General features: G+C 35.6%; 2 protein-coding genes across 6 annotated transcripts; both read left to right on the top strand.

The window, feature by feature from the left end:
* The first annotated feature begins 8,892 nt into the window (after positions 1 to 8,892).
* LOC148956893 (rhythmically expressed gene 2 protein-like) lies at positions 8,893 to 19,311 on the top strand. Of its 5 annotated transcripts, none has more exons than XM_089096655.1 (3): positions 9,323 to 9,466; positions 9,799 to 9,972; positions 18,264 to 19,311. In XM_089096655.1, exon 3 carries the CDS (start codon positions 18,278 to 18,280, stop codon positions 19,004 to 19,006), a length of 729 nt encoding a protein of 242 aa, XP_088952781.1. In that variant the 5' UTR covers positions 9,323 to 9,466; positions 9,799 to 9,972; positions 18,264 to 18,277; the 3' UTR covers positions 19,007 to 19,311. The 5 variants fall into 5 exon arrangements, with proteins under 5 accessions (XP_088952800.1, XP_088952791.1, XP_088952781.1 ...); XM_089096644.1 differs by having other exon boundaries at positions 9,787 to 9,972; XM_089096674.1 differs by lacking the exons at positions 9,323 to 9,466; positions 9,799 to 9,972 and adding an exon at positions 8,893 to 8,996.
* A 3,940-nt stretch (positions 19,312 to 23,251) lies between these two features.
* Positions 23,252 to 54,974, top strand: LOC148956892 (uncharacterized). The gene is made up of 6 exons (XM_089096622.1): positions 23,252 to 23,376; positions 41,153 to 41,608; positions 45,705 to 45,793; positions 46,880 to 47,104; positions 49,550 to 49,619; positions 54,631 to 54,974. Exons 1-6 carry the CDS (start codon positions 23,323 to 23,325, stop codon positions 54,796 to 54,798), a joined length of 1,062 nt encoding a protein of 353 aa, XP_088952748.1. The 5' UTR covers positions 23,252 to 23,322; the 3' UTR covers positions 54,799 to 54,974.
* The last annotated feature ends 3,855 nt before the right edge of the window (positions 54,975 to 58,829 follow it).

Genomic DNA, 58,829 nt, shown 5'->3' with positions numbered 1-58,829 from the left:
TTGTAAATCGGGCGTATCAGCAATGTCTTCGGAAGGTGAATGTTGAAACGTGATTGGAGAGCAATCAGACTCCATACTATTGCCATTTTTATATTCCTCTACTCTGTCGAAATTTTTGGTAGTTGTTTTTCCAGAATAGTTCAAAGGTCCCATAACTATGCCTCCAGGGATGACATAAACCTCCACAGCCCTAAGGGCAAGGGTTGTAAATTCTGCAACTTTCCCAGTTTTTTGCATAGGCCTACAGGATTTATTTTTGGAAAAAGAGAATGTTTGATTTTGGGTGGATCCAAAAAACTACGAGCATCGACATAAAATTTAAGGAAATATTGAGGGTTGAACTAAATTTAAAAAATAGAAAAAAAAAACACTATGCGTCCAGGTTATCGAAAGGGTGTATTCCAATATCTTAGGGACGGCTGTGGGCCAATCCCTTTCGACTATTCAAAAGGACACTAGCCATTTCAATTTCCAATCGAATGAGCCCTTGTTGAAGTTTCTACGACAACGCGTTCTATAAAAACCTTATAAGCCTCAGGGCATAACTTACAGCACTTGCCCTGAGGGCTGTGGGGGGGGGGGTTGTCATCCTATGACACCTAATTTCCAGAACTTAAAACTACGTTGAATAAAATCCTATCTCAAAATTTTTATTGGATGTGTTTGGGTAAAAGGTAGGCGTGAGAGGGGGGTTAGTTGCCCTCCAATCACTTTCGACTATTAAAAAGGGCACTAGCCCTTTGAATTTCCAATCAAATGAGCCTTTTTTAAAGTTTCTACGACAACGCTTTCTATAAAAAACTATATGCCCTCAGGGCATAACTTACAACCCTTGCCCTGAAGGAAGTGGGGGAGTGTCCTCCTCAAAAACAATTTCTATCTGGAAATCAAGTACGCTGGACAAAATGGCTATCTCAAAATTTTGATTGAATGTGTTTCGGGAAATGCTGGGCGTGGAAGGGGTGTTAGTTGCCTTCCAATCACTTTCGACTATCAAAAACGGCACAAGCCACTCCAATTTCCAATTGAATGAGCCCTTTTCGAAGTGTCTACGACAATTTTTTCGAGACGAAGTACCCTGCTCTAAAGGAAAAAAATTATAAATAATATATTGTGCCAACATAGTTCTTATATGCCCTCGGGGCATAAATTAAAACCCTTGCCCCGAGGGTTGTGGGAGAGTGTCCTCCTCAAAAACATATATTCTATTTGGAAATCAACTACGCTGAACAAAATGGCTATCTCAAAATTTTGTTTGGATGTGTTTGGGGGAATGATGGGGGGGGGCTAGTTGCCCTCCAATCACTTTCGACTATTAAAAAGGGCACTAGCCCCTCCAATTTGCAATTGAATCAGCCGTTTTCGAAGTTTCTACGACGACTCCTTCGATACGAAGTGCCCGGGTATGGAAACGAAAAAATGAATAATACATTGTGCCAACATCGTTCTTTACTTAGGCAGCGCTATTGCGCTGCTTATGATTTCTGTTCGTTTTGGGTTTCATTTTTTCATTGATGCTGATTTGTGGTACTTTCATGCTTGGTAGATTATTTTATTTTTGCTCATTTTTGATGAGCTAATATCAACTAATTCGATACGAAGTGCCCTTGTCTAAGACCATGAAGAAAAAAAAATAATACGTTGTGCCCGCATCGTTCTTTACTTAGGCAGCAATATTGCGTTGCCTATGATTGTATTCTCCGGACCTGTGATGGACATGGGATCCAGTTGGATAATAAGTGACTCGGAGATGTTGATTTCGCTGACGATATCAGCCTCCTAGAGTCCTGCAAACAAAAGCTCCAGCATTACCTTTAACCAAGCCAGGGATGCTGCCGAGCATTTTGGGCTTCAGATATTTACAAAAAAAAACGAGAAATATGGCAAAGACTAGATCTCTACTCGACCTACGATGCTATAACCAGACAATAGAGTAAGTCGTGGAGTTCAAGTACTTAGGAAGTACCATCCACAATTCAGGATCGTGCCAACGAGAAGTCAAATTAAGAATCGGCCAGGCTAATGCATCTTTCAGGAAACTGTCTCGAATTTGGCGCAGCCAGAAGAACTCATCGACTGAAGCTGAGGCTGTTCAACCGCAACGTCCTCTCAACGCTTTGCTATGGTTCTGAAACTTGGCACATAGATCAAATACTTGAAAAGAAACTCCCCGCGTTCGAAAACATGTGCTTAAGACGCATTCTAAATATCAACTTGTCCCAAATAGTAACAAACGCTACTGTACGACAGAAGACATCTCAGCCACTGGTAACCAAAGTGATCAAATATAGGAAGTGGAGATACCTTGGTCATGGGATCCGCATGCCCGAAACTCGACTACCGAAGGTCGTTCATTAGTGGCAGCAACGTGGTACCAGAAGAAGAGGACGCTTCAAAAATAACCTACGACGCAGCTACCGGGCTGACCTCGCAAACCTCAATCCAGCCTGAATGGGAAGATGTCTGGGCGAACGCAGCGATGAGAGATGACTGTCGAATCTTCTTGGATGCCCTAAGTGCCTCTGGAGGCACAGGAGGGTCTATGGTAAGGGCCCCATACAAGCCACTTTCTTAGGATTGTATTTAAGGGGGCATTGCTTTTAGAAAGACCAGAGGGAAGTTCGTCACATAACCTCCGAGACAGGTAAATTGTGTGGAAAATATAGAAGACGTACAAATCCTGATATTTTGGACACAGGGCCAAATGCACAACCCCTTGTAAGTGCCTGGCCACAGTCGTTGGAAAATTGACAAGGGACAAATTGGATTAATTATTTCAGCTAATCCAGTGTTTAGTTTAGCTGATCCAGAGTATATATATATATATATATATATATATATAATGTATATATAGAAGTGGAAGCCCGGCGGCTTTACCGCCGAGCCCCGGAACTCAGCACGCGGCAGGCTTTTATATATAGATTCTCACTGTCGCTCGTGTTCTAAACACAGACAATTTGAGCCTTTTCTTGATGTTATGACGTCCAAATAGACCTTAAATTAGAAGTGGTGCCTTTGTAAAATTATATTAAAATTTTTTATTTATATATATATATATATACAAACCTAAGGTTGATATAAACACATATATATATATATATATATATATATATATATATATATATATATATATATATATATATATATATATATATATATATATATACATTGAGCGACATGTACAGATTTAGCAGTTCCTCACTTACACATTTCCAAATGCTGATCTTTCGTTATAATCTTTTCTAATATACATACCCCGAGAAGTCAAGCGTATATTTCCTTCCCAGGAGAGATAACTAGTTTTAGGTGAGAATTCTCAAGATTATCTAGATCATAACAAGTCAATCACTAAATGAAGACTCAAAAAGTGGGGTCCTGGTGTCTCATACACCCATGGTGTCTTATACTCTCCTTCTTATTTTTTATAGCTTGAATATAGGCATATTAAACCTTGTTTGAAATAGAAACATGCCAGGATTTCCAATTTATATGGATATAAGGAGAAATGAGTCTTTGCCCTTCTAACAAGGAGCATTTACTGACTTTATTCACTGACGATATTTATATCGTTCTTATATGCACCCAGGGCATAACTTAAAACCCTTGCCCTGGGGGTTGTGGGGGAGTGACGTCCTCAAAAATATATTTTCTATCTGGAAATCATTTACGCTGAACAAAATGCCTATCTCAAAATTCTGATTGGATGTGTTTGGGGGAATGATGGACGTGGGGGGGGGCTAGTTGCCCTTCAATCACTTTCAACTATTAAAAATGGCACTAGCCACTCCAATTTCCAATCGAATGAGCCCTTTTCGAAGTTTCAACGACAACTGCTTCGATACGAAGTGCCCTGGTCTAAAACCAAGAAAAAAAACTAAATAAAATACTACATTGTGCCAACATCGTTCTTTACTTAGGCAGCGCTATTGCGCTGCCTATGATTTTTACAACAACTTTCTATATAAACCTTATATGCCCCCAGGACATAACTCACGACCCTTGCACTGAGGGCTCTGAGGGGGTCATCATCCTAAAAGACGACGGCTGTGGGTATTATTTTGAAACCTTCAGGGTATGTTGAGGATGATGTTGAAAAGTGGCAGTAATTAGTGCTGTTGTTTTACCGAGTCAACAGATTTCTAGTGCATTTGGGTTGTCAATAGGGCTTATTTACAATATCTCAGGAATGATTAAGTTTTTTAAGTCAAAAAATATAGGGATTATTATGGGGATGGTCAACTAAATTGAAAGAAATGCATCTAGGTGCTCAAAAAGTCTTTTCTGTAATATATCAGGAACTGCTAAGCATAATGAGCTGAAAATCTCTGAGAGTTTTGTGGGGTTTTTGCTCGAAGTGAAAAGACACCAAGTTTATCCAAATTGTTAAGTTTATCAAAATTATGCATCTTGGGTTGTTCTCAAATGGTGTCTGTAGTAAATAGGCATAAGGTTTCAATATATATATATATATTTTTTTTGTCACCAGGGTAACTTCATATGTACTGGGCGGCTAGACAAACTTCGGAGGGGGGCTCATTCGATTGGAAATTGGAATTTCTAGTGCCTTTACGTCAACAGTGATCAGAGGGTATTCTGTCTCCTCTAATGGCCTTTTTAACTGCCCTTCCCTCAAAAAGATTCAATCGAAATTTTGACATTGTTCTTTTATTAAAAAAACGAAATTTCAAATAGCCTAACTATGCCTTCAGGGATGAGAAAACCCGCACGACCCCTGGGGCAAGGGCTGTAAGTTATTCAAGTTGCCCTTAGTTTACAAAGTTTTTTTTTTTAGGAAACCGTGGTATCTTTGATTCTGGATTCCCAAAAAGGCTTAGGATATTAAGGTAAAACATTCAGGAAATATTGAGGGGTATGTTGAACAGAATCAAGCAACACCAAGTGCCTGCTTTTTGCAAAACGGGCGTATCAGCAATTTCTTAGAAACGCCGAGGGAAGTGAGTGGAAACTTTTAAGTTCCGTTGAGGGAGAAGTTGAAAAGTGATTGGAGATCAGCCAGTCAAAAGGTCCTGTAAGTATGCCTCAAGGGATGATATAACCTCCACAGCCCTCGGGGCTAGGGTTGTAAATTTTACAATTTTCCCAGTGTTTTAATGGCCTATAAGATTTATTTTTAAGAGAGTGGGAATATTTGATCCTGGGTGCATCCGAACAAGCTTAAGGTACTAATATAAAACTTCTGGGAATGTTGAGGATTAAACTGGATAAAAGAAACACTATGCGTCCAGGTTATCGAAAGGACGCATCTGCAATATCTCAGGAACGGCTGATGGCATCATATTGAAACTTTCAGGGCATGCTGAAAAGTGACCAAAGGGCAACCAGATCTCACCCTATTAAGGTGCATTTCCCCTTCAACACTGATCCAAATCTTGAGATAGTAATTTTGTCTAAAATTGTCTAAAGATACAGTAACTGCGGCCTGAGGTGACTTGACGACCGCCAAGGCATGGTTTATAACTTGTGCAATATTTCCATTGTTTACATGTAGGATTTATTATTGGCGAATGGGGGAAGGTTTCATCCTGGGTGAGTCTAAAAAGGCTAAAAGTATTATGAGAAAAATTCAGGAACATTAAACTAAACCAAAAGACATCATGTGCATCCAGGCTATCAAAACAGTGTATCTCCTACATCTTAGAAATTGGCTACTCATGGCTATAGATGCAGCAAATTGCAACTGCGAATTTGACTACTTAGGGGGACTGCAATGGGGAGTACTTTCTACCGTGGTAGTTTGTGACTGCAGCTACTTACGACCACGACTATAATACTACCGCTTCGATTTTGACTAGGACTGACTGCTGCTATAATTATTACTGCTACTACTTTTGAATCAAGTCAAAAGACTCCATGTGCATCCGGGTTGTGAAAAGGGCTTATATGTAATATCTCAGGAATGATAAAAGTTATCAAGTTGAAAAATTGAGAAAACATTAAGAAGGATGTTCAACTAAATCTGAAGACTGTAAGCATCTAGGTGCTCAAAATCTCTTATCTGTAATATCTCAGGAACTTCTGTAGTATCAGGAAATTTCAGAGAATGTTGAGGAGGTTTTGCCCTAAATTAAAAGACACTGAGTGTATCCTGGTGTTCAAGGGTGTATCTTGCGTTGTGCTCTAGTTTTGCCTATAGTAAATGGACATAAGGCTTCAATATACTTCTATTATTTTTTTCACCAGAGCCACCTCATGGAAAGGGTAGTTACAGATATTACCAAAGGTGGCTCATTCGATCGGAAGTTCTAGTACCTTTTTAAAATTCAAAAGTGGTAGAAGGGCAAATAGCCCCCTTCCCTCTCCCGTGACTGTCCTAACACCAAAACATCTGATAAAAATAGCCTAAGCGTCAAACAAATCTGCCTCTAGGGATGAAGTGACCCCCCCCCCCACCCTGCAAAAAAAGAAGGAAAAACCTGTGTTGCAAGGACTTAGTAGTTATGAGTGTAGCCAAATGTTTAATGATAGTTTTTTTTATTAGGAAAAAGATGCATGTTTGATCTTGGGTCTCCAAACAGTATTACGGTAATAAGCTGAAACTTTCAAGAAATTTGATAGGTTTCTTGAACAAAACAATAACACTAAGTGCATATTGGTTGTCAAAAAGGTGTATCAGTATATCTCAGGAACGGCTGGCTGAATTAACTGGAAACTTTCAAGGTACATTTTGGGTGGGGGGGGGGGGTTAAAAACTGATCGGAAGACAAATAGCCTCCCTTGCTATTCTCAGACCCTCCTCCCCCTTCAACACTGATCATAATTTTGAGATCGTAATTTTTGTCACAATAGTTAAAAAGTCACATAACTATAAATCTGGGGATGATATTATCCTCTACTTTTCCCGGGGCAAAGGCTGTAGCCCATTGTTTACATATAAAATTTGTTTCCGGGAAAAGTGGGAACGTTTGATCCTTGATGAATCCGAGAAGGCTTGGGGTATTAGAGTAAAATTTGGGGGAATATTGAGGGGAAGTATTGAACTAAATCAAAAGACCTTTTGTTTCTCCAGGTTATTGAAAGGGCATATCTCCAATATCTCAAGAATGGTTGAGGGTTTTATTTTAAAACTCTCAGTACATGTTGTGGAGGATGTTGAAAAGGGACTGGGGCAATCAGAGCCTTTATTCTTCAACCTCTCAAAGAGTCCCCCCTAAAAAGTGTTTAAAGTCATGAGATATTCATTTTCTTTTGAATAGTGAAAAGGTCCAATAACTGTGCGTCGGGGATTATATGACCCGGCCTCCGACCCCAAGGCATGGTTATAATCTATGCCATTTGCCCATATATAAAATGTATATACATGCTTATATATCAAATGTATTATTTGAAAATGGGGGAATATTGATCTTGTGTAGGTCCGAAATGGCTAAGGTGAAACTTTGGGGAATGTTGAACTAATTCAAAACACTACGTGCATCCGAGTTATCAAAGGAGTGCATGTGCAAAACCTTAGGCAAGGCTAAGGATAATAGCTTGAAACTTTCAGGATTACTTGTAATGTCAGTGTAACTGAGATTATGATTACTTGTGACTACGATGGTGATTATTTGCTTATTATACTTCAAATATGAAGTACACGAGCTACAATTGACCTTTATCAAGATAAAACTTATTGATATCTTTATCTAAATTAAAAATATTTTCTGTTGGAACCTTTGTTAAAAGGGGCTTTGGAGGTTGAAGGTTTTTACTTGAATATTTTTTTTTCATTTTCAGCTTTAGATTTTGGTATAGCAGGAATAGCATAAGCATTTAAGCAGGTTATGTTAGACCAAGAGACATGATTTTTTCCGTAGTTCTGGATATTTAGAATAGTTAATATCAGCATTGCTCCTTTTTGTTGTGGTCTTAGGCCTCAGCCTAGACTGCCTGTTTTAGGAGATGCAATGATTAAAGCAGCAATAAAAATGGATAAATGAATTATTTATAGTTTTATTACGCAATTTTATGCATATTCATATAATTTAGCAAGGGAGAAAGCGAATATATCAATTGATTCTTTTTTTTTCTCCAAATTCTATAGTTGCTTCTGGGTAAAATTCTATTTGAGCCGTTAAAGACACTGAAAAGGTTCAAAACAGCCCATAATAACCAACAGTTTAAAAATGTGTTTCTAAAAAAGACTGTCTAAGGGTAGTTTTCTCGACTTGGAAAACAAATCCGGAACCCCTTTCCATGTGTTTCCGTGGATGAAGCCGGACAGGAATAACTTTCCATTCGGGTTTTCGCGACTTGGAGAGGCTTTCCATCTTTTTCGGAAAATGAATCAAGACAGGCCGTGGAAAGTGAAGCTGGAAAGCATATTTCTTGTCCACTTTTGAAACAGACCGAAGAGCATAGAAAAACATGGCTACATTTGTGAAAAAATATTTCATGCCGTAAATGAAGAGAGCCGGTTCCAGTTCCGAAATCCAGAGCCGCGTTTTCAGACTCAGCGGGTTCGAACACGGGTTGTTCTAGTCTAGTTTCAAGTTTCTAGTTTTTCGTCTAGTTTCAGCAGGTTCGAAGCTTCAACCCCGTGTTTGATGCACTAGATGCACTGCTACACAACGCTTGATGCACTAGACGCGAATAACCCGTGTTTAAAGACGGGTTGTTCACGGATCAGCAGGTTCGAACACGGGTTGTTCTAGTCTAGTGCATTAAGCGTTGTGCATCAGTGCATCTAGTGTATCAAATACAGGGTTGAAGCTTCGAACCCGCTGAAACTAGACAAAACTAGACGAAAAACTAGAAAATTGAAACTAGACCAGAACAACCCGTGTTCGAACCCACTGAGCCTGAAAACGCGGCTCAGGTAAGCTAAATTAATGTACTCCACTAGTTTACGTGCTCCAAACGTCGTCTTCGCGCTCTACTTTCCCGTTTTCGCTTCCCAGCGGTTTTCAAGACGTGCGACCGAGGAGAGTGTTCCAGGAATCTCACGGAAACCGCCCTCTAGTGACAAAAAAGTGCCAAAAATGGGTGATTCAAAAAAGGTAACTATTATTTCATTAGTCTTAATTGTAAAACATCAGTTAGCCAAACAAATTTACAGGAATATTCAAACAGCGTCTGTAATCCCTCAAAAATGACCTCATTTTTACTTTGACGCAATTTCCGAGAGGTTTCAAACGCTTTTCACAATTATAGACAATTTTGTTTTCAAAATAACATTTTACTATCATGAAAATGATAATTACCTAATGAATATTATACTAATAAATAATAATAACTAATGAAAATAATAATTATCATTCCTGGTTCAGCTGCATTTGGTGTTTGTCCTTTTTTTATCTCAGGCGGGAAGTTTAAAAATAAAAAACGTGTCTGAAATACCAGAAGTAAATAGGCGAAAAGGAGATTTCATCATGGAGTTCTAAAAGTGTACTTTCATGATAGCTTTAGCATAAAACAATATATTAAATATAAGCATTAATATAAATTTCATTCAAGATTGAAGACCTCGGTAAAATTCTACTTTAGTTACTTTTGGCTATCTTGGAAAGGGGTTGGGTTATATATATATATATATATATATATATATATATATATATATATATATATATATATATATATATATATATATATATATATATATATATATATATATATATATATATATATATATATATATATATATATATATATATATATATATATTTATATATATATATATATATATATATATATATATATATATATATATATATATATATATATATATATATATATATATATATATATATATATATATATATATATATATATATATATATATTTATAAAGGAGTTGATCTAGGATGCTGATACTGCTTGTCTTTCCCAACCTAGTTGCATACTCTAATAGAAATTGATGTTGTGCAGCAGTGTCTACACTAAGCCACAGAAGACTGGTCCCCTTGATCATACCTATTTATGGTCACATTTACCATGGACTGGAATTTCATCTATCCTAGACGCTCCTAGTTGGAAGGTGTGTCTTTGGGCTGGAAATACAATCACAGCCCTCTTTTTCATATTTTCTGTAAAATGTTTAAATAGTTACCACCTCAACAACAGAGATGAAGTGATCCAACATTGGACCTTATTTTACTTCACAGTGCAAACTAAGATAATTAATATTTTTAAATTAATTTAATGGCAAATAAGCAAGATTACCTGTATAACACAACAGGAAAGAAAATGGATTACTGTAAATAGCTGTGTATTTTTCCGCCAAGTGAGGGAAATAGGTTGAAGCTATGTGATAAGTATTTCTGGTTGTTTTAAGGTTGTATTTAGTATTTTTAGTAACCATTTTCTATTGACAAATAACAAGGAATGAGATACCACTTTATGGCTTCCTTTAAAGGCTCCAAAAACTTACAAAGGAAGTAATTAGTATGTAATTAGTACCTAGATAAAAAAGGACAATCCAAAATATACTATGAATGATTTTAAAACATGGATTACAATATAAGAAAACACAAAAATCTGAAAAGTAGAAACTTTATAATGCAAGAATTTTAATATTATTGCATTTTCTTGTATGTTTGCATATGGATTTGTTGTTTTAGGGAATAGATGGGAACTGACACTGTTTAGTTTTTGGTAAATCTTGTTTTCATTTTTTCCTACCATGCTTAAAAAATCTCTTGTCTCACTTTGTCTTGTTTCCTTGCAAAATGTAAAGCTCTTTTACATCAACCACTATTTCCTAGAATTTGAAATTTGGCTTAGCTAGTACCGTAGGCTGGCCAAAATTTCACTTCTATTTGATCAATCTCTTCTTATTTCCTGGGGTGGGGGGCATTATCCCTGTACCAGGGTCCTTGGGAAACATCTGTATAAAACTTGGTTTGAAAAATTCATCTTTAAAACCATATAAATGATGACGTTATAAATAATTGTTGCTTTTACAGCCCCCAGCCTCCTAATATATATATATATATATATATATATATATATATATATATATATATATATATATATATATATATATATATATATATATATATATATATATATATATATATATATATATATATATATATATATATATATATTAAATTTGTAAATTCTGTGCATATTCAATAGCTCTTTTGATGACCTGGATGGACATAGTGTTTTTAGGTTTAGTTCAATACCCCCCTCAACATTCACTGAAGTTTCATCTTAAGAACCTTAGCCTTTTCAGACCCACCCAGGGATGAACGTTCCCCACTTTCCAATAATAAACCCTTTGTGTAAATAATGGGCAAATTAGGTAATTTAAAACACTTGCTCCTGGAGGCTGTTGGGGTCTTGTCATTCCTGGAGACATAGCCATTGGACTCTGACATTTCCAAAAAAATGTCTATCTTGAAGTTTATACTAGATTTCTTTGAAGGGAGAGCAGGTAAGTAAAATAGGGCTTGAGAAGGGGACTGGTTGCCTTAAGATATACTTTTAATCTGAAATAGGGCCCTAGTATTTTCAATTCCCAATCAAATGAGTCCCCTTAGAAGCTAACTTGACCATCCTTTTGCATTTGAAGCAGCTCTTGAAAAACAAACAAACAATAGATTGGACCCTTATTGCTCTTTAGTTTAGGCAATGCCAGGGTATTATGACTGACAGGATATGTCAGGAACAAATGTTGCAAAAAGTTCAGTGCTAGATTTTAATAATAATAACTTCATATAAAAATTTATTATTTACTTCAATATGGGGAATTGAAGTCAGATTTGAAATATTAAAAAATGTACATAAATTTCTGGAACCAAATGTAAAGACCTATTAAGGCAACATGTGATTCATGAGTGCCAGTTGTAACTTTCCTCCTTTTCGAAAGTGAAATGATAGTAAAAAAAAAGATAAAATGATCAAAAATCACTATTCAACTCTTTGATGTTTGTTTTTCTGTTTTGAGAGCTGCTATGCAAAGTATTTAAAGGACTGTTTCCATTAAATAACCATTGTAAAATAAAAAATCCAATCATTCAGTCGAAAAATTTTCAGCCTATCTTATGATGTTGCTTATGAGAACATAAAATGTAGCAATTTAGAAAGCAAACATGAAATCAGCTTTGAAGTTTATCTCTCATTCCAGAGGAAATATTCGAAATAATATTTATGGAAATAATTTATTCAGTAGAATTTACTTTTATATTTTAGCCCATTTCTATATTTAAGTAAGAAATTTGAATAAAAATATAAAAAAATGTGCCTTATAGATGCTTAAAACAGGAAAACCACAGAACAAGTTTTTCAAAGAAAAGTAAAGAGCTCCACTAAGCCAAAATGAGCAGAAATAAAGCAAAATAATCGTCCTTTTTTGCTCGTTTTGAGTTTGACTCTGCTAATACGAACTAGTTATGGCTGACACTGTGTTTATTTACGTCTGCTACTTCTTGCGACTGCTACTGGATTACTTTTAACTGCTACTGCTTGTCACTCAGTGCAACTACGACTGTGACTACTCGGAAGTGGTGTTGCAACTAAATCCCACTGCAATACCAAATTGCATCTGCAGCTACTTTCAAATGCCACTGCAAGTACTTGCGACTTTAACTGCTACTGCTTTGACTGAGACTACTTGTAAATGTGACTGTGACTACTCGAATCTGCAACTAAAACTGCTACTATTAAGAGTGAGACTGTTGATAGTTCTTCTGATAAAATTATTACAACCACTACTTCTTTCGAACCAAACAAAGAGTTTGAGTACATCCAGGCTGCCAAGAATGACAAAAATGTAATATCTCAGAGACGAAATAGGGCATAAAGTTCAAACTTTTAGGGGAAGTTGAGAAGTAATTTAAAACTAAATCAACATCGACACTACCGTATGTGTACCAGATTGTCAAAAGAGCGTCTATGCAATATCCCAGGAAAATCCAAGAATGTTAAAACGTGGGCAAATCCTATGGCATTATCTCTTTTGCTACTCGAAAATGTCACTTGATCTTTTAATGCCTGTTCGAATGAACTCTTCTTTGATAATTTAAGTTTTGGGACTATCCATGACCATAATTCTCTTGAAAAGTTGGAAATTCCATATTCTGTTAATAGATGCTGTAGGATTTTATACTTATTTAGTTTCCATCGTTTTCATCAAAATCTCGTATAATTTTTTTTTTTTGGGGGGGGGGGGGAGTCCTGTTTTTAAAGTTATGCAAATTATTATGCACTAATTAATTTTGATACGCAGCTTTAAAATGAATAAATTCTACGTGTTTAGAATCATCATAGATAATAGATTTTTTTTGCATGCATTATAATTAAAACTTTGCTTTTCGAGTTTCTGCTGATATTGGCTCTAGTCCCTGTTTAATGACAGTTTATTACTCAAAACCATTTGATCCAATGCTCATTCAGTTCCGTCTTTACCTTATTAAACTATAATATTTGGCTAAGAATGCTCAAAGAATGGTAACAATCCCTGAAAAAGTACACTTTTCTCCAAATATTTTTTTTTTGTAGGGGGATGGTCTGAAATATCGAAAATGATTTTCCAAGGTCTTCATTTTCAAGGTTTTCTAGAAATTTCTTCTTAAAAATATATTTTTTATCTTTTTAATAGCATTATAAAAATCCTTAGATGTCGACTTTTAACCCTTGCAGGGGGGTAATTAGGAAGACACAGAAAATAAATATAATTATGATATAAATATAACATGAGAAATATTCCCTTTTAGCTTTTGATAAAACAAAGAGCGCAGTAGCAGCCCATTCTTATGGGAAATTTTCTCGTCTGACTCTTGATGCCCCTTCCAATGTTTCTCTTCTAATTGTACTATCAAACAGTTTGCGGAAACGAACTGTAAGTAAGGAAAGACCCGGCTCAATAGTAATTGAAACTCATAAAAACGGAATTTTGATACCAATAATTACATCAAAAGAATCAGATTTTAATGCTGATTTTAAATATATAAGTTCCATCAAGTTTAATCCTACCAATCAAAAGTTATGTGCCTGAGAAAATTTTCCTGATCTTTGAAAAAGAGGAAACACCCCTTAATAGTTATAGAACCTTAATGAAAATCACACCATCAGATTCAGCGTATCAGAGAACCCTACTGTAGAGGTTTCAATCTCCTATTTACAAAAATGTGGAATTTTGCATTTTTTGCCAAAAGAAAGATCATTGATGCGTTTTTATTTATTTTTTTGTTTTCTTTTTTTTTTTTCAGGGGTAATCGTATTGACCCAGTGGTCCTAGAATATCTTGGGATGGCTTATTCGAATGGAAATTAAAAGTCCTAGTGCCCTTTTTAAGTGACCAAAAGAAATGAAGGGCAACTAGGCCCCCTCCCTCACTCATTTTTTTTCCCAAAGTCACCTAATCAAAATTTTGAGATAGCCATTTTGTTCAACATGGTCGAAAATATAATAACTATGTCTTTTAGGATAACTTAATCCCCCAAAGTCCCCGGGGGGAGGGCTGAAATTTATGAACTTTACCCAATGTTTACATATAGTATTGGTTATTGGGAAGTATACAGACGTTTTCAGCCGGGATTTTTTCTGGTAGTGGGGAAGGGGGATGGGTCGGAGGTTTTGTGGGAGGATCTTTCCATGGGGGAAGGGACATTGATATAAAGGGGGCACCGAATTTCCCAGCATTATTTAAAAAAACGACCAGAAATTCAATAAAAAAACGTTTTTCAACTGAAAGTAAGAAGCTACATCAAAACTTAAAACGAACAGAAATTATTATGTATATGATTGGGTTCGCCCCCTAGTCAATACCTCGTTCTTTAAGCCAAAGATTTTTTTTTAGTACTTTCATAAGAGCTATTTATTCTAATTAACGGCCTTTGTTATTAAGAGGTTATTTTTAAAAAATTGGAACAAAATTCGAACTTTAGCGTAAAGCGTGAGGTATTGACTAGGGGGCGAACCCCCTAATATATGTATTAAAAATAAATGAGTATAGAAATTCGGTACGTATGATAATTCGTAAGTTAGATTCCTAATAAAAAAACGTTCGTAAATAAAATTGAACAACTTTCGAGAAAGCCATTTAACCAAATAAAATTAAAATTAATATGTCTATTGTGTTCTAATTACTTATCAACGGGGAGCCAAAATCAAAACCTGTATTTAATCAAAAATGTTCAAAAATTAAATAAAAAAACAATTTTTTTTAACTGAGAGTAAGGAGAAACACTAAAACTTAAGACAATCAGAAATTATTCCGTATATGAAAGGGGCTGTCCCCTCCTCAACATCTCGCTCTTTACGCTAAAGATTTACACTTTTTCATAACTCAATATTTTTAAACAATAAAAAACTTTAGCGTAAAGAGCGAATCGACCAAAATTTAGCAAAATTTTTCCCCTGAGTGGGTATAATTCAAAAGAAAGTACCTTCTCATATCTTATTTTAGGTAAGACATTAAGTTCGATCTTTATAGCAGCCTTTATGGCAAACTAACCATTTTTTCTCTTCTAAAGTTGCAAGAACAAAATAGTATTCTTGCACGATATTCATTCCTGAAATTTCCGGCTTCAATTTAACCAACAAGTTAAGCGAACAACGATTTCAGTTGTGAGTAGTTTTCACTAACAATGTTGATCAACAAAACGTTTCTTGGTATTTGCCATAACGGATTATTAATCAACAGTGTTGCCAAAAACGTTACCAGAAAAGGCGTAGTTTAGACATAAAAAAAGTAGAACTGCTTACCAATCAAACCTCAGATTGTCATCAACAAAACAGCTTGATGTTTATTGGAACTACTTGAACGGATTAAGCGTGTTGATAAGAGACTGATCAAGCATGTTGATCAGATGATCAGATTCATTCAGGTAATCATTCTGATCAGATTGTCAGGTCCAACCAGAATAATCATCTGAATCTGAATGAATGTGAATCTGATCATCTGATCAGATCAGACACATCTGATCATCTGATCTGATGTTTATTGATATTTATGATATTTGTTGATCAGCTTGATGTTTATTGAAACTACTTGCATGGATCAAGCATGTTGACAAGGACATGAGACAATCCTGGATTTCTGTAACAGAATCCACAGTACAATTTTTTTTTTTCGTTTTTGTCTTTCACTCGAGGCTTCAAGAACTTTATCTTCTGTAAAAATAGAAATAACCACTCATTCCTGTACAAAGCTTTGCACAGAAGTGCAAAGCTGTTTTAGTTTCTTGGGTGTATTTATATCCAGGCCTACCATTCCTTAGTTCCATACAATAGGCAAGTTTGAGAAACAGTCCTTAGATTTTTCTAGTGCCCACTGCACCCTAGTGCGCCTGATTCTAAAAGTTCATAGTTCACGAAGAAAGTTGTCGTAGAAAAGCGTGTTCCTGCTTCTGTAAAAGAAGTAAATATTAGTAAAATCAGTGTTTTCCAGCTATAGTGTTGTAGTTCTAGCTCTGGCTATTCATGGAACTTTCTTAATTCAACACGAAGAATAAACAGAAAAATCCATGTTGTGGAACAAAACGTATATTTTTTTAAATTAGCTGAGACTGTTTTTATTTTGAGAGAGGTTTTGGTTATTAATAAAAGTATTAACAGTTTCGGAAGATGCTAAAGCATAGTTATGGCTGTGTTACAGGACAGTATGGTAAGGTCTTCAATAAACCCGAAACCTGTATTTTATGGCAGTCAGAGTGAGAAAAACATTAGAACAAAAAACAAAGTATTTTTCTCGAGGTATGCCAAATGTATTTCGGTGGATTGTAAAAAAAATGGTTAGAATCTTACTTTAAAAGTAATATTGTCAGCCATTCAAGAAGAGCAGCTCATCATGAATTACGGGTTGCCGTCACCCAAGAATTTGACATTATTTTGCAAAAAGAAAAATGTCAAATCCAGAGCATGTATTTTAAGAATTAGGATTTTTATTCAACAAATTTTCTAACAAAAGAAGCTAAAAAAAGGATTATAAAACAAAAATTACCTATTGATACCCCATGAAAATGTAGTTTAGATATAGAAACATTTATCCTCACACTACGATTACATACAAATTTAGTGCATTTCTGTATCTGAATATTTGCTCTTGATTTTCGGTATATCTATTATTCTATTTTCTATTATTTCTATTATCTATATTTTTTCTATTCTATTCTATTTTTCTATTCTATTTCTATTATATATTTTTTCTATTCTATTATTATTCTATTCTATTTTCGGTATATCGGTATATCTATTCGGTATATCTATTAAAATTCCAAAATTGAATTCTAATCTCAATACAAAGTGAGCATCCTACTTTCAACTCATTCATAGTCGTTGCAATTTAATGCATGCATTTGACAAATTTCAATCTATTGCCGATATTACAAACTCACTTAGTAACAGCCTCTAGTTGCTTTAAAATTTATTTTTTGAACATATCCCCTTTAAAAACTGGGTTAAAGGATTCTGTTCCAAAACAGATATTGCAATTTTTTTTTAATTTATTTGCTGATCGAAGAACAACTATTGTTTCAATTCATGTCTTTTTTTCTTTTTTTTTTTGTAAAACCAAATACTGAACCTGTTTGCGACATATTAGGGAAATTAATAGTAAAATAAAACCGTAAAATTTAGCCCTTTCAATGTATATGCTACCGCTCCTATATTTAGAGTGAAATGCAACAAAAATGCCACAAATCACCAGCCTTTAAGTTTTCTGAAGTTGGAATTTTCCAGAAAAATCTGAGGTACTTTTGCGCAATATATCCAAAAAATGCAAAACATTAAAGAAAGTTATTATGATAACTCATTCTAAATTTACCATCCAATCTGTCCATAAATAGTTCTTCAGCTGATATTAAAAAAATATATAACAACGATCTGGCTGTCTCTGAGCTAGAGGTATTAAAACCTTTCGTCTGATTTTAAATCAGCTCATATAATATGAAATGATACATTTGGGCTGTTCAATAGATTGGTTAGCAATTTACGCAACAGTAAACTTTCGTCAATTATATTGTTTCTTCTGAATCCCTTTGATCAAAGTATGATAAATTTTTAAATTATGGTTCTTTTTGGAGGTGCTAGGAAATTGCAACTGAATAAGGAACGCTCCACAGTTTGTTTTCTGCTTAAATTAGCCCTGTGTAAATTACTAACCAATCTATTGAATGGCCTAAATGTGTCATTTCATACAGAGAAAGCTAGATGGTCGTTTTTTCTTAGTTCTTTTTGAATAAATTATTTTTTTGGTTTACGTCGTGTAATGTTGAATCTACAATCCTGCATAAGGAGTGCACGTCTCATAACATTTGATGTAACAGGAACGTTATTAAATTTTTTAATTTAATAACGTTATAATAAATTATTTTTTAGGTTTACGTCGTGTAATGTCGAAGCTAAAATCCTGCATAAGGAGTGCACGTCTCATAACATTTGATGTAACAGGAACGTTATTAAATTTTTCGAGAAACCCTGTAATGTTCTATATAGAAGAAGCCGAAAAACATGGTTTTAAAGCAGATCTTAAGCTTTTGTCAAATAACTTTAAGCGCTCGTGGATCGAAGAAAATGAACATTTCCCATGTTTTGGTGCGAAACATCAAATACACTGGAGTGAGTGGTGGACAAAGTTAGTTATTAAAACTTTCGAAGGTACAGACCTAGATGAAATATCATTGCTATGTATAGCAGAAGTGCTGATTGAAAAATTCAAGAGCCCATTATGCTGGAACCTGGAAAACGGTTCTGTTGAGCTTCTGGACTTCCTCCGTGATAAAGAGAAAACAATTGGGGTGATAACAAACTTTGATCCTAGGATTTATACTATTCTCAACAATTTGTCCATACTAAGCCGATTTGATTTTGTCATTAATTCGTATGATGTAAAGTTCTGTAAGCCTGAGCAACAAATTTTTGATCTTGCCTTACTGCAATGCAGTGGATTGATGCCGTGGGAAGCTGTTCATATTGGCGATAGTTTTCATTTTGACTACGAGCCTGCAAAATTAGCAGGATGGGAGGCAATCCTTGTAAATCAGGAAGAAAGTATGAATAATGTTCCAAAGTTCAAAAGCATTCAAGATCTCAAGCTTTTCATTGAAGAATGTTTTAAATAATAATAGAAATCTTCCTGTTTCTCATCGGTATAACAGTAAGCTGTGGAAAGTTGCTACAGGAGCAATATATGGGAAGTTGTATTAGTGAGCCCCTGGCAATTGTATACCTTGCTGATAGTTGTATTTTGACTAAGGAGACATAAACTTAGCAGGGTTGAAAACGGCCCTTGTAAATGAAGAGAGCAGAGTTTGAAATCTTTCAAAATTACGAGCTTCTCTTTGGATAATTTTTTCGAGAAATAATAGCAGATCAGGTTGTTATTATTATTTTATTTTTTTTTATTGTTTTTGGATTCAATAATATATACTTAGTTTTTGTTTTTCAGCTTCAACTTGACTTTAGGAACTGTCTGGATATCTATTTTTGAGTCAAATAATAAAATAGGGAGAATCCGGCTGGGTGTTAGGCTGCCTGTTTAATTTTATAAATGTTTGATTTGCTGGTTGCGCCGAGGCAGTCTTGTTTTCATTGATTATATCTGAGATTCGTCTAGTCAGAAACATCAGCCCTACCCATTTTACTGCGTTTGTATTATTTTCGGGCTTTACTTCGATGAATTCAATGTTACGGAATTCTTCCCTGAGTTCAGAGTGAAGAACGTCAAAAGTCATAACCTAGAGTTTATGTGCAACTCTTTGGATTGTTTCTTCAAAATAAATTGAAAAATTTTTTTTCCACAAAATAAGTTTTTCATAAAAAATTAAAGAACTCCATTAAACCAAAAATGAACAAAAAATGAGCAAATAATCTTCCAAGCATGCAACTACCACTAATCACTATCAATAAATAAATGAAACCCAAAACTAACAGAAATTAAAATAAATAACAGTCAACTCAAAACGAGCAGAAATTAATATGAGTAGGGTTCAAAACCCCTATGCTTTCTAAAAGCCGGAATGTAATTTGTACTTTACTGAAAAAAATTCAAATGAATTTACTGAAAAAAATGTGCATTGTCAGTTTAATATACATATGCTGAAATTTATTCCTTAAAAGGAATAAATAACAGGATACAAACAGTGTATTTTGATTTTAAAACAACATTTATTTTTTAAGCATAATGGGCAAATTACATAACTGTGGGGGGGGGGGTTGTCTTACCCAATAACCCTAGAGATAGTTACTAGACCATTTAGCTATGCTGAACAAAACAACTGTGTTTAAATTTTGATTGGAAGCGTCTGGAAATTATGAGCCAAAGAGGAGGGCTGATTGCCCTCCAATCATTTTTTACTCTTAAGAGGCCACTAGAAGTCTTAATTGCCAATCAAATTAGCTCCTTTTAAATATCAATGATATTACTAGGTATGATAGATCATCGCTGCCTATGTCTTTATATGCCCTATAGTGCTTATATGCCCCTTTAATACCTTCGTGCATATAGATTTTTCGTTTAATTGTCAACTTCATGCCATTAGTGTCGTTAGTCACAGTAACCGTAGAAGCAGGATTAAATGAATACACACAGTGCCTTCTGGCTAGCTCAAAATCCACAGCCTATGAAGGTGAAATTTTTAGAGAATATATCTGTTGTACGGATGGCAACCTGCTATCCGTATGCAGGTTGTCAAAAGGGTATATCAGCAATATCTTACGAACAGTTTCGTGTGTGAAATTAAAACTCACAACGCTTGTTGTGAGGGATGTTGAAATAACCAAAAGACAATATTGGCTGTCTAAGGAATGTTGGTCTGACATTTATGATCTGAATAATCTTGATGACAAAATAATTACTTTCCACAAAAAACTGAATGACAATTATATGGCTCATTTTCCCGAAAAAAAGTTAAGAAAATGCTCTAATGATAAACCCTATATGAATGATCATATTATAATGCTAATCCATAAAAAATTGAACTTATTCAAAAGATGTTAACTAGAGGAAGCAAATAATTTAAGAAAATACTTTAAAAAACCAATTAGAAAATCTGCCAGAACTTATTATAAAAATAAAGTTAAAGACCTATGCTAGAATAAACCCAATAATTGGTATTCCCAAATCGAAATACTTGCTGGCAAGAGACCAGAACCGCTAAACTTTAATTTAGAGGAACCTCTAAAGACAACAGCACATCATCTGAACGAGTTCCTTACTTCATTTGTCCAAAGGCTCTCTCCCATATCTTATGTAACTCCTAGTGTTGCAACCCCCTTTAATTTCCCTAGCATTTCTTCATTTGACTTGGAAAAAAAAATCAAGCACTTGCCCACTGGATATTCCTGCCCCACTTATTAAAGCCCTCAGTGATTACCTCTCAAACCCCCCTTTCTATTCTTTTCTATCAATGCACTCAATCTGTACTGTTCCCTTCTCTTTGGAAACAAGGTTTCATAACCCCAATAAAAAGGAAAAACGGTAAGCCTGGCTTTAATGGCATTCGTCCTATCTCTCTGACTTCTATTTTTTCAAAATTGTATGAAAGCTTTCTTGTTGACCCCCTCATTGATTCTAGGCAGTTTTGAAACCTTAAATCTACATTAACCTCACAGTACCTTATCCACCTCGTTGACCCCATGGGGAGACTACTTGAGAGACCAAAAACCTTGTCTTTATTTCTTTCAAACAGATCACAGACAGTCAAATATCTAGATTGCTATTCCAGCCAACTTTGTATTCACAATGGCATTCCCCAAGGTACTGATCTTGGCCCCCTCCTGTTTTCTGTCATGATCAACAGATTACCCTGACAGGTGGAAATTTGTCGACGACCTGTGGAGACGTGTTGTAAAAATATTTATTGCAATCCAACGGGTATCCTCCATGACTTTGCAGGTGAGGCTTCTTCTCTTGACATGACGGTTAATCCTTGTAAATCAACCATTGTATCTGTCAGTTTACTCAAGTCCCCTCCTCTTTTCCTTTATCCTATTCCTTCTTCAACTACTTTCTTTAAACTTCTAGGTGTTAGCATATCTTCTGATTTGAAGTGGGACACCCATGTAAATAACATCCTCCGTCGGGCAAACTTGTGTCTTTGAGGAAGACACTCCCACCCCTACAGGTGTCAGGACAAGGGTTGTAAGTTATGCCGCGGGGGGGCATATAATGTTTTTATAGAAAGGGTGGTTCTATATACTTTGGAGAGGACTCATTGGATTAGTAATCTGAATTTTTTGCATGGGCGTAGGGAGGGGGGCAACTGCCCCCCCTAGACCTTCAAATTTACATTAGATATGGCTGAAAAAGCAGATGGTTTGGAAAAAGCAGTTGATAAAACTCCATCACACTATCGACTGCCCCCCCTAGACAATATCTGTCCCCCCCCTTAGACAATATGCTGCCTACGCCCATGATTTTTAGTGCCCTTTTTTAGAGCCAATGTGATCAGAAGGCAGTTACCCACTCCCCCTCATCACGTCATTTTAAGGGGGCAAATCAAAGGTCCTAAATCAAATTTCAAAGGACATTTTTGTGGCTTAAAGAAAAAGAGCATACACAAGGAAAAATTGAAGGGAACTTGTTTCCTTGCCAAGAAGAAAAATGTTTTGACGCTCCATAGCACAAAGTTACTATCTAAAACCAGAGATTAGTGGGAAACCTAATAGATAATCTTTGCTAAAACTATTAGATTGCCCTTTTAAGGAAAAATAGTTTGTGGCAAATTTCAAATAGGCCCGCCACTTCACAGATCCCTCTCCCACTATTTATGAAATTCCGGCTATTTCCCAGTTGCAGCGTTGATCTGAAGTTAGTACTGGAAATTTTCGTATTTGCTAAAATTTAATCCAAACCCCCTTTTAGAAATCCTGGATCCACTGCTCAGTCAAGTCATAAACCATACCTGTGAGATGGGGCAGTAGCGAACCACTTCGCCGGCTCACCCCGTTTTTTTTTTGCTTTCGTGACCATAAGTAATACAGGTTCGCACCATTTTTCAAAGTTATCGAGCAACTGAGAAATATACAATGAGTCACTTAAACAAAGAAAATGGAGGACCTTTTACACGAGCCGATACTCTTGGTGGCAGGTATTTTTTTTTATATTTGATCGTATTGTCTAGATATCCGAACTGTGGTTCGTACTGACACTGTGAACTGTTGAATTAAATTGTTCACAAAATGAGAAAGTTGTTAATTTTGCAAAAACGTGACATATTTGCGACGTTTTCAGGACAGTAAAACAATAGTAAATTTTTATTTAAAAATAATAAAAAAGTTTCAAAACATGGCAATTCAATCAGTTTAGGCTGGTAATAAATGTTCGTAGATCGCAGCACAAGAAAGTCAGAATGCTCTTTTTTAAATGATAATAGCGTGGAATGTAGGGCTTGAGTAATTTTTCTTCATTTATTAAAAACATAAATTTTTACTCGGAATGCAAGTCTCTGCTCTTTCTTACAAACTTAGAAACGCTTCAATCCTGGTCTCGGTATGTTTCAAGAATGTTCACTTTGCAAGTTCTATTTTGTTTACATTTATCTATGCTAAGCCTAGTTGAGCTGAAGGTAAGGTAAACTGGTTGTCATTTCCTAATTTTTTTTTTTATAAAAACTAAAGTCTAGATTAGGGTCTTTTATCTTGGAAGGTAGTTGAGTTTTGTAGGTTTTATTTGAACTGCCAGAAAAAGACCCAGTGCTTTAATAATCCCCTGAATATATATTTTGAAGTACCTAGTCTTCCTTCCCCCTCCAAAGGGCACTGGTCTTTGATGATTTCTTTACAATCTACTGCTCTAAATTGCAATATAAAAAGATCAATTTTCTGTGTTGTCTGCAGTGAGGTGCTGTATATATCCAGTTGATTTTTCAACAATGGTGATTCCAGTGGTGCTGTTTTTATTTAGATCTGACACCTCTTTAAGGTTTTAGGTTTTGCTATCAACTTTTATCATTAGGAGTAATCAAAATTATTTTTACTGCTATTGAATTCAAATGGCATTTATCATTTTAAATGGCAATTTTTTCTCACTTGACCATTTTTTTTCAAAAGTAATTTTTAAATGATTGGTTGCTAGGGACTGAATTTCCTTCTTTACTAAGGTGCAGTGATTACTGCACCTATGATAATGTCTTTATATTTTGCTATGTTTATACCATACAGTGTAGGACTATTTGGTAAATAAATATATGTTTATGTATTAGTTATAAATCACTTATGGTTTGGTTTGATATGGGGGTAAGTGGTGTGACTCAGTAAGCTCAGCCAGAGTTGATCCAGCTCTAAATGGGTTTCTAGGGAAATTTAGGGAAGGTAAACAGAAAGGGTAAGTGGAAGCAGAGGATGCTTGGCTCCCAAACTCCATTGCCCTTCCTGCCTGAATGGCCATGTACCCTTGGCTTTGACCATTGAGTCTAGTGCCATATGCTTCACATTTTTTTTTACTTTTCCCTATTTTCATTTCAAGTAATATTTTTGCAGATATTACTTTTGCCATATTTCTATGTTTGAGTTTTGTTTGTGTTTGTTGTTTTCTTTTGCTTGGCTAGAACTTTCAAGTATTGTTTTGGTGTTAAGATACATGAATTTTAGTTCTTTAAGTGTGCTCTCTTATGTGTTTGACATAACATAAAAGACAAAGTATGGACTGTGATTGAAACTTTTAATACAATTTAAAGTTACTTCAAAATACTGTCTTGGGACATACTTTAGCCTATAGACCCATCCCTCAAAGTATCATTTTCCTAACCTAATCCCTTTCCAAGATAGCCAAAAGTAGCTAAAGTAGAATTTTACCCTTTTTACTGCTATACACAGAAGAGGAAGCATAAAAAAACAAAGCAAAAAAAAAAATAATAAAAGAAAAAATCAACATCAATGTAGATAATAAAACTTCAGGGTCAAACAGTGCTGGGCTCATGTTTTTGCCTGTTCATGGAAACACTGATGGTATACACACTTCTAGCTCACCCTTGGCATGGCACTATCATAGATTCAGGCAAAAGGGTGGCTTCACCATCCTGCCTGCTTGGGTTACAGTTGGACTGGGACTAGGGGGTGTCTATAGGATGATGTGTTTGCTGAAATCATAGGGAATTAGGATATTTTCAAGTTCTCCATTTGCAAGGGGTTCAGTACTTTGGTTCAGTGTTGGGCTTGATTGTGGGTTATGAGGTGGCCTGACATTGCAATGCTGGATGAACTTATGGGTAGATATGACCTTCTTGACCAGATGCTTAGAACCACATAGAATGATAGATTGCAGCTGGCAGCTCATAAACAACTGTGAGGGAGTAACAAATCCATCTACTGGAGTATTTCTGTATTTAAGAAGTCCTAGATAAGGGCTGTCTCCCATTTCCTCAGCCTCTCATAATTTGTTTGCACATCTAGACTGTTTTCTCTGCAAGGTTGTTTGATTTGGGAAGTGAGGACTTGAGGTCTGATGTTAGATTCCCCACCCCTCTGTGAATTTGATTGGTGTGTACTGACTAGTGTTGTCTGACATGAGGGAGAATGGTAAACTGTGTCTGGCAAAGTGTGCTTTCAGTTTTGAGATGACCTCACTTGTGAGTGTATGCCCCTGTAGAACCTACTGGCAGAGATACTAGTGACTCAGATGAATTTTACTTACAGTTATACTTACAAATTTACGTAGAAATATGATGTTTTTACTAGGATATTTTAACACCCAGGTCACTAGAATTAGGGATAGATGGTATTCTAGCCTAGGTAAATTCGGTGTAGGAAAAGAAAACAGTAATGGATACAGACTTTTGCAATTTTTAAGGTATAACAATCAAGTTATAACCAATACAGTGTTTGGTCATAAAATGGCTCATAAGTTAACATGGTATTCACCTGATGGTAAGACAGAAAACCTTGTTGATTATGTTATAGTAAACCCAAGAATGGCTGGATCAATATAAGATACTAGGGTATAGGATATAGGAGTGCTGGTATTGATGTTAAAAGTAAAAATCACCATCTAGTAGTGTTGAAGGTTAATTCAAAGCTGAAATTTTGGAAGGTTAACTACCTCCTGGGAAGTTATGATGTTGGTTGACTCTAGGATGAGAATTTGAGAGAAACTTTCCAGGAACAATTGAATACTGAACTTGAGAGTTTAAAAATTGATAATGTAGAAGATGGTTGGAATAATTTTAGAAAAGTAATTTGTGAAGTTGCTGAAGGTGTCTTAGGGAAGAAAGCTAGGACTTCTAAGGACACTAGTGAAAAAGCTTTGTGTTTAATAGAAAGGAGAAAGGACTTGTACAAGAATTATCTAAGTGATAGATTATTAGATTAGTGATAGATAGATCACACAGATAGAAAAGGAATGTAAAGCCAATGGAGAAAGCATTGAAATATGAACTAAGGAGGTGTGAAATGGAGGCCATGGATAAAATTGCTGAGGATCTGGAAGATGCAGCTAGACTGCAAAATAGTAAAATATTGTACTGTCATTTTAATAAATTGAGAGAGAGTAGTCAATCCAGACTTTGCCCAGTTAAAGATAGGAATGGGGCCCCAATTAGCGATAAGGAAAGAATTAAAAAGAGATGGGCAGAACATTTTGAGAATTTGCTAAACTGAGATAGAGTTGCATGAAAAGATATATAGGAAAATGAAAAAGTTGGTGATGCTTTGGATGTGAAAGAAGATTTGTTTTGTGGGGAAGAATTAGCAACAGTGCTAAAAGGATTAAAAAATAATAAGGCTCCAGATGCTGATAGAGTGGTAAATTAATTTCTTAAATATGGTGGCTCTGAGGTTAGAAATAAGTTATTGAAGATTATGAATATGATTTTTGAAAAAGGGGAGGTATCTAACGATTTTAGGAAAACCTTAGTTAAGCCACTTTATAAGAATGGTGATAAAAGTGAGTGTGGTAATTATCAAGGCATTAGTCATGTGTAGGTAGCAAATTACTTAGTAATATGATACTTTTTAGACTGAGAAATGTAGTAGACAAAGTTTTAAGAGAAGAACAGTGTGGTTTTAGAAAAGGTAGAGGATGTGTCAACCAAATTTTCATTCTTAGGTTAATAAATGAGCAAAATAAATGAACTTTCAGAGGTTTTGCAAGTTAAGGGTACTAGAATAGGTTTGACAATTAATATTAAGAAGACTAAGTCACTAAGGCTAGGAATAAGTGAAGATGAAAAGGTGACATTGGGTAATGAAAAGATTGATCAGGTGGGCAGTTTCACTTACCTTGGTAGTATTATTAGTAAAGGTGGTGGGAGCAGTGAAGATGTTAAAAGTAGAATAGCCATGACTCAGTGTGTTTTTTTTTTCACAGTTAAATAAAGTTTGGAAGAATAGGAAGATAAGTCTGCAAACCAAAATTAGAATATTAGAAGCTACAGTGATGACACTGGTCAAATATGGCTCTGAAGCATGGGTGCTTCAAAAAGCAGATGAAGATTTGTTAGATGTTTTCCAGAGAAATTGCTTAAGGATTGTTCTTGGTACCCGGCTGACTGACTGTATTTCGAACAATAGGCTGTACAAAAAATGTGGTTCAATACCACTCTCTACGGCTGTAATGAAAGAAAGGTTGATGTGGCTAGGGCACGTTGTGCAGATGAAGGATGACATATTGCCAAAAGTTGTTCTTTTTTGCCAACCATTTAGGGCTAAAAGGAAAGTAGGTCATCCTTGTCTGTGGTGGGAGGACACCATAAAGAAAGATTTAAAGGAAATGGGAACTTTGTGGGAGGTGTAAAAAGGGAGGCTTTGAATAGATTGGGATGGAGGAGGAGCGTGCATAGCTGTGTTGGCCTCAGGTGGCCTGGTGCTGCGGTGAGTTGTTAGTAGTAGTAGTAGTAAGGCACAAGCAGATCTCAAGAAAGTATTGCCGTATAGACTGGGATGGAATGCAAAACTGCTTATCAACAAAACAAAGGATTAAAATAAAAAAAACTTAAGTAGAACAGCATCACTCAATAATACAGAGAGTAGAGAGGCTATCAACAGATTTTGCCTATCAAAGGCAACGCAGGTCTCTTCTCAAGACAAGCCATGGTTTAAAGGCTACGTGACTAAGAAGAGGTTGTTTAGTCCAGATGAACCCACCAAGACAGACCAAATCCAGAAGAAATATCTCTTAATCAGAATCCAGTTTAAATACTGTGCTGTTTACTAGGCTGTATTTTCCACAAGGAAACCAGCACATTTGGCATGCTTACCGTCAATCCCAGGTATGGTTCAGTTCTCATCTTGCCATTGTTCCCTAAAAGAACCCCAACAATGACAAATGGGAAAAGACTGGCATTGGGCTTTGGGCTCCCTGATGGTCAATCCTGCCCCAAGCTTCTGTCACCTGTCAAGAGCTTATACAATGCAGTTGCAAAAAGTGATACTCTGGGCACTGCAACTGCAAGAGCAGCACACTTGAGTGTACTGAGATATGTTCTTGCCATGGGTCCTGCCAAGTGTGATAAATTTTATGTATTATGTATTGACTATATATCTGTACTATGTAATCAACTAAGTAAGATACTACTCGAACCCCTGCTTCAGCAACTATGAAAGTGCTATGGAACCCTTGAATTTGCCCAAATTATTTGCTCAAAGACATGAGGTTATAATGAAATTTGGGAAAAAGTTATTAGCAAACAAGAAATATCAATCTATTTTTCCAACATGTGTATAGATCAGCAGAACTTCTAGGCATCACAATAAGCTACAACCCGTTAAGTGCCATACAAACAGATTTATAAATAAATTTGCCATATTTTGTAAGTGTATTTAACAAGTGACCTGTTAAAAACTATTCCTTTTGTGATTGCAAAAATAGTATAATTTAGCATTCATTTTTGAGTGCTGCAATACCTATTTAAATATACAAATACAAATGAACAAACTTCTGTATTACAAAATTCTAAGGAGAGGTTTTGTCTACTTACAGTCCCTATTTTAAGGACAAAAATTGCTCCGCTAGGCTATACAACCTTCAATAAATTCATAGGTTAAGAAGCATTGCTTTAACAGACTGATTCCAATCAATAATGAAAGCATCACCTCCATCGTCTGACTTCGTCAATTGCTATTTCTTGCGTTCCTTCATTCTCACCCTAGTAGTCTTTCTGCGACTGGCGTTGAACCATGGCTTGTCTTGAGAAGAGACTTGTGTTGCTTTTGATAGGCCAAATCTGTTGATAGCGTCTCTGCTCTCTGTTTTATGGAGTTACGTTTTTCTACTTAAGTTTTTTTTATTTTACTCCTTTGTTTTAGTGATAAGCAGTTTTGCATTCCATCCCAGTCTATGCAGTGATACTTTCTTGTGATCTGCTTGTGCCTTACGGGTTTAACTATTTTCAGTTTTGTTTGAGAATACTAGCACAATGCTGCTGGCCTAGACAAAACTTTAAACAAAAAAATGATCCATTTGATTAGCCAAGAAAAGATCAGATCTAGTTGACCTGTGAGGTACAATTTAAATATTGAATTCAACAAGTTGGGCTTGAAAAATATTTTTGTTTCCTTTCACGTCTTCTGATGCTGTCTTACTGTTCTGTAAGTCATACACCTAATCGATGTGGCAAAAATTTTGTGATTATTTTTGAGCATCACAAACAAAAGAATAAAAATTAGTTGAAATTAAATTTTTGCATGTGGGGCTAATGTGGCCAAGAAACTTATGACCCTTGTGTTAAAACGGATTGGAAATATGAAGTAAAAGATCTCGTTTACTTTGTGTACCAAGTCATTTAGTTGGAATTATCAAAAATGTTCAGGGCTAAGTAACTGGTCTGAACAAAAGTCGAAAGAATATTAGATGAACAGGAACAAATTAATAACCCTTTTTGGAAGCGAAACAGTAGTTGAAACTTTTTTTTTTATTTGTATAGACATTCCCTTGACCTAATAAAGGGCATGAGTTTCAAGCAGTCATGAAAATTTTTCAGCCCTTTCCTGGATCAACAAAAACGCTTTTTCACCCTTATTTTTTTCTGAAACTGATTTTTAGGTCTTTTTTTTCATAAAGATACTGGATATTTTGTAAAATCTAGGAGGGGAATGGAATTTTGGGATTTTTGTTTCTTTAAATAAGACACTAAAAATATATGTTTCAAAATATATGGATGAGTTATCCCCCGCCTCCTCATACTGGCACCCCTGTCAGGTGTTGTCTCAGTGTATTTTTTTTCTTTTAATTGTCATAGAAACCTTGGTCGTAGAAGTAGCTTATTTGATTAGTTCCAAAGTTATTTGCCAAATTATGGCACATCGAAACGAGTGAAGTCGAGATGCAAGTCCTAAAGTTATTGGAAGTTTATTTCTATTGAAATCCATGCTTCAGCTCCTTGATGATGTCAAAACTGCAAGACTGTTTCAGCTCTAGAACTTGGGGATAGTTCAGAAAAGATGGGTTGTCGTCCATAAGCATGCATATATCCCTCTTAAAATTTATGTCTGTCCTGCTGACTGCTCCTCTTGAATTCCACTGCTCGCTTCTCTTTCCCCTAACATAATATTTTGAGTCTTTTTGCCCTCCCGAGACGTTTTCAGGACACCTTAATCTACTTCCTTAGTATTTCCTGAGATATTAAAGGTACACTATTCCTATTACCCTGGTGGATATACTGTCTTTTGATTTAACTCACTAATACACTGTGAATAAGTACATAATTCTTCGGGGCTATGTTTTAAAAACTCTCAGGCAGATCGAAGAGCCCACTCAACGCTCCCCAAAAATTTCAAATCTATCCTCAAAGCTGTTCCTTAAACAATACATATACCGTATGTTATTTAGACAGCCTGGCTACACATAGCTTCTTTCGTTCTACATTGCTGCTTCACCGCAAAATGATTCTAGTCCAAAAGTGACTCATTATGGCAAAAATGTCAGAACAAGTTGCAGACCATATCTTTAGATCCTTCTCCTTTGTACCCTTTCCCGTAGTCAATATTTTAGGTCCCCCCCCCCTCTAACGCTCCCAGGAAGTTACAGCTTGAGCCCACCAAGTTTTTCGGAAGATATCCCAGATGTGTTGTTCTGATCACATAGCTGTCATGGTCTTTTCAATTACATGTCTACCCAAACATCAATAGATAATAGGTCCTTTGCAAAATTGAAGTACAAAAATGTTCAGATGGATCTTAAAAATACATTGTCAGTCCCAGGTCCCTTTCCCAAGTCAAAGACCACTTGACCCCTAACATTCCGTGTGACATCGATATTTTAAACCATTCAAGAGATATTACAGATGCGCTGCTTTGATAAAGTCTCGCCACATGGTGGTTTTTTTATTCATCTTGCTACTTTGGCGCTAGAAAAAAATTAGTATTCCCATTCTATCTAAAGAAAATTTTTGTACAGATTAGAGAAAGCAATTTTAGCCGCTACCCCCCAGCACTAAGTTTTAAGTCTCCTCACAACACTACCATCACCAACCCCCTTCCTCCCATGCACAAACTACTTGAAAGTTTGAGCAGCATCCCATAAACCATTTTCGAGAAATTACTTATTTCTATTTTTGATACTTATAGTGTCTTTAGATACACATGTGCCCCATTCAAAATTAAGGAAACAAATCTGATTGTATCTGGCTCGTTTCGTCCTTCTTTTTTCTTCTTAAGACAACAAAACAGAAATCTTTTGAATGAACAACCTTCACATTCATTTATTTAAACAAACAAACAACTGGAATAAAATGTAAAGCAGAAATATGTTTTTGAAATAAAATAAACTAAACTATTTTGAAATACAATAGTGGACTGGGATACGTGTATCAAGGGTTATATACAGGAAGGAAGTTTGGTCTAGATTACCCGATAAAAGACTAAAATTTACGTAAATCTTTAGTTCACATTAGTAGCCTAATGTTATCCAGGAAATCAGTCCAAGATTTTAGTAGTAAAACCATTAACAGAAAAACTATTTCGATCTAAAGCTTTTATGGAAATGAATATTTTGTTCGACATTTAAATTACAATCCAACACTTTGACTCTTACGCGGAAAAACTGAAAACCTTTAACAAATATTTTTAGTATGAACCAACCTCCCAAAAAATATATCAATTAATAGCCGACAAAACTGATGAAAAAAGAGGTTTAAAAAAATCAAAGAAATGTAACAAGCATTTCTGTTTATTGTGTAAAAATTTATTAAAAAAACAAATTTATGGGAATTTCGGAAAAAAAGTGTTAAAACCCTTCGAAAATAGCTTCGGGTTGAAATGAATGTAGTATATTGGAATCTCAACCTTCAAACCCGTCCCACAATCACGGCTCTTGACAGCACCTGGGTCTAATGAGATATGGAACCCAAGAGTAGAAATTTTCGTGTCGTGTGCCATCTACATGGCTAAAGAATCCTGTAATGGAGGATTGAAATCCCCTTCTTGTAGGTCTTCACCTTCCAGTCCCCTTAGTAAGTAAGTGAGGTGAAAGTGAGTTAAAAAGGAAAAAAAAGAGTATTGAAAAAAGATTTGAGTGAAAAACTGTTTTCGCTCAAATTCAAAATTTATTCAGGAATAAAAACAATTTACGTTTATCCTAATAGTGGAAGTGTTGTACTAACTACTCAAACATATTTTAAGGAATTTTAAAAAAGAGCTTGACATACCCCGTCAAGGCATTAATTGGTCTCTTGTTTTGTTGTCACACACATTTTCGCCATTTGGGACAGAGTAAGGATGCTGCCTGTCTGAATTCGGATATTCTTCTTGTTTTAACCTTTTATGTTTCGTAATAATATGATTTTATTATCCAGTATTTTAAAACGTTAAAATTCAAGATGCAAAAATTTAAATCATACTTTCTTATGAGAAGCACAAACTTTTTTGCTGTAAGAACTAACAAAAACTATCTTAGAAAAACATAAAGTTTTTGGGATGAAAGTAAAAAGAAGTTGACAATAATTCGACACCAATAATAATTCGAATTTTTAGAGGAATTTACTAAACAAATTCTCCAACAATAATTCGAGTTTTCAGAGGAGTTTAATAAAGGAAAAATTTCCTCCAACAATAATTTGAATTTTCAGGGAGTTTACTAAAGAAAAAAAAAATCTTCAACAATAATTATAATTTTCAGAGGAGTTTACTGAAAAAAAATCCTCCAACAATAATTCAAATTTTCAGAGGAGTTTAGTAAAAAAAAAGTCCTCCAACAATAATTCGAATTTTCAGAGGAGTTTACTAAAAAAAAATAGTTGCAGTTTACTGTTAGTTTGCGAAAAACAAACACAACTGTTAGCAGAATCGTTACCAACAACTTTTTTTTTTTTTAATGACAGAAACTGAAATAAAGTTTTCCTAAGTCACAGACATAAAGAACAAACAAATCGATGAAATTTCCAGTTCTCAGTTTAACTTTTGAACCAATGTAATGGGAAATTTCTATTTTTTGTTTGTATTTGTGTTTTTTTTTCTTCTGTGAGAAAAGTGTTCTAACCTGGAGTTTATTTTTTGACCCCATTGTTTAATATTTTCGAATAATAATAATATTAAATTGAAAATTTAAAGATACTAAAAAGAAGCGTTATTTTGTGGCTTTTGGATTGCTGATATCTACTTTTATAGCCCATTTCTGATTGGGTTTTCATTCTTCTGTTTAGCAGTGGGACTGAGGTAGAGGAATCGTATTCCATATTTCTCCTAGACTTAAGCAGTTTTCTCATTGCTAAAGAACGTAGAGATTTTCCTTTAATCATTTTAGGACACTAGAAATTTGGCCTGTGGCAAGAAAATCAACTTTTTAATTAAGAAACAGGGGCGAATCTCCAGCATTTCTATGGGGGGGGGCAAGAGGGGTCATATCTGGATAGTCAAGGGGCATGGGATGTATAATAATGTGTTCTCTTTATCATTGGGGGGGGGCAACTGCCCCCTGACCCCCCCCCCCAAAAAAAAAGAAAGAAAGAAAGAAAAGACGCTTCTGTTAAGAAAGATGCAATTATCTACCCTGATAAATGCTCTAAGAAAACCAGAACTCTAAGAAAAGGAGTATTGATAACAAAATATGCATTAAAAGAATTGATATTGTTGTGATTCTAAATGTTTTTAAATTACTCACAGTTTAAGTTACGCAAAAGTGGTTAACCAGGGATTACCCCCCCCCCCCCCAAAAAAAAAAAATTGCTAAGTATAAAAAGAACGGTACTGTTCTATTAACCGGACTCTTTTATATAGTGCTAGTTTGGTTAATGCTAATGAAATAAAATAAAATAGGATGACTATACAATAATTTAGAAACAAATTTGGGCTATAGGCTACATTTGCACATTAGGGAGATGGGGGCAAAGCATAGCATATATTAAATACATAAACTAACCTAACCTAGGTACCTCCCCCCCCCCACAAAAAACAAAAACAAAAAACAACACTAGATATCGTATACGCAATTAAAACCACGCAATACATTGTATTTCTCTACAGCGGTGTCTTGTATCATCTCGTTGGAAAACGGGTTTTTCAGCCGTCTCGAGTTTGAGATATAAAAAGAGTCTGGTTAATAGAACTGTACCAAAAAACTTGTATACAAAATAGACAAAAATATATGAAAAAATATTCTTTTGGGGAATCTATGAATACAAGTGAAAACAAGAGGCGCAAAATGAATCGGGCTTAAATTAACGTAGATGTTAAATTGATCTAAGTTATAAATATATAAATGAAAAAAGTAAGTGGGTTGCGGCGAATAAGTTAAAAGATCGAGCTATATAAAGGGAAATATCTTTTCTCTAGGACTAAAAAAAATCTAACACACAAACTATATAAGATAAAGCACTCGCCATTTTTGGTCTCCCTATTTAAAGAACCGAAATAAATGCAAAATGACGTAATAGACTTTACGTAATAAATCACAAATGAAGCAACGGACTTTAGAAGGTTAACGTTTAGAATGGGAGGGGGAAGGATTAGTGACCAAACTCCTTTATGTAGTAATTTCTGTTCGTTTGAAGTTCGACTTGAGTACCCATTATAATTTCTATTCTATTTAGGATTCATTTGTTTATCTATATCAGTATCTGTTGTCTAATATGGCTCTTAACTTCCTCAAAACATATATCTAACACATAAACAAACAAAACACAAATTATTATTGTAATTTTTCTGTCACAATGCAAACAAATTGTGGTTTATTACCAGACTCATCTAAAGCCAGCAGCCAAATTCGTATTTTCATGCATTTTGAAATTTCTCCAGCTTATGCTCAAGGCTTTCAACCTTCAAAGGTCTTTAGTTTGAGTCAGTAGATGATTTATAAGAACATTTAAGGAGTTGGGAAAGGTGAGTATACAAGAGTGGGGAATTTTGATGTTATATTTTTACACTGTCATTGGAATTGCATATACTAATAAAATTTTGAAATACCCGAAAATTCGGAATTGGTTACAAAAAATGGCTCATAAATTTAACAATTATGTGTGACAAATTGCGAAAAACACAAAAGTTGGTGAGTAAATTAAATCGAATTAGAAATAGTGAACTGGAATTCTGAAAAAAAATTGATTACAATATCTACAACAATAGAATTGGCTTTCTGTTTGATTATTTTAACAAAACTGTTTGTCAAAAAAAAAAAAAAAATAAAAGAAAAGTTAAGAGCCATATTAAAATTTAAGATGAACCAAAGTAAAGTCCTATAATAATTCAAACTTAAAACGACCAAAAATTACTATCCAAGACTCTATGTAACCTAAAACGAACAGAAGTTAATATGAATAATCACATCAACCTATAGATAACAGATGCTGATATAGTTAAACAAATGAATCCTAAATAAAATAGAAATTAGAATGGGTATTCACGTCAAACTTCAAACGAACAGAGATTACTACATAAAGGAGTTTGGTCACTGCTCCTCCACCCCACCCCCCACTCTAACCGTTAACCTTCTAAAGTCCGTTGTTTCATTTGTGATTTATTACGTAAATAATAAAACTTTAAAGTATATTACGTCATTTTGCATTTATTTCGAACGTGTACTGTGATTCTTCAAAAAAATTGATGAAAAGTAAAGGTAAGGTCACCATAATATGGGATATGAATGGAAAAAACTAATGAAAAGAAATTGAACTTTCAAAATATGTAATGGTTAAGTATGTAGGCGCAGTTGGGATTGCACTAGAAGTAGCCCTGAAGTAGCCTTGAAGTTTAAAGCTGATGCCCTTACCTGTTCCTGTGATATTGCAGATATGCTATTCTGATAACCTGGATACATGTGCTTGTAGTGTCTTCTGGTTTTGTTCAACATTCCCCTCAGCGTTGGACACAGCGAGGATCAAACAATCCCCCCCCCCCCCATTCTCACTTAGGATGCTAAATGTAAACTATAGAAAGCTGCGTAGTATTTTACCCATGCCCTTGGGGAAGTTAGGGGTCTTGTCATCCCAAGAGACATTGTTCTTGGACCTTTTTTACCATTTTGAATAAAATAGATATTTCAAAATAATTATATTTATCAGTGTTAAGGGGAAGAGGTAACTAAAATAAGAGAAGGGGAAGGCTGGTTGGCCTCTGGTCACTTCGGTATCCTCTTTAACATGCTCTTAAAGTTTCAACTTAATGAGAGCAGCAAAAAGGGATGTGGAAGGGGGCTGGTTGCCCTCCGATTGCTTTTTAATTAAAAAAAGGGTGCCGAAACTTCTAAATTCAAATGAAATGGGCCCATTCCGAAATTTTTACGGCCGTTTGAACCCTTCCATGTGTCTGTGGGAAAAAGGAAAAAATAAATGATACATTGAAGGCTTATCGCTCTTTACTACACGCAACGCAAGAGCGTTGTCTCTGATTCCAGTATATGAATTTCAAGCTATATATACTTTTGATTTCGTTACCCATGAAATGTGGCCAAGTCTGATAAAATGTGCCTAATTTTTTAAATAGGGAGAAAACTCTCCAAAAATGGCGAGTGCTCCTGGATGAAAATTGCCCCATCAAATTTGACAACCGAGCATCCAAGGACACAATTGCTGAGGTTTTCAGCTCCTTTCTACAAAAATATAGAATTGTGCTATTTCCCTAAATGATTAAGGCGAATGTTAGTGCCTTTTTATTAGTAGCCTAAAAGACTGAAGCACAGCAAAGTTGTATTTTCTGCCATTTTGTGACTTGACTTACTTACTTGACTTAAGGCTCCTGCCGAGGATTGGGCGTAGAGAACGACGAGACCAGGCGCCTCCAGGTTAACCCATCACTTGCCAGGCTCGCAGCTTCTTCCACCGGGATGTGGGCTTGGGCGAGGAATTCATCGGCTTTGTCTTTCCACCTAGGGGGGGGGGGCGTCCTCTGTGTAGGGTAGGGTCGAAGTCGAATGCGACCCGTGCTGGGGTATTGCGTAACATGCGAAGGAGGTGGCTGTACAACCAAACAGTATGCTGGGCGAGCTCCGTCGCGAAATGAGTTTGGGCCGTACGTGACAGAAGGGTCTGGTTGCTAACCTAGTCAGTCGAGTGAAGTCCCTCGATTCTTCGGAGATGTTTCGTCTGTGCGACATCTACGGCGCTGAGGATAGATTTTGCAGCTGGCCACGTCTCCGCTCCATAGAGCAGCTTGGTGCTGACTGACACATTGTAAATGCGCATTTTGGCAAAGTGGCTTAGGTTTGGCTTTCGCCAGATACTGCTCAGCCTCCCAACAAGTGCCGACGCTTTGGCTATTTGAGATGTAAGCTCTTTTGTGATCAAGCCATCCCTTGATACAATAGATCCCAGGTCAGTGAAGTCTTCAACCACATCTACTCGGTTGCTTCCGATGTTGACTTCCTTTACGGTAAAACAGGACGTGGGGGGGGGCTCAAGGAGAGTAACTTTAGTTTTCTACCAGTTGATCTTCAGTCCAGCTTTCGAGGCCTCTTCTGATAGCACCTGGAGAGCTTTGATGACCTTTTCGACGGTGTCCGCAACTAGTGCTATGTCGTCCGTGAAGTCAGCATCAGAGAGTAGCCGGTTTCCGAACTGAAGACCGATCTGGAGGTGATTCGTCCGGCTGGTCATAACATAGTCCATGACGCAGTTGAAGAGCTCGGGAGCGGTGGCGCAACTTTGCTGGACACCAGTCTTCACTGAGAATGTGAAAATTCGTCTTCCATTTACTTGCACGCAGCTCTCCGTATCGTCATGCAGCTTTTCAAAAAGCGAGCAATATTTTCTTGGGTAGGCCCGTAGTTCTCAGTATCAGTCAAAGTGAGCGGCGATCAACAGAATCGAAGGCAACATTAAAGTCCACGAATACGATGTACGCTTTTAGGAACTCTCGCGTCTTCTCGATCAACTGGCGCATAGTGAAAATTTACTCCGTCATCGACCTGCCGGGCATGAACCCGGCCTGCTGAACTCTTCTCTTTCTTCGCAAAAAGGTGGAGCACCTGTCCAGGAGTGACATGTCGAAGAGTTTACCAGGATCGAAGAAGTGTGATCCCACGATAGTTGGAGCATATTTTATGGCTGCCCTTGCGTTTCCAGAGCGGCAGTATGATGCCTGCACGCCAGTCGTTCGGTATGCTTTCCGTCGTCCATACAGCTGAGAAGATTAGCTGGAGTCACAGAATCATCGCTGCACCCCCTTGTGACGCACCCCATTTGCGATGCAACATGACAATGTTGAAACAAAGAGGAATAAAATTGTTTTCGGGTGGAAAGTCTGAGATACCGAATCGTTTAAAATAGTTGATAATATTTTAGGTTGTCTGCTTTTAGGTTTTTTAGTAATGCCGCATGGTTGTGCATTCGTCCTAAAGAGCCAGATAGTACCTACAGAATAAATAGTTAAACATAGACATTTTTATTACTGCTTCATTTGACTGAATTAATGCAGTTGAGGCTGGATAAAATTATGCATAGTCCTGCATAATTGCTCATCAGCCATGATTGAGGAGGACTCTTGGATATTTGTGTAGATGAGGGAGTGTGTTTGACCCTCAAAAAGTGTGTTTTTTGTAAAATTTGCACTTTTTTGTGTTTTCTGTGCAAGGCATACATGGTAAAAGATCCTGTGAGTGTCCGAGTGAGGGGGAGGGGGTAGAACTTAATATCTAATACTGCTTAATGCCCGAGAGTATATTTAGACTTCGCCTGTAATATAAGCACTACGGGGTTATAATCCCACTTTAATTGCAAAAAAAAAATTACCTGTGTGCCATGAAAATTTTCATTAACATGCTTAAGGTCACAAGAGGTGTAGATGTGAGAAGTGTACATGACATGAGTGTTATGTGGAACTTTCTTTTGTGTGTGGGGGCGGGGGGGGGGGCAAATGCCAGCACGAGCTTAGTCTTCACCAAGACCTAAACGGGAATCTTTCTCCTTTTCTTATTTTTTTGTGTACTGTTTAAGGTCTTCTTGTTGCCCGGGGTGTATTGTCCCACTAACTCTCTTAGCAGGTGTCCTTGGCAACATTCCCATTACTAAGATGTATTCGAATAACACGCCTGGAATGCCGTGGAAATGCTGCCTTTATATCTGAGTTTTGGTATTTTAGATCCCTCCTTCTTTTTTAATAAATATTTGGAGGATGGTATTTTTTTAGGAATGATTATAATCCTCGAATCATTGTTATTCGAATATTAAACTTGAGTGTAAAAACTGGGGATTGGGAGGAGGGCTTAGCAGCCTCCTTCACATTTAAATGTGGCTAAAACAGCTTGTAGGAACCAACTGTTAGTAGTGAGTGGTCCGTGTTAATAGAAATCGAAAACATAAAAAAAAACAAGGGTTTAATTATTTTCTGTAGCGGGAAAAAAAATATTGTTCAGGTGTGGAAAATATACTAGTTTTAAAGTCATTCGCCATTGTACTACTTACTTACTTGTACTTGTTTCACTTTGCAATGCCTTGGCCAATCGTGCTGTTTGAAATCTGAAGATATGTTTGGCTTGGCTCCAGGAAGAGCTATCCGCAGTTGATGGCTCAACGATAGACAACAAATTTCCTCGGTCCCGGCGTCTGCCGTATTGCCTGAACCTACTAAGCACTTTTTCCACAACACCAACGAGAGACATTTCAGACATTGCTTTGATATTGCGTCGTCCGGATGTTATAGTACATGGCCAAACCACTGGAGGTGCCTACATTTGATGGCCTGTGTGATGGGAGGCCGGTTGTCAATTTTACTACAGATGGTACCGTTGCTGACTCTCGTCGATCACTTGACCTTCAGGATGTACCGAAGGAATTTTTGTTAGAAGAAATCTAGGTCGTGGGCATCTGGAGGCTTTTAATGGCATGTTTTGCTGCCGTATAGTTCTGCCGACACCACCATTGTATCAAATATTTGTAATTTTGTCTTCTATGTAACTTGGTTCTTGTTGCATAGGGTTTCCTCAAATAAAGAAAAACAGCACAGGCTGAAGAAAAACGAGCTTGGATTTCCTCTTCGGCTCTGTCATAGGGGTCCATCGTAGAATTTAGGTATTTAAAGAGTTAGCATTTTCGAAGGAAGTTATATCGACTAAAGTGCACAGTATGAGGGATGAGGGGGCGAAAACTCCCTACTTATTGCGGAGACAGTACTATAATTCATTTTGGGTAATTATACTTTAGTTCAAAAAGTAAATATGCTAAAAGCTGTTTTTCGTGCGGCACTGTTGTGCAACAGGAAAATTTTGACTGAGAGTTAGGTTAGAGGGGGGTGGTAGATCTCCTCGCGATTAAGATAGACTTGCATATATTATTAAAAGAGAACCGGAATTAAAGAAGAAAAAACAGTCGTTCTCAAAAGAAAGTAAAAAACGATAACAAATTTAAAATAAACCCCTACTCAGCGCCCTCCCCCTACCAGGAGCTAACCCCTCCTCGACCTCCCACCCTATTTACTATAGTTTAACTTTTTGTGTCATTTCCTTAAGAATGACTGCTCAAATACAAGGGCCGTTTAAAGCACTGTAAAACTTTAGCTTAAAGAGTAGGGGTCTGAGAAGGGGACTGTCCCTCTTCTATTCTAAATAATTTTATTCGTTTTAGATTTTAATGTCAATTCTAACTTTCAACAGAAAAAAATTGTATTTTTTATTTAATGAAGAGACAGAAACATTCTATTTTAAGCACTTATTTTTAAGTTTCTCAGATAGTGAATTAGCAAGCTTATTTTCATGTTCAGCTCATTGTAGCTCATTTTTTGTATGTATATATTATTATTTACAATAAATCATGAATATTAATAACAAGGAAATTAATTCACTGTCCAGTGTTATTGTAAAGCCTTAAATAAGTCATAAAATATTTATTCGAAAAAAAATTGAATATGTTGTACTTACGCCGCAGAATCATTACTGGATGTAAAATAGCGTGATCAATTTTTTTTTTCACCAGGAATCCGGCAGTTATGTTTCAAGAAGCCACATAATATCAAAACGAAATTCCTGTGCACTACCTACACTTGCTACAAAACGTGAAGAATTTGATGCCTATGGAAGACTTAATGATACCGGATCTTATAATGAAAATCTTCATAGCCTAAAATTTGAACTTTCAAAATTAATTCATGACAATGTTAGTTTTGGAAAACTTAACCCTCTAATCAACCGAACTGAACTTGAAGATGTTTTAAAGATTTTGACTGTATACGAAGAAATTTTTTTGAATCTTTCTGATGGTGACATGGACAATATTTTGAGGATTCATTACGATAAAGTCGATGATTTAGAAAAGTCTATTCTATGGTCATCTGTAGACGAAAAGACGACACCAAAAGAAGATCATGGCCCTCCAGATGGCTTGCCCTCTAAGGAGCAACTTCAGTTTATTCAAGATTCCTTAGCAATACAGGTAAATTTCCTCGTTTTTCAAAAAATTTTTAATTTTTTTTCTTCACTAAGATTTATATATTCCTATGTGCTGAGCACAATTAACCAATCTATCATATCCGCTATACCAGGTTCGCTAAACAATGAAAAAAGAGAAGTATATGCATTTTTGTTTAGCTTTTACGAGCTCGTCAAAATTTTGGGGGGGGGGATCAAAACTTGTTTCCAATTTATTTTTTTATCCGGTATAGCCTGTACATGCACTCTCTCATCAGCAGTCGGCATTGGTAAAAAAAAAAAAAAAAAAAAAAAAAAGTGTGTCTGCTTCTATTTAGTTCCATCTCGGTGTCGGCGTTAAAATAAACGATACTTTATATTTTCGTTTGTTTAATCTAGTGACAGTGGATGGTTGGATTGCTGACGTAAACGTTTGTTTTACCAAGCGTTTTTTTTCAAAATTTCCGTCGTAATATTATCCTATGCACCTCTAAGAAACGCCCGCCAAAACAAACGCTGTAAAAAGAAAAAAAAATGTTAAGTGTGTCTCGGGCCTAAGAGCAGGACCTGTGACTCGAAGATAGGTATAACTATAGCCCTTTGCAAGACCAAAATTATCAAGTATTTATGGAATAAAATCAATATAGCTTTGTTACAAGTTTAACCAAGTCATGAGCCTCTAATTCCGGGAAACCCTGTTATACTTAGTTTATCAGGTCAAACACTAAAAAACGAGATGTTTACATGTTGTGTCATAGCTTTATACAGTTATATATCATTTCCAGGCCCCTGTTGAGTAGATTTCATATAAAATAGGGTTATATAGCTTGAAGAATAAGTCATACCTCGATCATAATTATCAGTAACAGGGGGGCCGGGTTTGACACGGCGAAAAGAATTACATTTTTGGTGCAAAATAAAGATTCTCAAGATATATAATGGAGCAGCTTATCTTATGTACAAAAATCAGAATTTCGGTAATGATTCCTTACTTTCCTCTTTGGCTGGTTAGTCAGTAAAAAAAGATTGACTAATTAATTGTTAATTAGGTACACACGAAGGAAAAGTTCAGGCTTGTAGCCTCCCAGAAATACTAAGATTTCTGTAGTTTTCCCTACAATATTTACTGTTTAATTTCCATTATATGAAGCTGTGTCTCGCCCCTAAATGCATGCCCTCTCCAAATAAAATCTGGCGTGCGTGCCTTTCGGTGATGCTGGAAATTTTTCTTTGTATCAGAACAAGTTCAGAAGTTGGTAATGATATACAGTAACCTTAGGAGGTAAACTCAGTAAAAAAAAAATTATTACTTCTCGATTGAATAAATATGTCACCCCAACTTCATTGACGGATTGAGTACATGGAGCTTTCTTAACTAAGCCAGGAATGGCAATAGGAGACAGGAGAATAATTAATCAAATAATCGCTGCGTACAAATTTGATTAATCCAGTCACTTATCACCACATTACGGTTTCACAAAGATGCCACATTCTTTTTCTGTTATGACATCTTTTGCAAAAATAGTTCGAACTTACAAAAATAGGGAAATTTTTCTGTTCGTTCAGCAAGTTTAGATCACTCTAAAAAAAATAATAAGAGATGTAATAACGATAGCATTTTTGAAATGTATCTTTTTTAGACTAAAAATAGCATGGCAAACATGCGGTAAATAGTAGAAATTTCTTCTTCCTATATCAATATCTGACTTTAAACTAGTCTCGGTTTTTGGGAAGCCTTGACGCTCAAGGATTGACGTGATAAGCGATAAGTTTCTGCCTTCAGGGGTCGCTAATTTCAGTATGCAGGCGATTTATGAAACATGTATTAAGGGTGGGGGAAAGGGAGAACGAATTCTCCCTAAATCCTTATCTACCTAGATCGCTTTTTTTCACACTGGAAAATGGCAGTGTGCCAATTTTTAGAAAATAAATAGTGCTGTTTTTGAGAATCATAGTGTTAATAATATTCAGAAAAATTGAAGCCATCTTTAAATCTGAATCAAGATAATCATTAACAAACAGTAAAAAATAATGAAACATCCTCTGTAAGTCTGTATATAATTTTTAAATACTGAACTAATTAAAGTGCTAAAAACTCTTTTTTTAAAATATTCCATCCATCGTCCATAGATCAGTTTTTCAAAAGTAAGAGAAATCACTGGAATTTGAGGTATCAAATATACTTGTTATTATCTTTCTTATTGCCTCCTTTCTAATACGGAAGATTAAACAACCGACTTTTTAAGCTACTAGGGAACGTTGGAAGTTTAAAGCATTTATTAGAAAGCTGCAACTGGTGACTATATGTAATTGTGCAATTGGTACTATTTGAAAGGTTGTAAAGGCGATTCCAGCTGCCAATTTTTTTTTGACTTTAGAAAGTATCCTCAAGTTCACACGATATCAGTGATTGAACATAGGTGATTCTATCGCTTGTGTCAGGAAGGAAATTCTGGTATATACCATCCATAACCACTAACGTAGTCCACAAACGTCGATATTTTTATCCCCAGTTCTGAAAAGTCGGTACACAAGTTAGTAGCCACATCTCTGTCTGACTCTCATTCCTGATTACTAGGAATCGTTGGTTCATTATTTTTGTTTACTACTGACTTAATCAGTTGCCAAGTTTTGGGCGGGCTTCCTTCATAGTCTAAGTTTTGTTTAATAATCCATTGGTAATTTTGAAGACTGCACTGTCTTTCCATGACCATAAATAAACAGTTTGAACAGGGATAAATCCTTTTATTAGACAGTGATAAAAACAATCAAAAAATATACTGGATATTTTGACCACATGTGCTGTGATCTTCATCAGCTGAAATACTCTGATGACATCATCAGTATTGTGGACTGTTTATTTATATTTAATAATGTTTTTTTTTTCTTAAAATAATATTTAACTTTTTTTTAAGATTTTTATAATATACTTTATTAAATGGTGAACCTGCAGTTGCATATCTTGTGTGGTTCTAGGCGTTTACCCCCCCCCCCCTCGGAAAATACCCTCTGTGGAAAATAAGGCTTTCCAAATTTGAGAATTTTATTTGAGTTTTATTATTTTTTATTTCCATAAGGGGAAGGAATTTTGGTAATTGTGTATTATGTGCCACTCACTCAAGTTTGCGCTGTGTCAAATTCGAGAACACACCGGCTTTTTCGTTAGTTTCTTTGGTACTTTAGGAATAGATTTAGGCTGTAGATTTGCAAACTATGGGGGGGGGGTTAAGTATTGCGGGTCTGCATGCAAAATGTGTTTGGTGTAATTATTTTGCATATTAGATAGATAGATAGATAAGTGTAGTTTAAAGCCAAATATACGGTCATGAACATAGTAAAGCAACATAAATGAAAGGCACAAATAACAAACTTTGATCGGCGATCATCCTAAAACACTTAAATGAAACATTACATTAACCTAATAATAGTACTTAATACTTGGAAAAATGGTCTTTGAAAAAAAAACACTTAACACTTGGAAAAACACTTGAATGAAACATAACATTTACTTTATACCTACTGTTTTTTTGTTTTTTTTTCAGTTTAGTTTAAAAATTTCCAGATACCTCGCTATTCTTCTGTAATTTTTTAGTAAGCATATACCTGGAAAGAATTGTTTTCTGACTTCGAACTGTTCAAATACTTTACCCCCCCCCCCTTATGTGGAAATATATAGCCAAAATTATGTATTTCCCATGTATCCTGTCACTTGTCTTTGTCTTGTATCGTGCTAAGCTGAAAAAATCTAACGAAGAAACCGGTTTGTTCTCGAGTTTTAAACAGCGTAAACTTGAGTGAGTGGCCCATAATACACAAGTACCAAAACTCCTTCCCCCTACACAAAAAAAAAAAAAAAAAACTCAAATAAAATTTCCAAATTTGGAAAGCCTTATTTTCCATGGGGGGTATTTATTGGGGAGGGGGGTCATTTTCCGCCAGGGGGTATATTCCGGGGGGGGGGAGGGGGTAAACGCCGGCCACCATCTTGTTCACCGTACAACTTTTTCCCTTTTTCCATTGGTTCTGGCAATCCTTTTGTACTGAAATTTTTAATTGACAATTTATACCTCTTGGTTTGTGCATCTCAAAATGGAATATACTATTCAACCTCTTTTTTTCAGCTTCCAAGGCTATTCAAGGCGCCCTTAGACTACAAGATCTATCATAAGAATATTTTATTTATTAATAATATTCGTGGTACTAAGACCAGGTAGGTAAATTTGATTTTCAAACAATTTAAGTCTATTAGTACTATTAGTCTATCAGTTTTAATACCTATTTTAGAAATTAGCTTAGTTTTTATATGGACTATTTTTCAGACACTTATTAATTACAAAATCCGTGCATAAAACAAAGCTTATTAATTATAATAAATTAAAAAACGTGCTGCTTCTTACTTTCAGTAAAAAAAAATTTTTTTTTATATATTTAATTTCTGATGGTTTTCTGATCATGCCCAGGCATAACCAAGATGTAGTATGGGCTACGGTCCCCATGAACCCAGATTTCTTGTTGTTAAATTGTATATATCGATAATCGGAAATTGATATTTGTTTTCTTTTTAGTTTAAAAAAAAAATTTAATGTTGGACTGTAATTATAATTTTGGACAAAATTTCAATGTTTAGTATAAATTTTCGATTGACGTAATGGCTATTATTCTTCATGGACGGAAATTCTGCGTGACACTTGACTTGCTATGTTATTGCAGCCATCGCGATCTCTTCAGTAGAGTTCTTTGATTTCTAAACACATTACATAAATATGATTAAAATCATTGAAGTATTGTATATAAATAGGTTAAAGAGCAACGTTCTTGTTGAAAATTGCTGAAAACGGAGCTCCTGGAGGCTTTTGATGCCCCGCCTCCCTTGTCCTCTTCTGTGCTATTAGACTTACAAATGTAAATATTGTATGCTACAGAGAAGAATATTGTAGAAATGGGAAGAGGAATATTATATGACTAACAGGGAACTTCTAAGAAAAGGGCTCGAGCGTGCCCCAACTCCAACTCTGAATTTCTTCTTTCAGCCCTGGTGACTTTACTAACATCCTTGAATTCTGTTGCTGTCATAAAACTTAGTGAAAAAAAAAGCTGACATATATGAAAGTATTTTAAAATATTTAATCATATATAATAATGATAAGACTTCAGAATTTAACCAGTACTTGACGTGTAACCATCCCCCCGCCCCCCTCAACCTCTGTTGTCTTGTTTCACATTAAGAAGATCTGATTAAGCTCAAATTACGAACATCGAATAAAGGTTCGTTTTACATTTCTTATCCTTTTTTCAGTGGTATTGTGGCGTATGTAAGACAAGTTGCTTTCCTGAGGATTATAGGACATGTGAAATTTTCTTACGTTAAGTTTGAGATCTTGAAAATTACAAATCACCCAGAAGAAGGTACGGTTAAAGTTCGATGGCGCATTAGTGGAGTCTCCGGACTACGATCTCTTCTTTTCTTTTGGAACATCAAACTCTGGAATTACAAAAAGTCTAAAGAACAGATGACGGACTCGTAAGATTAATTTTTGTTATTACGAATTTGGGCCTTTCCTTTGTGTATTCTTTTTAGATTTTTCTTTTTTTTGGAAAACAAATGTTTTGTTTAAATTTGTTTGCCACAAATTGGAAAGAAAATATTCTGTGTAATACAGGTGCATTCAATTTTTAAATGACTTAAAATTTGTATTCACAAATAATTGGGGAAAGGGATAAGAGGTCAATTGTCACTGCATTACTTTTTTTTTGCTAGCTCATAAGGCAGTGTTGCCGTATTTTACTATTTTTAAATATTTTGTTTGTATGTTTTTTCTTTCCAGATTTTGGTTTCTTGGTGATTTTCATTAATGATTTTCAATTTCAAATTAGCCCATTCTTTATGTAATTCATTTTTCTAAATCTTGTTTATTGGCTAATTATATCAAATATAATCTAATTCTGCGCATAAGGCTAAAATCATTAGAATTTGCAGGAACTTTGTAAATATACATAGAAGCAGCATTGGCTCCGAAAACATTTATGGTCATTAACAAGTTGACTAAGAAAGTGTGAAATTTTGTTATTATGCCATTTCGTATTTTATAGCCATCCTAGCCGAGTGGTTAGCACGCTAGAATTGAAAACCTTGATCCCTGAGGACAGGGTTTCGACTCCTGGCGTCGCTGGTTATTTTGATTTGGAACGGGGGTCAGTGGTGTTACACTGTAAGCTCAGCCGGAGTCGGTCCAGATCTAAATGGGCACCTGGAGAAATCTGGGGATGGCAGACAGGAAGGGTGTGCAAAAGCAGAGGATGGCTGGCCCAAAGCCCCCCCCCCTTACACTTCCTGGAGGAAGGGCCAGGAAACGGAGATCAGCACCACCTATAGGGACTGTATAGTTCAATGCCCTTTATTTTAATTTTTTATTAAATACTACATGTTAATTTGGGTAGTTTTTGTAATTTGGGTAGTTTGTTAATTTGGGTAGTTTAATTTGGGTAATTTTTTATTAAATACTACATGTTAATTTGTGTAGTTTTTTGTTCAATGAATTGCAGATAGGAGGTTTTAAAAGGTCTATATTTTGTTTTGGTGTACCTTTTTTCCTTTCATTTTCAGTGGCTGATTGTTGTCACCTTGCAAGAGCTAATATATATCTGGGCCTAGTGGGGTAATTATTTACTTAAATAAGCTTGACTTTTGAATATGCTATGGTGTCATTATGATTATGTTATTTTTTGTATCTTTGAATGGACTATTCTATTCAAAAAGAAATCACTGAATAGTTTTATAATTAAATTAAAAATCAATTGTTCTACGACAAGTAAAAAAGTGCATGTAATACATAAAATGATCAATAATTAAATTGCATCCCTCAAACCCCCCTAAGGGCAAGAGTGCCTTTTGCATTTTAAAGAAAACTTAAATGGAAAATTTTACCTTCTTGATATATTTGTCTAAATGTATATTTCAAGGGACTGGAGTCGAAGATAAGTAAAAGTAATGAGGATTAGTTTGAAATAGGTAAATTCTAAGGAAATTTAACTGGCTAAACCAAAGTGATTGTCAAATCAAATATAGTGATATCAAAAATAAATTTCTTGGAGCCAGTACGTTTTTTGGCTTTTTTCAATATTATAATAGAAAAAAGAAATAAATTCGCTATTTACTAGAATCAAAGCTTATAGCGGAAACATATGTGAGATGTCATCTGCGGATAAGTTTTGTAGTCTTGTAGTTTTCATTTCATTTTTCTGTTTTGTGCTGCTTGATAATGATTGAATGTAGGGGATTGAAAAAATTGAGTCATGTAAGTAAAACAAAGCGCCAAATTAAAGGATGCATACAACATTTGAAATATTTAAAGTCATAAAATCGGGTAGCCCTATTGCCTGAATCAATATCTGCTGAAATCATGAAGACAATGAAATCAGTTACGTATAGAGTTTTTTTTTTTTTTTAATATTATTATTATTATTAGCTTCAAACCCATAAAGCTAGCGTACCAAATCTTAGATCATGTCTGATAATTAATTCTTAAATGTGTTTCTTGATCTGTTGCACTGTTCCCTATGACAACAGACTGAAAGGCCTAGCCACTTGTATTAAGAATGATTTGCTCTTACTTGCCATCACTCGTTGTATTTATTTGTTTATCTGTCATCCAAGGCCGTATACAGAAAAAAATTAGAAGGCCTGAACCCCCCCCCCCCCCCTCAGCCCTCAAAATGTTTGTTTGACTCGTAAAATCGTAACTAAAATGCATATAAACAAATTTTTGTTGTGTTTTCTAAAGTTTTTTTGTGTACCCCCCCCCCTCCCGAACAAAAATCCTGAATACGGTTCTTCTACCATCTGTACAAACGTTCCATCTGACAATACTCTCTTTCTTTTATTAGATTGGGTATATTAAATTAGGCTGATCAAGGCTGATTAGGCTGATTGGGTATATTAAATTAGGCTGATGATGTCCTTTTTTAGATGGTATGATGGATTCTCAACATTTAAAGTCGGCTCTGATGGACTGGTACATGTTCACATTGCTGATAAGGTTTGTGTTTTATGTTGCTTTGTTCGAACCTAGTTGCAACCGAAGGAGTTCAGGGCAATTGAATATTCAGTTTTTTTTATATTTACTGATTTACTTTGATACTGGGCAACTTCAGCCATTAAATTGAAATTAAATGAAAAGAAAATGACGGCACTGAATTGAACGAACATAATTTTAATGTTCATACGAAAAATAAGTTTGGTGACTAAATTCATGAATTTGGACACTTCCTTGTAAAATCTTGAGCAGGCGACTTAAGAAGACAATTGCCAAGGTTTAATTTGTAAACTTCGCTAACTATCAATTAAGTTGTTCGTTTTAGCTAGTTTTAATGTCGTCTTTCCTCGGTTTTTCACAAAATAAAACGCAGAAATAATTTGTAAATATCCTGTCTGCTTTGTCTTCTCCTTTTTGTGTATTCACTTTGAAATCGCTTAAGAGACTTTCTTAAAGGCTTAAGAGATGTTACAAAGCTCAAAATGGTAATACTTGATCGATTCGATTGTATTTGACACCAGTCTACGAAGCTGAGAAGTTGAAAATGGTAATACTTGATGGATTCGAGTGTATTTTACGCCAGTCTACGAAGCTGAGAAGTTGAAAATGGTAATACGAAGTTGAAAATGGTAATACTTGATAGATTCGAGTGTATTTTACGCCAGTCTACGAAGCTGAGAAGTTGAAAATGGTAATACGAAGTTGAAAATGGTAATACTTGATAGATTCGAGTGTATTTTACGCCAGTCTACGAAGCTGAGAAGTTGAAAATGGTAATAGGAAGTTGAAAATGGTAATACTTGATGGATTCGAGTGTATTTTACGCCAGTCTACGAAGCTGAGAAGTTGAAAATGGTAATACGAAGTTGAAAATGGTAATACTTGATGGATTCGAGTGTATTTTACGCCAGTCTACGAAGCTGAGAAGTTGAAAATGGTAATACTTGATCGATTCGAGTGTATTTAACGCTAGTCTACGAAGCTGAGAGTTTGACTTTAGAGACCTAGTTACTTTTGATTCCATGTTTTTAGAATTAATTACTACCGTGATTAAGCTCCAAGATTTCTCCATAGCTCTGAGATTATATTGAATTGAATACGCATGTGGAGAAATTATTTGTGTGACATTAAGACGATATACTGACGTAATTTACGACAGATATTAGAGAATTTCCCTGCTCTTATGCTAAAGTTTAACTGATGAAAAAAATAAAATAAAAAAAGTTTAATAAGCTTACTGTTAGGTATATTTTCTATGCTTTCTATGCTTCGTTGTCAATTTCTCCTATTAGATTTCTTAAATTTACCTATGCGTATATTTTTTGTTTTCTGTTGTCTACCATATATCATCAAAGTTTTAGTAAAGTGTAAGTTTAGTAAAGGGAAATGGCTATAAGTTACAAACTTTGTCCAGTTGTTCACATATAGTATTTGTTATTGGGAAATATACAGAATTTTTTTAGGGGGGAAGTATTTTCTCCGGTGGGGATTTCCACGGGGAGAATTTTCCTTGGGGACAAAATTTTCGGGGGGGGGGGGGGGTCCGGGCAGGGTTTGAAAAAGGGTCCGAAATTGAATTAAAAAAAAGAGTTTTTCAACTGAAAGTAAGGTGTAAAATTAAGACTTGATGGAAATTAGGAGCAACATAAAGAACAGAAATTATTCTATGTATAATTTCTGTTCGTTTTAGGTTTTAATGTTGCTCCTTACTTTCAGTTGAAAAAAACTGTTTTTTTATTATTTAATTCACGAAAGGATGTTATCATAGGCAGCGCACTGGCGCTGTCTAAGTAAAGAACAATGTTTTTTTTTTTTTTTTTTTTTTTTTTTTTTTTTTTTTTTTTTTGCTTAGACCAGAGCACTTCATATCGAAGGAGCTGTCGTAGAAACTTCGAAAAATGCTAATTCGATTGGAAATTGGAAGGGCCTGTGCCCTTTTTAATAGCCGAAAGTGATTTAAGGGCAATTAAAACCCCTTCCATGCCCACCATTTCCCCAAACACATCCAATCAATATTTGAGAGAGCTTTTTTTTTTTTTTATATATATTAAATCCCACCTCCTTTCCTCTTGGTAACCTAATAATCTTTTTCACTTAATTTTAAACTTTAATGTCACCTATACTAGTTTAAAAAAAACTTTTATTTTTTTAAATTTGGATTTGGGTACCTAAACATAATTGACAAAGACAAGGTATACTACAAAAAAAAAATCAAAACTGCAAAAAAAGTACCATTCCCGGTTTAGCAGGGTGCCCTTCTGCCATAGGGCATCCCTTTCACCGTGGAAATACCTTAATAATAGACAAATAATTTTCATAAAACCTTGTTCTCAATCAACTATACAACATCCTCCATCCTCCCAACCTTTCTTCAACCCGAAAACAAACCTAGGAGGAGTAGAAAGCTGTGCCCTTACAATATCTTTAGGCACGCCATTCTAATCCTTCTTTTATAACAAACAAAAAAACTACTAAAAACTTTTTAATACCCATTTGGCCACTCAAAAATCAAACAAAAACCAAAAAAAAAAAAAATTAATATGATTTATCTTAATACTAACATGAATTCCTCAATTTTTTTTTTTTTTAATTTTTTTTTTTTAGAGAGCTATTTGTTCAACATAGTTGACTTCCAGATGGAAATTATGTTTCTGAGGAGGAAACTCCCCCCACAGCCCACAAGGCACGAGTTTTATGTGACGTCATGGGGCATATAAGGTTCTTATAGAAAAAATTGTCGTAGAAACTTCAAAAGGGGCTCATTCGATAGGAAATTCAAAGGGCTAGTGGCCTTTTTAATAGTCGAAAGCGATTGGAGGGAAACTAACCCCCCTCTCACGCCCACCATTTTCCCAAACACATCCAATCATAATTTTGAGACATACTTTTGTTCGACGCCGATGAAAGGTCCCGAAATTATGTTTTTGAGGATGGCAATCCCTCACAGCCCTCAGGGCAAGGGTTGTAAGTTATGCCCTGGGGCATATAAGGTTTTTATAAAAAGTGTTGTCGTAAAAACTTCAAAAAGGGCTCACTGTATTGGAAATTGAAAGGTCTAGTGCCCTTTCTAATAGTTGAAAGTAATTGGAGGGCAACTAACCCCCCTCTCACGCCCACCATTTCCCCAAACACATGCAATAAAAATTTTGAGATATCCATTTTGTTCAACGTAGTTAAAAGTTCTGGAAATTAGGTCTTTGAGGATGATAACCCACTCAGAGCCCTCAGAGCAAGGGTTGTAAGTTGTACCCTGGGGGCATATAAGGTTTTTTATAGAAAATTTTGTCGTAGAAATTTCAAAAAAGCTCATTTGATTGGGAATTGGAAGGGCCAGTCCCCTTTTTAATAGTCGAAAATTATTGGAATGCAACTAACCCCCATCTTCGCCCACCATTTTCCCGAACGCATTCAATCAATATCTTGAGATAAACATTTTATTCAACGTAATTGAAAGGTTTGAAAATTATGTCTATGCGGATTACCCTCCCCCCACAGTCCTTAGGGTAAGGTTTGTAAGTTGTATCCTGGGGGTATTTAAGATTCCTATAGAAAGCGTTGTCGTAAAAACTTCAAAAAGGGCTCACTCGTTCCGAAATTGAAAGGGCTAGTGCCCTTTTTAATATTTGAAAGTAATTGGAAGGCAACTAGTTAAAAGTTTAAGAAATTAGGCCTTTGAGGATGATAACCCCCTCAAAGCCGTCAGAGCAAGGGTTGTAAGTTATGCCCTGGGGGCATATAAGGTTTTTATAGAAATTTTGTCATAGAAACATCAAAAAAAGCACATTTGATTGGAAATTGAAAGAGCTAGTGCCCTTTTTAAGGGTCGAAAGTGATTGGAGAGCAACTAATCCCCCTCTCTCGCCCACCATTTCCCAAACACATCCAATAAAAATTTTGAGATAGGCATTTTGTTCAACGTAGTTGAAAGTTCTGGAAATTAAGTCTTTGAGGATGATACCCCCCTCAGAGCCCTTATGGCAAGGGTTGTAAGCTATGCCCTTGGGCATATAAGGTTCTTATTGAAAGTGTTGCCGTAGAGACTTCAAGAAAAGCTCATTTGATTGGAAAAGTGAAAGGACTAGTGCCCTATATAATAGTGGAAAGTCATTGGAGGGCAACTAACCCCCCTCTCACGCCCACACTTTTCGCAAACTCATACAATCTATATTTTGATATACCCATTTTGTTCAACGTAGTTGAAAGTTCTGGAAATTAGGTCTTTGAGGATGACACCCTCCCCCCCCCCCCCACAGCCTTCAAGGCAATGGTTGTGTTATCTTCTCTGGGCATATAATTTTTTTTATAGAAAATGTTGTCGTAGAAACTTCAAAAAAGGCTCATTCGATTGGAAATTGGAAATTGACGTGTAGGGTTCTAAACCCTATGGTTTCTAAAAGCCAGAATATAGTTGTTACTCTACTGGAAAAAATTCAAAGGAATTTACTGGAAAAAATGTGCATTGTCAGTTTAATATACATATGCAGATATTTATTCCTTAAAATCTTAATTAATTTTTGATTTCTTAAAGTTATAAAAGTGAAAACATTTAAAAGAATTTTTTCATTAAAGTGCAAATTATATTCTGGCTTTTAGAAAGTATGGGGTTTAAAACCCTAATCATAATAATTTCTGCTCGTTTTGAGTTTGACTCTGTTATTTATTTCAATTTCTGTTTCTTTTGGGTTTCATTTTATTGATACTGATTTGTGGTAGTTCTATGCTTGGTAGATTATTTTATTCTATTTTTGTTCATTTTTGGTTTAATAGAGTTCTTTACTTTTTTTTTGAAAAACTTGTTTTGTGCCAAAAGATTTTTTGATTAATTTCTTTAGAGGGAGTTTTATGTAATACACTTTTCGTATCTTGCTTCCTTACTGGAATTTTCTACGTTAATCAGAATGCCGAAAAGTGTTTTCAGCTCTTACTCGTGTTTATATATATATACTATATATCCGCTTATCCATAGGTGGAGCCTAGGGGGTATTTTGGTCTGAATGATATTTCTTTTTTGTAGTTGATGCCGGATGATGATCGAGAAGTAATGAAAGTTCCACTGGCTGCAAAACTAGCTGCACTTATTGGTGTAACACCAAGACCTAGTGCAACTGAAATGCCAAACTTTTGTCAGCTAAGGAATATGGCCAAAACTCCTGACCCGTCTGGACACAAGAATGGAAGATAGATTTAATTTCCGAATATTTTTTCCTTGAATTCATAGAACTTGTAATTTATTTCAGCGAAGCTCTTTATTGTCTTGTAGCCAAAATAGTCTTGGCTGTATGTTTTAATGTTTTCATATTTGTTCTTCGCAACAATGATTAATTAGCTTCTTTAAACGAAATATATTTCCATCGAAAGCACTGTTCTACTGTGTAATGATGAGGGTTCTATTAGTGTTTTATTAATTTGAAAATTTTTGCACTCACTGCCTTTTCACCACCTTTTCTATTACGATAGAATAGGTTGAGGGCAAAGAAACTATAAATCTCTATTTATGAATTTTGTGTGTTGTTGGAAATAAGCCAACTAACGGGCTCTTTGGCTAAGCCACAATCTAGGCGTTGCTGCTTCTTCAGATATCTATTATAGTATTGTGAACAGGGCCGTATCCAGGACTTTTTTTCGGGAAGGATTTTTTTGGTGTTAAACAAAACTTTGAAAAACGCATCAAAAATTTGTTTATATGCATTTTTGGTACGTTTTACGGGGTTGGACAAACATTTTCGGGGACAGGGCCAAATAAAGGGCGATTGGAACGAGTGGGCCCCATGCTGCCATTAAAATGAACGATTTTTTTGGAAATTGTGAAATATTCGTAACAATTCCAGTAAGCGCTGTTTTTGGAGAGATCATTTTCCAGGCTAAAATGAATAAAAAACAATGATGTCATCAATGAATCACGCTAGATTAATTAGTTTAGCAATTATGTCGATTGAAAGTGAAGATTCAAGGAGATTAGGTTTTCAATCATTTAGAAGAACTTACAGAACAAAAACATGCAAATTCGTGTATTCATATTCGGTGATGTAAATTTCAAAAGGCATTTTCAGCAAGCTTAAAATGAGGACAGAATAACAAAAGGGGACAAAACCGTAAGCTCAAAATGAAAAAAATGGCCCATCAACTGAGACAAGATGAAGAGAATGACCTGAGAAATGTTGATGTACGGGTGAAAATGAACAACCTAGATCTTTAAAAGTGACAAGAACAATCCGAGCATCTAAGGCAAAGAACATTAAAAAGCTGTCTGCAGCAATGATAAATGAAAACAAAGAATAAAGAAATATGCGTTTAAAAGATACGTAGCAGCGAGAATTACGACGACCCAAAACGAAAGTGAAGAACAAAAATACGGTCACAAGACATGTGACAATGAGGATCAGAACGAATCAAAATAAAGAACCAAGAAATAAGTGGTTAGAATATATACGAAAGCGATAAGAAAGAATGTGCAATTAGAAGATAAGCGGCAGAAAATTAACAGCAACAGTGAGAATCAGAACGTGTCAAATGAAAGTGAAGAACAAAGAGTTGTAGGGTTAGCAGACACGCAAAAGTGAGTATCAGAACGTGTCAAAAATGACACTGAAGAAATAAGAATTGTGCTGTTAGAAGACAAGCGACAGTGAGAATCAGAACGAATCAAGAATGAAAGTGAAGAAGAAGGAAATATTATGTTAGAAGAACAACGCCATAGCAATCTTCGACACATAGGACTTTATTTCTGCCCTTCTCAAGTTTCAATATGACTTTACTTTTCTTCGAAAAAAAAAATTTCTCTAATTTTTTGTTGCCTTGTCAATTCGTGAATTTTTGCCCCTAAGCTATACAAAAGTAAAGTAAACTTAATTGACTAAAAATATATCCAGTGAAAAATAATAAGTGTTTTTAATTTAATTTCTTGCTAGGATCACTTCCAATGTTCAACAGTCTGTTCTGTCAAACTGTAAGGTTGAATTGACCTTCAAAGATGCTAATTAACTAAAACATCTCAAAATTAACTCAAATCAGAACCTTTAACTTTCAATTGTGAGTGAACTAATATTCACTCAATGTCAACTTCGATTAGACAGTTTTTTCCGTTCCTGCTAAAAATTGTTTAAAAGATTTAACAAAGAAGTATTAAGGCCAATTGGGTTGGGCCATAAATTTTTCAGAAGTCGCGAACTATCTAGATCGTTGAGGGCAGGAAATGTTGGTGTGCAAATTTTCGAAAAAAAAATAATCTAGCCGTTTTCGAGAAAAAATATTTGGATACACTGGAAGACAATTATTGCTCGTTTAGATATTAAATGAAACTGAATATTTTCAACTGAGAGCAAGGAGCAATATTAAAACTTAGAACGAAGAGAAATTATTTTATGTATTAGGGGCTGCTCCCTGCTCAGTTCCTCGCTCTTCGCGCTAAAGTTTTCTAGTACTTCAGAAAAGCTTCTTATTCTAATTAAACTGTCCTTGTGTCTGAAGAGTCCTTAAAGAACTGGGACAAGTCATATACTTTTTGTCTGCGGTGAAGACCCAGCAGAAATGCCTTGTGTTGCTCCTTTTAGGAACAAACGGAACAAAACTTACCCAAGTACTAGAACTATGGACTTGGTGCTGGTTCCAAGACAACCAGGGACGTAGCTCCAGCATTTTTATTGGGGGGGGGCAAGAATTATTCGAGTGCTACTGAATAAAAAGTTACCTTTTACCGAAGACGCTACTAGGTTACGTTCAAAATATTACACAATACATAGTAAACAATAAACGCACATTAATAAACATAAAATTAAGTACTAATGATCAAGCTTTTACTAAGATTATCAGCAATGAGTTGCCGCAGGTGACAGTAGTATAGTTTAAAGAAGCTTTTCCGTTGTCTAAGGTGGTTTTCATATACATTCGACTTTTTTCAGCAGGTTTCACCACTAATGTTGCAGAACCTATCCCCCCTCCACTTAACCAAGCTCCTATCCCAGCACAGGATGCTCTATCTTATAGTCGAACCAAGCACCATTCTAACAGCCCCTTGTATTGTGCTATTCAGTTGCACGCAACTTTGAACAGATTTTGCCTCTGTACGATTAAATTTGTTTTGCTAAACTTTTACTATGCGTGATTCAATTCAATTTATTCAAATAAAAATAAAACATAACCAATAATAATAAAGATCCTGGAAGCGAACTTGTTGATGACCATAACAACAACAAAAAATGAAAATCAGGAAGGGAAGAAAAAGAAAAAAAGAAAGAAAACACGGGCAATTGAAGTAAATTGATTAAAATTTTGAAAATTATAATATCAAAGTTTAGTAACATTGTTATACAGCGTGCGAAAACTTTTGGATAGCTCGATACTGGAGGGTAATATATTCCATTGAAGTATAGATTTATAAATGGAGGATCGCTGGGCGGAACTAGAGGCATACTTGGGCCTTCGGAATTAATATTAAAATAAGATAATAATTGGGGAGGAAGATTTTTATGGTAAGCGGAGTATGCAAGGGATAGATTTATTTTTTTGATGATTTGTTCGAAAGAGATAATACCAAAATCGGAGTACAAGTCCTTGGTGGGATATAGTCGGGACAGCCGAAAAACTGCTTTGACGGCACGGTTTTGGGCATATTTTAATTTATTGGTAACTGAAGAATAAGTGTTGCCCCAAACAGATCCGCAGTATGAGATATATGGGTAAATAAAAGAGTAATAAAGGGCGACAAGGACATAGGGAGGAAGAAAATAATTCACACGATTAATCATACTTACCTGTCGCAAGATTATGGCTCTGATGTAGGAAGCATTTGTTGCAAAAGGATCGGGAGGAGTCAATTTGGACACCAAGAAACTTGGCAACTTCGACTTGCGGAAGGAGATTGGTGGAATATTTTAGGCCAAGTGCTTGCTGAGCTTAATTTTTTTGTAAGGGGTTCGAAATAATACAGCCTGACTTTTCTTGCTGTTAATGATCATGCAGTTAACGAGACACAACTCATGTACATGGATGGAGGCAGCATCGGGTCTAGGGGGGGGGGCAGTCGATCGTGTGATGGAGTTTTATCAACTGATTTTTACAAACCATCTGCTTTTTAAGCCCTATCTAATGCGAATTTGAAGGTCTAGGTGGGGCAGCGGCCCCCCTCCCTACGCCCATGCTCATATACTCTATTCAGAAGGATTTGAGTAGAGGTGATGACGGATGGTAAATTAGGGCCGGTGATGAAAAAGTTGC

This window comes from Artemia sp. Qi Xiang Cuo, chromosome 1 (assembly GCF_049724085.1).
Source record: "Artemia sp. Qi Xiang Cuo chromosome 1, ASM4972408v1, whole genome shotgun sequence".
In the NCBI taxonomy this organism is placed as follows: domain Eukaryota; kingdom Metazoa; phylum Arthropoda; class Branchiopoda; order Anostraca; family Artemiidae; genus Artemia; species Artemia sp. Qi Xiang Cuo.
Note: the sequence above shows the minus strand (reverse complement) of the source record. Positions and strands in the feature narration are given on the sequence as shown.

Excerpts from the sequence above, each read along its gene's own strand:
- LOC148956893 (XM_089096674.1), top strand. The coding sequence starts at position 18,278 with ATGTCGAAGCTAAAATCCTGCATAAGGAGTGCACGTCTCATAACATTT.
- LOC148956892 (XM_089096622.1), top strand. The coding sequence starts at position 23,323 with ATGCAAGTCTCTGCTCTTTCTTACAAACTTAGAAACGCTTCAATCCTG. Across the intron at positions 47,105-49,549 it reads AAAGAACAGATGACGGACTC|ATGGTATGATGGATTCTCAA; the intron begins GTAAGATTAATT and ends GTCCTTTTTTAG. Across the intron at positions 49,620-54,630 it reads ATGTTCACATTGCTGATAAG|TTGATGCCGGATGATGATCG; the intron begins GTTTGTGTTTTA and ends TCTTTTTTGTAG.